We start from the raw sequence: 67,632 nt of genomic DNA on the forward strand, positions 1-67,632 counted from the left end.
TCTCTCTCTCTCTCTCTCTCTCTCTCTCTCTCTCTCTCTCTCTCTCTCCTATCTGCTTTCCTGAAATCTGGACTCCAACTGTCAAATCTTTCTTTGTGTCTGCTGCTCAATCAGAAGTCACTTTCAAACATGGCTGCTTTCATTTACAAACTGACTTGACTTTCACTGTTTGGGATTAAAGGTGTGTACTACGGGTACTACGGGTGCGTCCATAGTCCATCCAGAGGAATTAAAAATATGTGGTGCATCTGCATTCCAGACAGATCACACAGACTTAAGTCTTTGGGTGTGATCCCTTGACTGAGCAACTGTGCTGCTGGATTAGAAATCCTCCACACGTTTATATAATCTTAATGAAAATAGTTCATGATTCATAATTGATTATTAGCAATTAGATTACTTAGGCAGCTTGCTAGTCAGTCTTTGGCTTAAGAAGTAATTATTATGTGCCTTCTATATCCCAGAACATGGAGATTATGTCACTGGACAATAAGAAAAAAAATCCTCTTCCTGAATTCAAATTCAAGAAAGGAATTAGAAAGCAAAACAACAGGCAGACACACACACACACACACAACCATGGAAGAAGAAGATATACCATTTAAATATGCCAGAGGGGTGTTCTGCAGTGGGAGGGATTCGAACCCTCTCCATGAAGAGTACGCTTGGCAAGTCTAAGAAGTAGCAAAAAGCATTTAGAGGGCAGGGGGAGGAAAGGAAGATGCCCAGACAGCTGGGAGTCCATCTTGCATGGCTGCGGATTTTATTTTAATAGCGGTGGGAATCTATTAGGGTTCAGAGCTGAGGATGACGTAATTTCTTACAGTGCACATTTGCTTTAAGAACTATTTCTTGCTCATGGAGTTCCTGAGAGGATGGGCTGAGGGAACCGCCCCAGGAACCTCATCTCGTCACTCCTGCCGGTTCCTCCTCACATGTGAGGCCTTGTGATGGTAGCTGAAGGTTCCTGAATGTGTTCCCATTATTTGTACCTTTTTTGGGGAGGGCTCTAGCTTGGCCAGTCTGTCTGACTTAAGGGCACCGCTTTATACTAAAGCGTGAAGGGAGAGGGGAGACTTCAGAGTGATAACAGAAATTCCCTGGCTGCCTGAAGCATCAGGAAGAGCAAGGTAGAAATAAAGACTATGCATAGTTCAGGTCCGTTCCACAATTTAAACAAACAAAAAAGAAAACAAGACAAAGCAAAAGGAACAAACAACAACAAAAAGCAAGACCAAACCCAGGAAGACCTCCTCTGAAATACTTTCTTAAGGTTTAATGATTAACGTAGGCAAAAGTAGAAGCCAACTGACCGTGTAAGGCAAAACAATCCTGGGGTTTGCTTGACCCACAGGCATTTGGATGACCCCTAAGACTAATGTTTCTTAAAACACGTTTCAACCCTCTCACATGGTGAGAACATGGAAAGACATTTCCGAATCAACCATGATGTTAATAAGTAAGAGAGTTACTGAGAAGGTTAGGAAAGGCCACAGGAAGATCTGACCATAGATGAGAAGGAGAACCAAAGAATGCCCTGAGAGACTCCATAAACTCACTTCCTGGTTTCTAGAAAGATTGTGTTTGAATATATTATATTTTCTTCAGGCTTTTTGTTTTTGAGGATTTCATATCCTTCCTTCTTTCTGCTTAAACTCCTCTCATAGGTTCAATCACACCCTCTTAAGTTCATGACCACACACACACAAATATAAATGCACACATAAACACACACACAAATACAAACACACACACAAACACATACACAAACACATACATACATACATACACACACAAACAAACACACACATAAACACACACAAAATGCAAACACACACACAAATACAAACACACACACAAACACATAAACACACACACAAGCTACACACAAATACAACATACACACAGACAAAATACACACATACATGCACACAAATATAAGCACACTCACGCATACACACACACATACTACTCCTCCTCAATCCACTGAGCCCTCTTGGCATTTCCCCAATTGTTTAGGGCTGACGGCTTGAGGATCTCATCCCTGTAAATTAAAAAGAAGAAAAGAATCAAGTCCGCCCTCTCACAGTAGCTATTGACTGCCTGTAGATATTCATTTAGGGATGGGGGCTCGTAAACTTTTCCTCTATCTATGTGAGCATGTTGATTGGTGCAGTCTTCATGGATCTGTTCAGGCCCCCATAGTGTTAGTTCGTGGGAACAGCATTCTATCCTTTCCTATAGGAACCACCATACAGAAGACGTTCTGGCCTTCAGGCTCTTCCAGTCTTTCTGTCCTTTCTTCTCCAATGTTCCCTAGACCTTAGGTGTAGAGATCCTGTTACAGGCTTCCTGGTTGGGCCGGGGCACCCCATGGTCACTGATTTCTTACATTTTGACCAGTGGATCTCTACACTAGTCTCCATCTCCTACCAAAAGAGCTTTTGAGGAGACGTGAGGATAGTGCTTACCAGTGAATTTAAGGGGGAGCCTTTGGGAGGCGTTTGGAGACTGTTATTTTAGTATATGTGGAAGTAGGTTCTTCTGAAGGGCCTATGACCTCTCCAGCCAAGAGTTCTTGGAAAGGTTTACAGGACCAGGTGTGATTTCTTTCCAGTTGAGCAAACTTTTGGTTTAATTAAACAGATGCTGTTTGTCCCCCTCCAAATACAGGTACCACTATTGCATCTCTAGGGATATCTTGTCGGTTTCTATCTTGTGGTGATTCTCAAGCTTTATAGCCGGGTAGGACTGTTGTTAACTTTCATTCCTGTGGCTGCTTGCATAATACCCATGAGAGAGTTCTTGCTTAGAGAGGAGGATTTCAGATCTGTATCAGTTCCATTTTTACAGCATCCTATGACCAAAGTGTGTGGTGTCTTCAGGAATAGATCTTACCTCTCTATATTCTGGTAGGAAACAAAGAGTGATGGCAAGAGTCTACATTGTTTTAGGGCTCTTTTGAAACTCTTTGACCAATAACTCGGAGGGAGGTTCCCTGTGCTAGTGCTGAGTTAGTATTAAAGAGTCAATGGTTCCTGGGAAGAACGTTGTCCCCTTATGAGGTAACTGCTGTAAAACTATAAATGTATGAACATAGTACATGCGTCAAGCAATCCACTTTAGTTGGTTCTAACTGGGATGGCCCGTTTATATGGGATGGGTGAGGATAATACAGATAAATTATTGTCTTCTCATGTTTGGAATGATGATCTAGGTATTTACATTCCACAGGCTTCTTAGGATGCCTTTCCCCCTATTTCAAGTCTCCTTTTTTATAATAAGAAAACAACAATCAAGTCTCATGAAAAGCTTAAAAGAGAACTCTTGGTGGTTTAAGAACTACTTAAACCAGAACAAGTGGGTGTTTCGGTTTTGTTTGTTTGTCTATTTTTGTTGCTGTTGTTTGTTTTCTTTCACCTGCCTTTATTTGGGATAGGTTTTGTTGTTTCTTATAAAGCTGGAAAATGAAAGTTGTAGGATTTCTTCCCAAATGAGAGTTCCTCATGAATTCCTGATGTTTTATTCTTCTCTGGGAACCAAGCTAGCCATGTATCATATTCTTGCTCTCTTGAACAAATCTTTCTGACTTGGAATTAGTCACTTGTTAAGATCCTAATTTGTATTATGAATAAAATGTCTGTTTACTCATGGTCAGTCATGGGGCAAGCCTGTGTTGGATTCAGTGAGTACTCTGATGGTTTTTTCCATTTCTTAGAGGTTGGTGTCTGACATAAGCCTTAAATATTCCTGCCCAAGTCTTCTGTTACTATTACTTTACTTATAAATTTTCATTGGTGACCTTAACTGACTTCCTAGTGTTTAATCACCATTAACTCAGAACCTAACCATGCTCAACAGCTAATGTAACCCTGAGAGTGTATCAAACAAAGGACTTATTCAGAGAGCTCACAGAAAATCAAGCTGTCATTTAAAGTTAAGAGGCAAGCAGCGGGGTAAGTACATGCTACGAGAATGGATTGCCCAGTGAAGCTGAAATGTCTATTTCAAAGTCCTGTTCTGTATTCCTCGTTCTCTTGGTGAGCACTGTAGTCTGAACATGGTCATGAATGCTAATTTGAAGAAAAGAAAAGAAAAAACCATCAAGATTAACTTCCAAGAGATCAAGTAGTTAAGTCTTTAAGTTTAAATACATAGATCAACCATATGTAAGTGAAGGATTTTTTTTTTTTAAATATACGACTATAGAAGGGACATTGAGTTGTAATGACAATCCAGCAAATAGTATGGTATTCACTTACTGATTATTGGATTTTAGTCCAGAACCTTGAAATACCCAAGATTCAACTCACAAACCACGTAAAGCTCATGAAGTATGAAGACCAAGTAGGGGTGCTTTGGTCCTTCTTAAAAGAGTAACAAAATACTCAGGGGAGCAAATATGGAGACAAAGTGTAGGACAGAAACTGAAGGAGGAACTGTCTGGAGACCATTCCACCTGGATATCCTTTCCATGTGCAGTCACCAAAGGTAGACCCTGATGTGGATGTCAGGAAGTACATGCTGACAGGAGCCTGACATAACCATCACCTTAGAGGTCTGCCAGAGTCTGACATATTCAGAGGCAGATGCTCACAGCTAACCATTGAACTGATCATGGGGTTCCCAATGGAGGAGTTAGAGTGAAGACTGAAGGAGTTGAAAGGGTTTGCAACCCCATGAGGAGAGCAACAATACCAACCAAGCAGAGCCCCCAGGGTCTAAACCACCAGCCTGGGAGCACTTAGGGAGGGACCCATGGCTCTAGCTGTATATGTAAGGGAGGATGATCCTGTCAGGTATAGGTGGGAGAAGAGATCCTTGGTCCCATGAAGGCTGGATGTCGTCATAGGTGGGTATATTTCTCATCACAAACTAAAAAAGATGGCACCCCAGCTTCTGGGAGAACATTTAAGGTGAGAGCTCATCTTTAAGGACTGTCAAAGGCCTGACCTTGAATCCCAGGCAGCATCTGGCTTTTTTCTCAACTTGAACAAATGAAGTATGTTGAGCTGTAGAGATGCCGGGGAAGAATCTACAGGCATCTCAATTCCACCATGGTCTGCTTGTACCTGTAATCACTGCACCATAGGGACTCAATTTTTATATATAATCATTTGCTACCATGATTTTAGTGATCCGAATTGTATTTTCCTCATACATACTTTTATATTTCCCCTTACACCGTGTACATGGTTATCTCCCGTCCAGGAACAAACCACGAGTATTTTCAAATAAAAATGTTTATAGGGGATGAAGAATATTAAATATCGGCATTTGTAATTGTCAACCACATTTACTTCAGAGTTATAATTAATGTGAGTATGGCTTGTGTATAACATCTTACAAAGGAGTGAGAGGGACTTCCTCATGTCACATGCTTTCCTTCCAATGGGAATACAAGGAAAGTTTTCATGGGTGGACTGTGCACAGGAAAGGAAGCCTGAGTTTACACTGGGTTTAGGCAGGCAGGGATTAGATCAGCGCATAGTGAAGTGGATGGAAGTCCCACCCTTTAGCTTTCTGGGAAGGACAGGGGTGGAGCTTCCCAATGAGACCAGAGAACTTCCTTTTCACTTTAATAGTTTGAGATGGGCGCTGTCTCCATTACCCGTGCACTTCTGAGTCTGGTCCTCACAGCACCGTAACATCGCGTTCTTGGCACTGTTAGTAACCTTCGAGAAAGTGAATTCAGTATTCACAGTGTGATACATGTATATCTGAGAACGTAGAAGATAATAGAAAAAGAACCTTTCTTCTAAAATATGTCATTAGGTTTTCTTTTTTTAATACCTACTCCATTGACAAGAATTACTGGATTTTGTAAACATAAAAGAGGAAGTGATCATCTTAGTAGAAATTCTATGAAAACAGATCTTTTTTTTTTTTTTTTTTTTTTTTTTTGGTTTTGTCGAGACAAGGTTTCTCTGTGTAGCCCTGGCTGTCCTGGAACTCACTCTGTAGACCAGGCTGGCCTCGAACTCAGAAATCTCAGAAATCCGCCTGCCTCTGCCTCCCAAGTGCTGGGATTAAAGGCTTGCACCACCACTGCTGAAAACAGATCTTTTCTTTCCTTCTTTCTTTCTTTGTTGAAGAGTGAATACAAAGTAGCTGCTCAATTAGGCAGCTTGGCTTTTTGCTTGTTTGTTTTTGTAACAAACGGCATGACAGCAACTACATTTGCTGAACATTTTTGAATATCATTTCTCACTATATGTAAAATATTGCATAAAATCCAAGGAGGAATTCTTAGATAACAGGGTAAGATACATAACGATACAGCAAACAGAGATGTGGGATGCCACAAAACCAGATATTTAGATGCCAAAGAAATTTCAAAGGAAACCTTGGTTTCTAGATGGCTGTACTCACAACAGTTGGAAGACACCCAGAATGTAGTTTCAGAGATAGAGTTTAGGGTATGTCCTGTAGAGGCGAAATCACTACTGTGGTAATGTTAAGCGTTAAGACTATTTTTTCAATAAGTTCTAATTTAAAGGTGTGTCTAGTGCTTTTAAAGCAGAGTGCATCAGAGTGAATAAGTCTTGAAGAAGAGAGGTTTTCTTTCTTACAGCTTAGAAAAATCTAGTCCATTTACTGTATCGGATGAGGGACTTCGTTCTGCAATACTCTACAGCAGACGGTGGAAGCTCAGAGTAGTATATGCTAGGGCATATATTTGAGGTGTGTGTGTGTGTGTGTGTGTGTGTGTGTGTGTGTGTGTGTGTGTGCAGGAGGAGGAGGCGACAGGGAGAGAAAAGGGGTTAGAGGAGAGCATGCTATGGCAGAAAGGTTGCGAGAAAGGCTGGGCGTGCTTTTACCAAACAATCCACCCTCAAGCTAAGAGCCACTCCCACCAGAACGCTGTGACTCCCTCATAACCTGAGCACCTCTTACAGACTCCAGCTCTCGACGCTGTGAGATTGGGAGATTAAGCTTGTAACACGTGACCCTTCGGGGACGCGTTCAAATCACGGTAGTTTCCAAGTGGAAATCAGATAACCTGGAAGAAATACTGTATTAACTACAAAGGCCCCGATGATCCTACCCCTGCTCTTCCCACCACCCCAGCCGAAGAATCTTCTCTCTCCCCTGCCAGTATTTCTGTCCTATCAGCAAACCTGACTCAGTGGTGACTGCGTCACGGAGGGTTTCTATGGTCAGGAAATGAGACTTGGAGTCTCCCTTCCTATGAGTTCACTATGAGTAACAGGACTTGGCAGGGTGTCAATACGAGGGTACCTTTATTGAAATTTACTGGGAGTTTCTGCCCTTTACCCGGGTGCCATCTCTCCCTGCAATAGCCCACCTGCCATTGACTCCCTTTCCTGGTTTGATCTTTTCTAAGATTTACGACGGACACTTCCAACCACACCTCGTTCTCCGCCCTACTCCGCCCTACTCAGTCCCACTCCGGCTACATTAACTGAACAACTAGACCACTATCTGTAGTCATCAAGGTGATAAATGACGCGAACTTCAAATGTCAAGGCTGGGGGACAGAATTCAGATCTGATAACCCTGACAACCGTTGCCTAGCTTTGTTCCTAGAAGGGATTCTGTCGCAAAGCAGTTGTGTGAATAGAGTGTCACTTTCTTGAAGTAGTAAATTTGAGCTGTTCTATTGATCCGAGTTTCTGAAACTAGGCCCCTATCTGTGATATTGGTTCAGGATCTCTTTCTGGAAAGATAGTCTATGGCTGTTGTTGCGTGCATTTGTGCATTGCTGTATATGCCCATGATATATTAGAAAGTTAGGGTTCCAGAGAGGCTTTAAAATATAGACTTGGGATTGATGTTTGGATACCACACTCTAGAGTTCCCTAGGGAGCTCAATGGAGGAGCCACTGATTGGACGTTCTGGGGATCTGTATTGCAGGTCTACGCCTTTTTATCTCTAATGTTAGATGCTATGGCTAATGAGGGCAATGGGCCAGGATCGTTGCTTTTCAGACGTAAATGGTCAAATAGGAGAAAGACACTAATAACCGAATGTAACAGAGCATGGAGGTTTACCCAGATCGTGATGGTTATGGGCTGAGTTGATGATGGCCCAGCCAGTGAAGTATCTGGGGTAGAGAGACATGGAGACCTAGTTCTCCAGCATTTAAGTAAAAGACTGGTAAGGCTGTCTATATCCATCTGTAGGCCCAGGGCTGTGGTGGGCAGCAACAAATTCCTGAAGCTCACTGTCCTACTGATCAATGAGCTTCCCGTTCAGTATTACTTGGGGAACTAATCCTAAATTTCACCGATGACCCTTAATGCTACTGTTAATAATGCATCAGAAATATACTTTTTATAGATACAGAGCAAAGTCAGATATTAGTGAAAATTAGAAAGATTTCTTTTTTGTGGGATAAGACCCCAATTACTTGTTATAATTATATTTAATGAAGATTCTTTAGGGAATTGTTTTCCTAACAAATACTTGACATATATGATTGTTTTATTTAGGGGGCAAGGGAGATCCTCTGAAAGGAAAGACCCAAGACCCAGGTTGTTTCCTCAAAGCAACCTGGCCTAATGGAAGGCAGAAGCACGCATTTACCAGGTGAAGGCTACATCCCATTAGCACCAGAAGCAGCTGAATGAGCTGCCTTCACGAGTCTACAAGCAGATCCCCAAAGGAATTTTCTTTGTCAACTGCCCAGAACCCAGAAGCCAAGTTAGAGCAGAACTGCCCCTGTAGGTCATTTCTCAGAAGAAAGAAACCTGAGTCTACCTTAAAAACAAACCAGGCTATCAGTCCTGGTTACTGAGTCATAAGTAAACACAAAGAGGCAGTCAGGAGCCGCTCCTCAGGCTCCTCAGAGTTTCCTTCCTTTCTTCCCCCCCTTTCACACAGAGGTAAAAAATAAACCCTAAATGTTCTTACTATAACACGCAAAGGCAGGCCACTTCCCCTTTAATTCTTGAAAGTGGCAGGTGTCTATAGGTGCAACAATAAACAACAACAACAACCAAACAAGGCACTTAGCTGATTAATGGTTGTTTTACTGTTCATTTGAAGTTGAGGGGAAGACGTTGCTGTAACTAAGGCCCGGATGCTTTGCAGGTTTCCAAATGCCTAGTGCTGCATTTGAAAGAAACTCTGTGCTTCTATCAAAAAGAAAAAAAAAAAAAAAAGTAATGCTGAAACACAAGGCCCATTTACTTGAGAGCCCGGCAGCCGATTTCCGCAGGGTTAGAAGAGAGGGCAGCAACGCCAGCCAGCCTATCCACGTACTATCACGCTGTACCATTCTCCACCTCTGCCCCAGCCACTCCCTTAACTTGATATCTGTTTACTCTAGAGGGAGCGGGTTTTGAGAAGCCATCATAAATATCCTGGCCCAATGCCTTAACAGCCATAAGAAGGAAAAAGAACGTACTCGCCTGAAGATAACGTTTGGGATATTTAAAGGTGTGGGTTAATTTTTTATCCACTTTAATAACTGTTTTATTTTTTTTCCTTCCGTCTACTTCTTTGCTCTCTATTTCTGCCCCCGAAGCTGCAGGCACACGGATCTCTGCAGGCAAAATCCCTCAGCACCTACGCAGGACAGCCTTGAAAAGAACTAGTTCGACCCACTGTAACCGGGTGGCTGTCCCTTCTCCGAAATGGCAGGTGTGAGCAGCTGTTTAAAGTATTCTATGTTTTTCTTCAACTTCTTGTTCTGGGTAAGTAGTTTTTCTTTTCATTATCAGTTTTGTACAAGAAAGAGGACTTGAGATAAATACCATATCTAAGAACAGACGTACAGAGAGTTGGAGGATGAGGAGGAAAAGACGGTTTCCATTGAAATGTTTTAGATTTGTTTGTTGCCGGTTGTTTTGGGGAACTGAAAAGAAGCCAATGACTCCAAAAACAAAAACAAAAAAAAGGTGTACTCAAGTTCTTTGAGGATAAACATTTCCAGAATGTTTTCATATTGTTGCAAGACTAAACACAGGGGGAAATATCCTTTAATTAAAGGACAATGCTTCTCAGTTCTGTGTCAATCAGCACTCTGGTTTAAAGACTCCAGGCCAAACAGTTCGACTCAGCATGGCTTTGAGTTCCCTCCCTTTGACATCTGGGTTTAAAACAGGTGACTAACTAGTGGGTGGCTGGGCAGTAAATACATGAGAGGATCATTTTCAGAGTCCTCAGGAAAAATAAAGGGTCTTGAAATACTCCCTGGAGAAGCAGTAAGAGTATTTAATCATAAGATTCAGCTAAACCAGTGACTATGTATTAGTATTTTGAGGTCAGTATTTCGGTGCGTTGTCAACCCACCCTCTCAAACAACAGGGTTTGTTTCTTGCAAATTATGCCTTGCTTAAGACTGATGATGGCCTCAAGTGCATTAAAAGCATCATTTAACATTGAAAAAATAAATATCATGATTTGAGGGGGTGGGATGGGATATTAGGGAGAGAACCTTATCACAGGTATGTGTGTGTGTGTGTGTGTGTGTGTGTGTGTATATATATATATATATATATATATATATATATATATATATATATAGTGTTCACATGTAAAGCAATGAAAATGTCCCAGGGTGCTCAAACAGAAAACAGTCACATTGTCATTGTTTCTGGATTGAAAAGTAGTTTACTCATTACGAAGAATAAGGAGCCCTGGTGCTGTGGTTTTGTGTCTGAGCCTTTTGGTCTTTAATAGAGAGATGGCTGGTATCGGTCCAATAAATTCCTTTTCTTTTCTTTCTTAACTTTGGGTAAAGGGTTTAATAGAGATCTGGACAGGGCCGGGGTGAAGAGAAAGCTCTGATCTCATATTTCCATTGCATTAAAATAATAATGATTTAAATAGACTAATATAACTTTATAGTATGAGATGACTTTCCACTCGATGGCTAGTAGCACTAATGAATAAAGGTGACTTAAATTCATCGAATAAGTATTTATTTATATAAAATAAGTAAAAGAATGAAAACATTTTGTTCTTTATACTTTGTCCTTTTCCTAAAAGAGGGGGACGGCTTTTGAAATGACTAGAAACCAGAAAAATATTTTGAGACTCAAGAATATATGACAAATTTTAAAAGTAAGCAAGCATATTGCTTCTCTTGAATTATTAAGGTCATTGAGAGTTGAATATAAAGGAAGAAATGAATGTGTGCTTTGGCTTTTCTCAAACTTTCCAACATTCACAAATGAAGACAAATTTGGAAAATTAACTCCATTACTTGGCCACTAAAACCATGAAACCAGTCTGTACACGCATAGTCTCAGTCACGTGCCCAGGCAATTATGAAGAAAATATTAGAGTTATCATTCATCTATCAATCCGCTAGCATGAATTTTGAAAGGAAATTACTTTTACTAATGTGTCTACAATATCACTCTTATACTCTAAAAATTTAATAAGAATTTCTTAATCCGGGTTTAAGTTTCTAATTGCTTCAAACATGTTATTTGAACTGTTGTCCAGAATGGGCCCACAGACCGTGGTCGGTCAGTACAGCTTGTGTGGCAATTTTAATCTTCTTCCTCAGACTTTATTATTTGCCCTCTTTTTGAAATTTTGTGCAGTTATTTCGGTTGGCCTTATCGTCGGTTCTGTGGTTTGAATTTTCCCGTTCCCACACCCAAGGTGCACCTTGTCATATTTCTGTATTTCTGTAAATTAGCAATGGCATCAGGCCAGTTGACAATACATGATGGTATCATGTTTGTGATGATGGTCAAGTTCATTTTGGGTTTCTTATATGACTGAAGTGGCTGATAACCAATGCTATCAATGTTTATTCATATATTGAGGAGAAATATATTGTTTGGTTTTAGGGTATGGTGTGTGTGTATGCAAACCTACACACACACACACACACACACACACACACACATATATATATATATATATGGTGTATGTGAGAGAATATATATATATATACCGTATATTTATAACTAAATATTAATATACAAATAAACACATAGGGTTTAAGATGTTAAAAATGTGTCTGAAGATACACTAACCAGAAACAATCTCCAGATTAGGAAAAAGTTGAAATATATCTCTATTTTACGACCAAAGCATGCAAAGTTCTGATGGAAGTTGGAATCAATTGTCTAATTCACACACAGGAGTTTGGAATAGATCCAAATTTTGACTCAAGAATGTTACATAAGGATAATCCAGGAAGGGGCTGTGTAATGGGTTTAAGATAGAGGTTCAAGGTCAGCTGCAACTGTCCCTGCTGTGTACCTTTATGTTCCCAGACACTGTCACGGGTTTCCTGGGGAACTCTGATTACTTTATGGTTACAATCTGTTCTTTCTCCGAGGTCACACATAAAATCTTTCCGACCGACCCCATAGATTTCAGTTAGATAGCTCTAACTTCCGTCACGGATTTGTGTCATCTCCCTGTGTGGTGGGACCTGCAATCACGTAAGGGACAGAGACTTAGTGAGAAGGAAAGTCGGGAAGGCCAATGTCACATGTGTCTTAGCCACATGTCACATCAGCATTTTAAATAAAAATATAGGCATCTGGCGCTCTTCCTGAGGTGAGGGGACATTCCTATTTTCACTCTCCTCTCCCCCCTCAGCCCCGAGAGCTCTCAGTTGGAAACTTATGATCCTTCATAGGAAATTAGCAATTTGTCACATTCTTAATGTTTACTTAAGCAAAAATTTTAGCGTTCCCATTGATGTGGTTTTTCCCGTAGATGTCCGAGGCCTTGCGTTTTTAAAAATGCATTCTTTCGGGTTTTAACTTGTGAGACTTGGCTTTGGGAAAGTGGGACCAGATGTTGAAATATCTCTGAGATAGGCATATGGTCATTTGATCTGAACATACTGGTTTCTCTTCCGGGAGAACTTGATGTGCCACACAAATACATGGTGGTTTTCAGTTTATAGAATTGATAATGAAAGAAAAAACACATGAGTTGAAAAATCATTCCTAATCATGCTGGAGATCGCTGCAAATGGGAGAATTGAAGGTATTATTAATGACAGAAAAGTTACAGATACCAAACCTACTTCCTTGAGTCATAAGTCAAACAGGAAATGGCCCAATTTTCTCACACCCTTCTTAGCTAGGACAGGTCAGGGAGTATCCGAGAGGCTTAGCATTTCCTGGGCATCTGGGTAAGCAGAAGTATGGAACTTTCTATGGGAAGATGTAGGATAATAAAATCTAGACACGGAGCATCATGTGACCATCAGGTCTCAGTAAGAAAAGCACAGAGGCACACTACCAATCTTCACATGTGCACAGTGAAGAGAAGGGCTTAAGCCAGCCAGCCAGCCAAAGGCATTTGCACCGGAAATGATCAGTGCATAAGGGAGATGGGACTGTTCTGAAGGTTAGTGTGAACAGGAAGCAAATCCAGGGACCAGTGATCCAGTGTTCATTGTCTTTTCCATACTGGCTGTGTCCAGCTTCATCAAGAGCTGTAGAAGTTAGGTCCCCAGTTCTTCCTCCCAGCCCCATACTCCCAGAAATAAGACTCAGACTCAAAATATATTTATAAATACCTTGGCTGTATAGTCACACTCTTCTCTGACTAGATCATAACTTAAGATAACTCATTTATTTTTATCTACATTCTACCATGTGGCTAGTTACCTGTGCTTAGATACCACGCATGGATGTCTGCACATCTTCCCCGGTGGATCTTTCCCAGCCTAGGCCTACCCCAGAGTTCTTTCTGGATCCCAGATGTTGCACCTTCTATTTCTTGCCTAAGCCATAGGCTTTTGAATTGACAGGCGATGCCTTCATACAATACACAAGATATTCTCTCTACAAGAGCTTGCATGCAAAGCAGGCATATCTCTGAGATAAAGGTGTATCACAAATAATAGGACACAATTATATTTTATTCTGTCAGCTGTTGAAAAGCTCCACAATAAACAGTTAACTGTGGTTGAAATCTATGACCATTGTTAATACAGCAGCTGCTTGTCATTGTACAGTTAATGCTATCCAGTTGAACTATGGGATAAGGGAAGGTGTAAGGGCCCAACTGTAGCAAGCTTAATTCAAACAGGTGCCCCTTCACCAGCTGTCCTTCCTTGGAGGGGCTAGCTTCTCTGTGTGTTACAGTTTGTCATCTACACAAATGATGACCGAAGCTCAGTCTACCTCCTTAGATCACTGTGAGTTAATATGCACAAAGGACTTAAGACAACAGTAGGTGCTTATGAAAAATGATGTTTCAACCAACATTTCAGAAGCATTTTAAACGAATGAGATATGAAACTATTTCACATTGTGACGAATAATGTTCCATGTTGAATTTTGGAACAGAGGAGAAACTAACTCAGAAAGAATTTATGATAAGGCAATAATTCTTCTATTGCAGTTGAAGACATTGAATAAAAATGTTTATCCATGCCAACTATGATTCAGATCTCAAACCTCCCCACACTATTGCTTTGTGTGCTAACATACGCTCATTGGCTCTTCTCTGCTCCACTTCCTCCCTGTATAGACAGGCTGGCACTTTTACCTAGAAGGACTAACTATAAAGATTAACTAAGAAACTTTATGACAACTTATAAGCATGGATTGGTATGTAGTAGTTTAATTGATACTATTTTTATCCCAACGATGGCTCATATTGCTTTTTCATATAAAATCTCGCCCCTCAGATGATTGTATTTTGTGCAGAGTAGGCTTTTAAAACATAAGCATAATTTTAATCCAACTCTACGATCTTCTTTTCTCATAAGGCAAGAAGTCTGTGGAAATCAGGGGACTATACCCTCAACAATGCTGGCCTCCACTCTAGATAGATGAGGTCCCAAATATTCCCACCCAAGTGGTTTTAAACCTGTTGCTGTTGATTACACAGACTCTTCTCCACTAATAACCATTGGGGGGCTACTGTAAGCTGAGCTTAGGTTCCTAGGTACTCATGAATTTCTGTCAAGTTCTGCAGAGCTCAAATCAGAAGAAGTTAGTTCTGGGTGATGTCTTGCCATTCTCTTCCTGACATTTTGTTGATTCCAGGATATTTTCTGTCTTAGTTGGCTTGGGTCTTGTTTTAGCCAGCATTTGTATTCCTGCACAAAACATCATGACCAAGAGCAAGTTGCGGAGGAAAGGGTTAATTCAGTTTACACTTCCACATTGCTGTTCATCACCTAAGGAGGTCAGGACAGGAACTCACACAGGGCAGGGATTTGGAAGCAGGAGTTGATGCAGAGGCCATGGAGGGATGTGGCTTACTGGCTTGCTTCCCCCTGGGTTGCCCAGTTTGCTTTCTCATAGAACCCAGGACTACCAGCCCAGGGATGGCACCACCCACAATGGGCTGGGTCCTCTACCCTTGATCCCTAATTGAGAAAATGCCTAACAGCTGGATCTCATGGAGGCATTTCCTCAAGGGAGGCTCCTTTCTCTGTGATACCTCCAGTTTGTGTCAAGTTGACACACAAAACCAGCCAGTACAGTCCTCCATAAGAAATTATCATGGATTGGTAGTTGAAACAACCGAAATTCATTTCTCACATTCTGAAAGCTGAGAGGTCTAAAATTGAGTTGGGTGTCCATCAAGGGTCCTTCTGCCTTCTCATTTTTTGTCACATGGTTCTTCCCAGAGGTTAAGATGATGGGCAGAGACAGATCTCTCTTGGAAGGTCCTCAATCTCACTGCATTAAGAGCCTAGTTTTGATGGCCTCATTTAACCTAAATTATCTCCTAAAAATTCTGTTTCTAAATATAGTCATTAAAACAGCATCTTATGTGAGAGTCTAAGAAATTCGAATCAGATTATTGCTTGTTCATCTGTAAATACCAAAATTGCCTACATTCTCAGAATACTAATTCAGACCAACCACGTCCTAATTGTAAAAACCAAAGATGTCACATTAGAACCGGGTGAGAATCACAGCAGTTCTCCTGAAAGTGAAACCAGAGTGAAGATGGGCCAGTTAGTTCTCTGTGGCCACTGATGCCAGGCATAGAGCCAACTTATTAACACCTTCCACTGCCCAGTCTTACAAGCAAAAATATCTAGATCAAGACATGTCTTAACAACTTAACACATCCTTAGAGATAAAGGAGAAGTGTGCAGGAGGCCTCACGGGATCATGATGATGGCCCATCTCAAGACAACAGGAACGGAACTGCTCTATATTTATTTCATCAACTTGATAGAAGACACATCTACTTCTAAGCTTAGCTGTAGCATTTACGGATGTCCCTAATGATGTTAGGCTTGTCGTCTTTACATATGAAATTCTCCAATGAGATGAGAAAGATGTTTTAAGCAGTTATATTTTCATCTTAAAACTAATATATAGAAAAAAAGAGGTAGTGACAAGAATGGACATGAGAGTTTAGCCAATTTCAATGTCTGAGAATGCATCCTGTGTAATTATGGAGACGGGAATTAGAGAAAACATTCTTCATTTCCGAAACAATTGAGTACTCTTTATTTTCAAGGTTATTGTTACAGGTAATGTTTGGTGGCTGAGAAAACCTAATATGGTTTGAGGGTCAAATAAATGAGATATATATGTGCAGTCTAATTAATACAGTATTATATATTAATAATGTGTACTTGTGTTAATTGTAATTACTTGTAATTAACTACACTTAATATTAATCAAGCATAATTACAAGTGTAATTAAGTATAATTACAAAAATGCAATTAATTAGTAAAATGTAAATATATTAATAATGTAGTAATAAAGTGTAAGAGGTTGTCATCATTGCTATTTTTTGAGATCATGATATAGTTACATCACATCCCCCTTCCATTTCCCCCTCCAGACCCTGCCATATAGATTTCTGTGTTCTTTTTTAAGTTCCGGATACACAACAATTACTAGCACAGTGAATATTAGTTTTAGTTAAAGTTAAAGGCCAGAGTAACTATCAAGACGATCAGTGTGAGGGCGTGAGGGCAGAGGAGGAAATACAGAGATGGATAAGTAGCACTAAACACCATGACAACCTACTCCTGTAGAAGCTTCCTACAGTCTATACACACAGACAAGGGATATACATGGAGTTACCATGTAATAGAGGACACAGTATCCCCACAAGACATCATATAGTGCCAAATAAAAGTCCCAGTGCCCGGAATGGGTTACTTTCTTTTAGTTGTTGGCCAAAACGGTCCCATAGACTTCCCCAAACATTGCAGGCAATTGCTAACATGATTAGCTATCTTCTACAACTTGATGTTAAGACCTTACTGCTTAAGATACCACATATCTATGTTATCAAACATGGAGAAATCTGGGTGGAAATGAAAGCCTCAACCCGACTGGCTAAATGCTATTCATTCTACAGGAGAAGCAAAGTATCATCAGTTTCTCCCATTAGAGCTGTAATAACAACCTGCTTGCAAAATATGCCCACTGGGGCAAGAGCGGTATGAACGTTACAGGAGTAACCAACCACTTTTTCATTGGATCTCATGAGGAGGAATCTATTCCCGATACCATTAGAGAGGTCAAGAACCTGAGTCTAGATAGATCATGGGCCCTAAAGGAAAACCTGTGACTACTATTCTGTTAAATGAACATAGCAATAAAATGACTCCTAATGACATATCACCACACCCATAGATCAGGATATCCCTCAACCCTCTTCTTGCAGCAGATGGTAATTAACAGAGGGACAAACAACTGGACAATATGCTGAGTGAGACTTTGGAGTGCTCAGTCCTGAATGGGATTTTTTTTTTTTAAATTGTATTTCTCCCGTATAGACTCAGGGATCTACGCAGATGAGAGGGGGTAGAAATATCGTGAGAGCCAGAGGTGCTTTTAAAGAAACAAACATGACAGGATAGATACATATAGAAACTCACAGACACAGTGAAAGCGTGTTTGAGATCTGTACAAGCTCGAGGGAGACAAAATCCCAGCACAAAGGAGGAAAAGTGGGCAGAGACTCCCAGCCCTAGCCAAGAAGCTGTTCACAAATGCTAGCAGCTGAGAGTAGAAAAATCGGTTTTCTTCAATGGAGTGACACCAGGCATAGCAGGCATACTCCAGGCTGCTCATCGGTGTTGGCCAGCACAAAACCAGACGAAAAATCTGGTGGATTTTTCGTTTGTCTTTATTTTTAAGAAGAGAGAAAGAATATGAAATTGAGTGGGAAGAGAGGCAAGGTGGCGTGTGAGTTGGGGGATGAAAACGAATATGATAAAAAAAAAATCAACTATCAAATTCTTAAAAAATAAAGACTTAAAAAGATGATCAGTGTAAACATACTTGTAAAGGGGGGAAGAAAAACCAGAAAATATAAACAAGGAAATCCATTAATTAGCAAGAAAAATGTGATCATTATAAAATCACTATCAGAAAGCCTTGTTAACATTTCACACGAATTCTCGCCCTCTGATTGGCTGACTAGCACCTGCGAACCTGGGCCCTTATCTGGGCTAATATTTGTCAATATTAGCTGTAGGGGGAGGAAGGGGAAATGAGGCTCACAACTCTCAACTTCTATTAATTTATTTGTATAGCATCTATGTATGCCTGCATGTGAAAGAGTTAATTGCATAGGTTATTGGCTAACAGATGAAGGTTTTTTTTTTTAATTGCATTAGAATAATTGGGGCAATTTTTGTAGGAGTTAAAGCACGTAGGAAGGGTCGATTGGTTAGGAGTTGGTCTGGAGTTTCAACCTTGTGACTATAATCTATCAGGTGCAGTTACTTTATCTTAACACACAGTTTGGACTTAGAAGACTTCCGAGGTTTTCGAGGCAAGCGAGATTCCATGTCTCCTCAGCTGCTCAATGAACTCCCTATTCTTTTCACAAGCCCTTTGACCTGATTTCTATCACAAACTTAACGAGAAAGCACTTGAGGTTCTGCTTGAGGGTCGCAGGCATACGGTTCAACTATGCATACATGAAAGCAGTGACAGTCCAAGGTCATTGGAGAACTCAGACATTTCTTTGTTAGAGTATGGAGAGTCAGAAACATCTAGAAAGCCCTCCAAGGCCTCCTATGTCTGGTATGTTACTGGGGCTGCTCTTAATATATCTACCTAATAATATATCCTTGATTTTTTTGAGGCATATATATATATATATATATATATATATATATATATATACCTTGAGAGACAATGGTTTTCCTTATACTAAAGTAAAATGTGTTTCACATTTTATGTGTTGGCCATGTTCCAAATTAAATAATCTGGAAAAGCCATTAAAGGAATTTAAGACTGTAAAATACTGTTCCCTGTTGTTTCTTTTCTCTGGGTAAGCCTTACTACCTAAAATAATTTTTTTAAGTTTATTTGAATTTAAAAATATTAATTAATATATACCATCACTTCTTGATTTCACATTTTGTCAAATGTTCTACTATTATCTCTTTACAAATGCCTGTCTTCCTCAGAAACCCTGAATGCATACTGGATGGTGAGAGTTATGCCTTTCTTTCTTGGTCCAACATAGAGTCCAAGCATCAGATCCAGAAGTATATTAAGGGTATCTTATCTTTAAACCATAGGAAAGATTCCACATGATGGGAATTAAATCCTGGGTAATGTCTTTTACCTCCTAGCAGAGGTCTCTTCTTGTCGTAACACTATGAAAGGACTGTGATTCTTATCAGTCCTGTATACGTCTATAGAGCACTTCAGGATGTAATGGTCTGGGTATTGATGAACTATTCCAGCAGTCATAAGAGTGGGGTTTATGGAATTAGCATTTTACTGTATCTTTGTATTCTAACGTTCTTCCCCCCACCCCCTTTTCTCCAGCTATGTGGTACACTGATCCTGGGACTGGCCATATATGTGAGAGTAAGCAAGGATGGAAAAGAGGTAAGTGTAGATACACAAAACAACTCTATCTCGATAATGAGAAGCAACGACAATAATAATGACAGATAGTATATGTCCTATAACATTTTTCTTAAATATCTCTCTTATCATCCGTGAGGTTACATGAGTTTATACTTTAGAAGGTCAAAATTACTTATATGCCTTGCACGGAGCAGTCCTTCTGGAGAGCCGAGAGGGGTGTGCAATGGGTACAGAAGCATCCATGTACATTAAGGAAAAACCATTTCTCTGGCCTGGGTAGAGATCTAACGTTACAAGCTACCCAAAAACGAGTTAGTCAACCCAAGTGATTGGGCTAGTCAATCACTTGGCCAAGGGGCCAGTCCTCAGGAAGGCTGATTTACCTTAAGCCGTTTTTAAGAATATGGGAGGAATTATATCCTCAGTGAGATAATGTATTTTGCCTTTGCAGAATCCCAGCCCCCTGTGGAGTCAATAATGGAGCATGGGCATGCAGCTGGGTTAAGCCTGCCTGTTCTTCTGAGTCCTTTATCCGTATCACCCAGTGCAGTCCTGACATGATGTCTATTCTAATGCCACCCCCAGCCTGTTTCTTTTATATGGCTGTTTGTCTGACCTGCATGGCTGAACATAACAGCTCAAATCAAATAGCCTGGCTTTCTCTCTTCTGATTAGCCATCTTCCTCCTCCAGGAAGCTGCCAAGATTTATAGCTCGGTTTTGCTTGTAAGCTCAAGTAAACTTATCCTTGAGGTTTCTTCTGAGCCCATTCTTAAACTGTTTTATCACTGAGACTAAGAACCCTGAGCGATGACCCCAGTTTCCCTGGTAACATGTGTCATCCATCCCAGATAAGGCTCTCTCCCAAATTCCAGTATCATTATTCTCAAACTAGAAAGACTTCAGCACAGGGAGATGTGGGAAGGGGTTTACGTAGAATCTTGCCTCCTTCACTACTAAAGGCCAGCCTGACGAACAGCTTGGGGACACAGAACACCTTTCCTCTCCATCAAGCGCAACTTCTATGCCACATTCTGATAATCATGTAGCTAATTCCAGGGTGGCTGGTGCAAAATGGAAGGAGATGAGATGTTTTCTTGGAGACGAGTGTGACTCCAGATTTCAAGGGCAGCACAGTTCAGGGACAGGTGGCATTAACGTCTTGCAACTGGAGCTTGAGACAACCATTTCCACCTGAGACTGTCACTCACACTAGTGTGACTCACACTAGTGTGACTCACTCACACTCACACTAGTGTGACTCATTCACACTAGTGTGACTCACTCACACTGGTGTGACTCACTCACTAGTGTGACTCACTCACACTGGTGTGACTCACTCACACTGGTGTGACCCGGATACTGTTCAGCTTCTCCATCCAAACAGTTAACAAGATCCATCTTCGCCCACTCCATACCTTTTCACCCCCCGGGGACGATGCTCTGATTGACGTATCACCAGGTTTGGAAGTTTGGTTTGTAGGCACAATTCCAGCCCCAATCTTTGGACTCAACACCTATTATTTTTATTCCATGCCCCAAATGCGGGAGGAGGAAGAAAGCATGAGGGGGTGTGGGCGGGTTATTGTTTCAGATTTATCCAAAATAGCACCACGCTGGCTTCACTTCTTGATGCTCTTATCTTCATCTCCCTTCTCCCCACTCAGTTCAAAGAGCCCCCTGCTGCCTGCCTTACCATTCTCGGTTCCTGCAGAGCAGCTTGCTCAAGGTTGTGAAGGCAGGCTCTTGTGGGGGTGGGGGGGGTCAGATCTTCTATTGTTAGAGCCTTTTCAAAGGTTTTGTTCCAATAGTTTTCCTCCCTTAAGAAGAATTCTGATTCTTATAGAATGTTACAATGATACTATTAAGCCAGAAGTGAGGACAATGCTTTAAACCGATTTAAACACATTGTATCATTGTATCATGGTGTGACTAGCTGCCTTTAGACACAGCTTAGTGGGGAGAAGGACTAAAAGCGAACTAAGCTGGTTTGTTTCCTTTTTAAAATATGGGTAGATTTTCCATAAATATATCCCCCCTTTCTTTCATCTCCTCTTTCTTCCTCTTCCTCTTCCTCTTCCTCTTCCTCCTCCTTCTCCTCTTCCTCCTCTCCCTCCTCCTCCTCCTCCTCCTCCTCCTCCTCCTCCTCCTCCTCCTCCTCCTTCTCTCCCTTCTTTCCTTCTCTTTCTCTAGCTCTCTCTTTTATTTATCTTCTTCTATCCCAAGAGAGTCCAGATCATCCAAAGCAATTAGGCATTTCCTTCTTCTGTACTTTACCTGGTGAATAAACTAGGAGGGGCTGGGTGGAGCAGGTAGGCGTGCCTTCCAGTTCGTCAGAATTCCATTTATTATTTATACTGATAAATATGCTCTAAGTTCCTGATGGCCTGAGAGGAGAAAGAGAGTTTTACAATCTGCCTGACTTTGACGCTCATAATTAAAAACAAAGAGTGACAAGCAACCACTATTTTGAAAGTACTTTAGACTTTTGAAGGTCTGTCCACAGCCTAAATTTTATATCATTATTTGATTTGTGGTCAACATTTTCTTTCTCCCCAGTGTTTCTGTTAAGCAAACGTGGTGTTTAGTCTGTTAAGAGACAACACACATTGAATGGATTAAAAGAGAGCTGTTGTCCTTGAGAGAATGTGAGCCCACATCTGGGAGTGAAACGGATGGAGGGGGCTAGGCAGCATCGCCAATTACATTTAGATCTTTGTGCTGTCAGCTTCTTACCCAGAACAAAAGTCAGTCCCGGGACAACCCCAACCCGCCTGGCTCACAGGAAGTCAGCTTGATTCGTGTTTATCTGCAGTGAGTGGCAAAGAGTCAACATTAAGAAAAGAGCTGAATTTTATTACTGGGAAAATAGAATAAGTCGTTTTACAAGGGCTAACATGAACACAAACACATATAAGGATGACAGGGAGGTCACATCTCTTTCTGCTAACGTGCCTTGGGAGGATGGTTTTTTTATCGGATAAACTCACTACTAGCTCCCAAGGCCAAAACCATGCGCACCACCCTTGTCTTAGGACATCTCTTTGAATCAAAAGAAGATCCTAGCATCCTCATCTTTCAGCCTCACCATTCCTCCTTTAGGATTTCTCCACTCTTCTTAAGAGACACACAGACTCTGTTTCTACCGGGCAGCTTTGGTAACGTTGCTGGGTTCCAGCTGTAACAAACATTGAGCTCGGATTTCTAACTCATTCTTCAACAAGAATAGGCGTTTTTTGTTCGGCACTTGCAACGGTGACTGCTAGTGGGTCAGCATGTAGAGTTCTTTCTACCTGGTCTCTGGCAGTGCATGACCCAGTTGGGTCAGCCTCACCAACTGTCCTTATTACTGCCTACACGGGTGTCAGCTGCACTACTTAAGGTCCTTAAGAAGACAGTCCATTTATTATCCCTGTGTCTGGGCTTTCTCTCCTGAATTCTAATAACCTGACTAGAGTCTTCCACCTGTTTAGATGTCATAGCATGGTCTGGTGATCGTACAGACCTGCCTTCCCAAAGAGGTTTTCCTGGTACATCTATTTTGTCTCTGACCTTGTGCCTGCTTGTTAACAACAATGATTTCTCTGGCTTTAGCAATTTCTTTATATATATATATTTTTTCAATCCTTTGTGAATCTCATACATTCATACAAGGTACTTTTGATTATATTCATCCCTTACTCCTCCTGGTCTACTTCTTACCCCTACCAAAACTTGTCTTTCCTTTTGCTGTTGTTGTAATAACCCATCAAGCCCAACGCATGCTGCCCATGTAGAGTGGTCTATCTACCCTAATTCTCCCTCCCAAGACGTCTGGCTCCAGTCTTAACAATGAACCAAACAAAAATCTCTCCCACAAATGAAAAACAAAATAGAACATAAGCAAGCTTTAAATTTGTCAATCTAAAGCATCATGTGTACGCAAATATTTTTAAAGGCAAAGGAGTCTTTAGAAGTCACAGAACTGGCCTAATTTTGCTTACTTTTGTTGGGGTTACAAACTTGTTGCATATTTGGACCTCAAGTAGAGTATGGGTTTTTCTGTTTAGGTTCTCATAATTTAAGTACATTCCTTCTTAATGACCATTAAGTAAATGTCTGCTATGGGTTATGAATGGATTTTTTTCGAGACAGGGTTTCTCTGTGTAGCCCTGACTGTCCTGGAACTCACTCTGTAGACTAGACTGGCCTCGAACTCAGAAATCCGCCTGCCTCTGCCTCCCAAGTGCTGGGATTAAGGGCGTGCGCCACCACTGCCCGGCAATGAATTTTAACAGCCTTCAAAAACAGAAGGATCACTAGTGACACCACTTGCTTTTGAATTGATTGTTAAAGGAGGTGACCCATGAGTGCTCTGGTAGATTTGAGAAGACAGAGTCTTGAGGTTCCTTAGCCCAGTACCTGGATGTTGCAGGAAGCATAAGTACTAAATACAGCATACATGTGTAGCACTGGCACACAATCTCCATCTTTAACTGTGATTGACGACTGTCAATCACATGAAGGAATACACATGTCAATGGATAAAGGAAAATAAGTGGCCTATGGGTTTGGGCTGCTCTGAGGTTGATGTATAAGAGTATACTTGGGTTGCATGCAGAAGACCTGAATTACACCAAATGGGAACTCACTAACTATAAATAGACCTAAGATATTCTCTTCCACATTCCATAATTTCACATCAGGTAAAATTAAAGTTTCTGGGTTAGATCCTTCTGAAAACAAGAAAACAAATTTTGATACAGACTTGTAGGAAGGGGGCTTATTGTATTCTTACCAAGATGCAAGAGCATATCGATTAACCCGAGCCCTTTCCCAGCGTTCCTTTCGGCCACTTCCTGCTTTCTGTCCTATTCTGCTCAAAGGCAAACCGCCTTGGTTTTGATCACCACAGCTTTGACTGTTCTTCAGCTCCTTGTGAATGGAGCTTATAGCATCTGCCCTTTTAAAGAAATACAGCTTCTTCAGCTCCACGGGATTCTGAACTTCATTCATGCTGTAATCAGCATGGACTTGAGGAACTTGAGATGTTTTTTTTTTCAAGTCAAAACAATTAGGTGATCAGAAAACAAAGGCTTTGCAATGCTACTCTAGGTATAAAATGTACAATGTGTGAACCAAAGAGCCCATCAAAAAAAAAAGGACTAAGAACATCTTTCCTTTTAAACTGTTAGAAACAACTTTAAAGAGTCATTATTGTCCCTCCATCCAACATCTACCATTTCATTCTTGGACAACTCAAGGCTGGAAACAGGACTCAGGAAGGTGCCATTTCAATACAACGTGAACTCTGCCAAGGCAGAATTTTTTTTTTTTTTCTTACTGGTTTAGGTCGCAAAAGCTTCTCAGGGTCTCAGAACAGGGCCTGACACCCAGTGGGGACTCAAGAGGTATTTGAAAAGTGAGTAAAATAAACATCAAGGGAAGGAATCCAGACATCAATTCTTTTCTTTTCTTTTTTTCTAGATCATCGCATCCGGAGACGCCGGCGTGAACCCCTTGGTTGCTGTGAATATCTTGATTGCAGTCGGGGCCATCATCATGGTGCTGGGTTTCCTGGGATGCTGCGGAGCTATAAAAGAAAGCCGCTGCATGCTTCTCTTGGTGAGCAAACATCACCTTTCTGACCTCAAGGGTTATCTGTGACCTGTCCAAGACTTGGACTTGCCAACCTTGACGAAACCTTAACTTCTTTTAGAGAATTTGGTTATGGAAGACACGATGGCACAGGTTTTGGATTACATTGGTGTACATTAAAATATCATTATGTTCTGTTTATATTAATTAATGTTGGAAATTAATATGGCTGCAATTATTCCTTAACCAGCTTTTCCCCCAAATAACCACACAGAAACCTTTTAATATTTCAAAGCCTTAGCTGGGCAGACTCTCAACTAACTCATCTAAATTAACCCAACCTACTAGCCTCATCCAGCCACAGGATAGCTATACTTTGCAAGCCTGTTATCAGAACGTCTCTTCCCATGTCTCCTGACAAAAGGCCTTTCCTCTTTCTCCTTCCCAGAGGTCCTTTTTCCCTTCCAGGAAGTCCCACCTTCTATTTCCTGCCCAGTTAATTGGTCATCAGATTTTCATTAAAGCCAATCAGAGAATGCCTTAGGTAGGTGAGGAAGGACAGAGATACAATTTCACAAAGTGTACACCAACCCATTGGCTTAGATCTGAGTTTACTGTAAACTTTATAGAGTCTAAAGGAAGGTCCATTTTAGTGCGTCATACCTTCACTCCTTCAGTCAGCCATTCACACAACATGACCAAGTTTCTGTATGTTAGACACTGTGTTCAGTGATGTAGAAAACCCTAAGAGAGACCCCATTGTGGGAAGAATCAGTGAAAGCATACTATAGTGAGGGTGGTTGAAGAGGAGGAGGGTGAGGCTGGGGGAGGGAGCTTTCAAGCCAGAGGTAGAAGTGAATAATCTATCTGTGTAGGAGAAGGTGTGCTGTTGTCTCCAGGAAGAGAGCCTGGGGTCCAGGGCTGCTGTGTTTGAGAAATAGGAGTGTCTCGGGTGTGGCTGGAGAGGGCAGAGGCTGTTCTCAGTAATGGTAGGAGATGTATTTGTGTCAGCAGCAGCCAAGTCGTAAAGAACATGCTGTACTACAACACTGCAAGGGAGATAATCAGATTTGTTGGTGAGAATTTTCCAGAAGGGTGGATTAAGCTGGAATAGCTTGTAGGTATTTACTTTTAAACTTATACGCTAAAAAGCAATGGTCGGATCTTGTAAAAACTATTAGAGGATAGTATTCATGGGGTATGAATTCAAACGACCTAAACCTGCTTCTATCATAAAATAAGGACTGTACCTGTCTGAGAGGGATGGCGTTTAGCGGTTTGCTATGAGGGAAGGCAGAGGCAGATTTAACAGGACGCCAGTAATATCTCCTGCTCTAGCTGTTTGAGCAAAGAGGCCACTTTTGCCATTTGGGAAATTTAATTACTCGAGGAACTTGTCTTCCAAACAGACTGGTCTGTGGGCTGCACCCTCCAGGCAGAGTTCAGGATGTTTGTGGGGAACAAAGTCCCAGTGATTTTTCACAGTGAAGATACTGTTTGGAGACCCGACCCGTTTTGTGCAAGTTATCACCTTGATTTAAACAGGAATGGAGAACCAACATTTAGATCCTCTAGACTTTCAAACCCGCTTCCCTTATATAGGCTAGAATAGACACAGGTCTTTCTGATGAGATTTAATGGCAACCATTTTCCTTGGTCTACTTTGGAAGCAGGTGGTTCTGGGTGGTAATAGATTGCAAATCTGTAGCTTCAACACTACACTGTAATAAAGGGAGACAGAATCTAGTACTCTACCTCTGAGGCTATTCTGGCTGCCAGGGGTCACATGACACTGGATAGACTGTTGGAAGTTACCAGCTGCTCTGAGAATAACGCCTCCCTGTCTCGTCTTTCAGTTTTTTATCGGCTTGCTTCTGATTCTGCTTCTGCAAGTGGCAGCAGGTATCTTAGGAGCCACTTTCAAATCTCAGGTACGTTCACAGATGATGTTTTGATAACTCTTACCAAAGCCCAAAACATTGAAATCCTACACTATGACATGAATAATTTAACAATATAATTTTTTTTCTCCCAATTTTCAGACTAGCCGCGTTCTGAATGAAACGCTGTATGAGAATGCTAGGCTTTTGTCAGGGACAAGCAATGAGGCAAGAGAATTCCAGAAGGCCATGATTGCATTACAGACAGAGGTAAATAGAAAGTTTTGGTCACCTGAGAGTTTGAATATAACTATTTAATGTTTAATTGTAAATTTTAAAATGTTACTATTATTATTATTATTACTATTTTATATGTGTGGTGTTTTGCTGCATGTATGTCTGTGCACCACATGTATTTCTGATGCCTGCAGACTCCAAAGAGGGTATTGGATGCCTGGGAACTGGAGTTACAGGTGATAGTAAGCTGTCCTGTTGGGTGCTGAGGATCAAACCCAACTGTCATCAGTGCTCTGAACCACTGAGCCATCACTTCAGCCCAATATTTATTTATTTATTTATTTATTTATTTATTTATTTATTTATTTTAAATTGCTGTATTCTATGAAAAGAAATTGTCCATCTTGCAGATTTTGACTAACTGCCATTTCAAAATGTGCTCACAGAAACTAATGCAGCAAGCACAGGGCCTCCACGGGTCTATACCAGGTCCTCTGCATATCTGTTATAGTTGTTAGCTTCCTGTTTTTATGGGACTCCTGACTGTGGGGATGGGGGAGTCTCTGACTCTTTTGCCTGCTCTTGGGACTCTTCCCCTCTTGTCCGGTGGCTGTGTCCAACTTTGATATGAAAGTTTTTGCTTCATCTTATTATATATTATTTGGTTATGTTTGGTTGTTATCTCTCAGAAACCTGTTCGTCTCGCTTTCTTTTATTTTAATTGAAAATAGATTCTTCTTTCATACATCCCAACCACAGTTTCCCTCCCCTACTCCCTCCCTTTACTCCTTCCAGCTCCCCACCCACCTCTTTTCTCTCTCAGACCCACTCCCACTCCATTTCTCTTCAGAGAACAGCTCTCCAAGAGACAACAGCTAGACATGACAAAACAAGATACAATAAAACAAGCAAAGGGCCTATTATCAAGGCTGGACAAGGCAGGCCAATAGTAGGAAAAGAGTCCCAAGAACATGCAAAAGAGTCAGATATACACCCACTCCCACTGTTAGGTGTCCCACAAAAATACCAAGCAACACAACCATAACTTCTATGCAGAAGACCTGGTGCAGACCCATGCAGGCACCATGCTTGCCACTTCAGTCTCTGTGAGCCCAAAAGAGCCCTGTTTAGTTCATTCACTGGGCCATGTTCTCCTAGTCGTTGATGCCCCCCTACTCACTCTTTGTTTCTTTCTTTGTTTCTTTCTTTGTTTCTTTGTTTCTCTCTTTGTTTCTTTCTTCCTTCCTTCCTTCCTTCTCTCCTTCCTTCTCTCCTTCCTTCCTTTCTCTCTCTCTTTCTCTCTTTCCACTCTTTGGGGTTCTCCAATCTCTAAAGGGAGCTCTCTGCTCTTTGAGATGTCTCTGGTGCAGAGATCATAAAAAACAATTATTATTTTTTTAAACCTTTCAAAAATTTTGAGCAGCATGTGTATTTCTCTAAGTTGAGAATTGTGTGTGTGTCTGTATGAACCGAGGATACATAGATCAGACTCTCTTGTCAACAAAACTAAATGTTGAGAATTTTGATTTAACTTTATTTCCAAATTTCTTCAAACTTTTACTGTCTTGGTCAATTTTTTCTTTATTGATGTCCAGACTGAAATTAAGCATTCCTTTCTTTCTAAAAGTGGATTTTATTTATTTATTTATTATCTTTATTTTATCTATGTGTATGTGTGTTCTCTATGAGTAAGGTGACATATAGTATGTTAGCATAAAGAGTATTGCAGAGGTGGCTCAGTGGCTAAGAGTACTTGTTGCTTTCAGAGGACTGGAGGTCAGGTCTCAGCATCCATGTCAGCTGGCTCACAACTGGCTGTATCTCCCTTACACGCAGTTCCAATGGATTCCATACCTTCTCAGGCTTCTATGTGCACATGACACACCTGCCATGCCCTAGTATACGCTCATGCTTGCACACGCATGTGTACGCACACACACACACTCCTACACACTCATTCATGTGTGGGCAAAAGCGTGCAAGTACATATACATAACATGTAAATAACATAAAATTTATATTTTAGCATATGTTTTATAATTATGAAGACACATCTTTGTAATGGCGTTTAGAAGAATGACTCAATTTATGATCATGTTTCAGATTATGTTAATGACTGAGTTTGCTTTTCTGCCTTTCTCTTCACAGCTTAAGTGCTGTGGCTTGGATGCCGGAGCTGCTGACTGGGGAGCTAATTTTCAAGATGCAAAAGAGTCATGTGCATGTACAGGATCTGACTGTGTCACTTACGATAAAACTAGTGTTTATTCAACGGTGAGAATAATATTCAATTTGCCATAATCAGTAGTTCTGATATATTCTTTTCCCAATGACAGTCTCTGTAAAAACTTAAAATACAGCAAGGACCAAGGGAACTGTAACATGAAAATATTCAGTTACTCAAATATACAGCTAATCTTTATTAACTATAAAAGAAGATATTTTAAAATGAAAGTGTTTTTTGTCTGTAAGCTTAAATCTAACTTCCTTGGTCAAACTTAGGTCAAGTATAAGCTAAAATAAAAGTTTATTTTATTCTTTCTTTGGTCACTACAATTACTGTCCTCTATTTTTTATGTTAATTAAGGTTCTGGAAATTAATATTTTTACTTTAGTTTTCTAAAGTCAGTATTTTTTGTTTTTCATAGTTATAATACCTTTTCCCCAAGAATCCATTTAAGTAGAAATAAAGGATTTGATATTTAGGACTTCGGCCTCCAAATGTTAAATGTACTTCCTAATCTATCTACTTATTGTTGCAACTGAGAAGTTGCTTTGAGTATTTGAAATCAATTTAAACGGTGGGTTTCTATCATTAATATGCTATATGCATCCAAAGTGTCTGAGCTGTGGGTACCAGCTTCTGTTTTTTAATATGCTTTTTAATGAAAAATGTGTGACTACTTATCATGTTTATTGACTACCTCTTGTAAGCCATGTATCCCTCATCACAAGGCTTTTCACACTGGGGCTGGAGAAATGACTCAGCAGTTAAGACTGCTCTTCCAGAGGACCCAATTTCAACTACCAGCACCCACATGACAGCTCACAACTGCCTGTAAATCCAGTCCCAGGGGACCCAGTACCCTCATGGAGACATACATATAGGCAAAACACCAAATTCACATGATAAATAGATAGAAAGATATATATATATATATATATATATATATAACAAATCATTTTTTATTATATTTTTAATATTTAAAACAGTTTTTAATTTAAATCATATTCTTGCCCTCCCCCAAGTCCTTCCAGATTCTCTCCCTTACCCTACCGTCTTAATGTTAAGTTCTTTTTCAACAAACAAGCAAATAAAAAACCAGTGCAGCAGCAAAACCCCCAAGAAAAGAATGTAACCCCAACCCTCCCCTCTACCACACTGTAACTTAATTAAAGCACACACACACACACACACACACACACACACACACACACACACACCCTGTGGAGTCCATTATGCACTGGTCAGCTACTCCTGAACATGAGGTCTGTGCTGGAGTGCTTGAAGTTCACAGTGTTACTCTATTGAGTGTCAGTCCAGAAACTACATAGCTAAAGAAAAAAAGTTGGCTCAGATGCTTTTTAGCACACAGAGTAAGAGAGATAACTAGGGGTAGAAGAAATCATTCAATTCCTCTTTGTTGACCTTGGTACTAATATGAAATGTCAACCAGAAGAATAAAAAAGTTAATATGAGATCAAAATTTCACTAAAAGCAATCTTTTCTTTTTTCTTTTCTTTCTTTCCTTCCTTTCTTTCTTTTTCATTTTCTTTTTCTTTTCTTTTTTTAACAGACCTGTCTTTCTCCGATAAAAGATCTTATTGAAAAGAACTTTATCATCGTCATTGGAGTTGCTTTTGGACTGGCAGTTATCGAGGTACAGTATAACAGTGTGATCACCTCTGCATGGGTTTGTAATAATTGTAACATTGTTACACCCAGCATGGCCTGGGTGGGGACAAAATGATGTGGTTTCTGCCTCTGGAACAGTGCCAGTGGGCGTGGGCATCCAGGAGAGTCAATGGGTGCTGTGGGCAATAAGGCTTGTTTGTATAATACTGTCCGTATTTTCTCATTCCTCCCTTGAGGAATGTCCTTCCTGTTAATGACTCCAAGATAATCTGAGACAGCAGGAGTCTGAGAGGCAAAGATGTGGCTAATGTCTCAGCAAAACGGTAAACGCTGGGACCTTCAGGACAGCCCTTAAGGCTGTGGAAAAGAACTCTAAAAACATGGGTCCAAAAATATATAATTTTTCAACTAGGCAAGATATAAGGATGAAGTATGAATTATGAAGGACTTCACTCATCTAAAGAGACAAGAGCAGTTGCTCTGTGAGCCAACTTGTCAGAAAGATGCAAAGACAAGCAGATACAAATGCAGGTAGTTTCCTGAGTTCAAGGTCAGCTCTGGAGTAGAGCAATTTTAGGTCTAGGTGTGATAGAAATGGTAATTTCAGGACAGGGTCCCACCCAGCTAGTTTATTGTCTCTGCTTAACTGATGGACTGGTAGATGCCTGAATTCCTTTGCAGTGTTAAAAAAGAAAATGTGTGTGCCCTTGCCTTCTCCTGAGAATTAAGAGGCTGGGGTCACAGGATGCTGAGTCATAGGATAATCAAAAGAGAACCTGGAGTAAATAACTGAATTGATATGAAAATAAAAAAACTGAGCTTTTGGTTTGCATGGGAAGAGCTAGCAGAAAATGATAGCAGTTCTTTAGAATTTTTCTCTAGTGAGAGCCGAGCCCTCTGGAGATATCTGGAGAGCGAAAGCAGCGCTTCAAGAATTTTTTTTTCTAACAGGATTTTTGATTTTGGCCGGAAAATCCACATAGAACGAACACATCTCTCTTAGAAGTTTTTCTAACAGGAAAACTTTTCTTAGTCAGAAATCCCAAGAATTACTTGGAGAGCTGACCCAGCTCTTTTAGAAGGTTCTCTAGAAGCCGTCCAGAGAAGGCTGTCTGAAGAGTGAACACAGCTCTTTTAGATTTTTGTTCTGGTTTTCTGGTTTTGATCAAAGAATCCAAGAATTTTTTATTTTAATTTTTCTAACAGGATTTCTGACTTGGTCAGAAGATCCAAGAAATTTTTTATAGCAGCTTTTCTGACTTTGGTCAGAAAATCTATGAGCTATCTAGAAAGCTTTTAGAAGTTCACACACACACACACACACACACACACACACACACAGACACACACGGCAGTCTGGAAAGCCATCTCAGCAGCTTGAACCCACGATTTGACTTCAAGTCATTTGTTTTTGCTGCTCCCAAAGAACCATCTCTCAAGAACCTGGACCTAGCCGAGGCTGGCCCTTGGCAGTAAAATATTCTCATGTTAAATCGAATGAAAGTGTTTAAGAAGAGGAAGGTATATACTGCCCAGGGCACAACATCTCTTTGAATCATTCTTGAGTCTGGAATAGGTAGGATTATATTCCTATAAACCAAGAACGGCTGAGGCTGCTATTTCTTTTGAGAAAAAAAAAAATCTATACAATTCTTAGTTGTAGGTATCCCCTTTGCATCAAAACCAGTACAAGTGTTAAACATTCCTGAGGTGATCTCAACAGAAATCCAAGACAAGGGAACAACACCCCCAGACCCAAGACTGTTCATTTCTAGCCATGATCTTAAAACAGGAAATACAGGATAAATTCAAAAGTGTGAAGAAATGCTTTTCCTATAATTCATTCTAGAGAAATCTGAGAATTTCTAAACATCTTAAGTCATTTTCTCACATTTTCCTGGCGTAGGTACTGTAAGTAGACTTGGAGAGGTCTCCAGGAAAGCTTTGGGTGAGGCTGGTGTATCACTCCATCAATTCAACTATTGATCCTGACAAATATATTCTCCATTGAGTTTTTATCTTGATGGACTTCTTGGCATTTCTTTTGATGACCTGAAGGAGGGCTTTTATATGGCCTCGAGATATTTGCCAAGAGGAGGAAATAAAACATTTTCCTAGGAGCATTTATGGAGGCGTCTCAGATCTTGAGAAACGGAGATATCAAATGAGTCAGAATCACAAATGAGCTTATGTCAATACGGTAGCAAGAATTCGAGCACTGTGTGGAATCTCCCTGCTAATCTCGGCTGAGTGGTGCTTGCTTCCTTATGGAATGCAGCGCATTGGTCGCTTTGGGTACTTTAGCAGGTTGCAAACCCCTGTTACATCATCACTTGGTAGGAATTTCTCTTGAGAGTAAAGTGAGATAATGTCGTAAGTGGTTCCTAGTTCTCAGCCGAGAATCAGAAAAAAGCTAGGGACTACTAGCATCAAAAAAAAAAAATTACTTTCTCATAGCCCACATTACAAAGCCTATGTTGGCAGAGCATGGGTTTCTTTGAATCGGACAGAGAGTCAAGATCAAAGCTATTCTGCATTAGGTCTGTTTCTCTAGATTCTGTTCCATGTCCTTTGTCCCTTTACTTTGTATTCAGGCTTCATGAAATAAGACACAATGACTACAAAGGTGAGGATTATTCGCATCGTCATAAACATATGGCACATGCGCACATACACACACACACACACACACACACACACACACACACACGTGATTTGACACAGTTGAACTTAAAGCATGCCTGAGAATACAGCTTGGTGGTGAACATGAGGTTAATAAGCTCATAGACCTGGGCTTAATCACCAAGAGCTAAGATCGGGAGGGCAGGCCTTAAATGGGGTTAAGTATTAAATTTCATGTTAGAGTCAGATTTAGAGAGATGACTATGACAGCATGCAGCTCACGCACGCTTTTAAGAGGTTTGTTGGAGCTGAGCCAAAAGTAACAAGGACGTGATTGACTGGAAAGATTGGTGGGTTGGGTATTCTAGCCAAAGTTATTGCCGGGGATCTTAACAGAGCGAGTGGGAAACTCAGCTGCAAATGGAGCAGCACGTATCAATATTTTATGGATTTGATACACTCTTTGTGTTTGCTACGCACTTTGGGGCGTTTTTAATTCTCGTATATGTCTTCCCAGTGAACTAGCTGAATGAAAATGCTATACGCCGTAGTTTACCACTATGGAGTTTCTGTGCTGCTGTTGTCATGTTTAGCCTTGAGTGAGAGGGTTAAATTCTGATGCCTGGGCTATCTGTGGATGAGGAGAAGAGCTGACTGAAATAATTGTTGGATAATTTCCTTGTTCAGTTTCCCAATCTAAAGTCTGTCTTCCCTCTAGAGTTTGATGTAAAAGAAAAAAAATATTTAGTGCCTGATTCAAAAGAGACCTTTGCAAATGGTCCTCTGGTATCCAATCAGTAGAAACCTGGCCCCCATTAGACTTCAGTCTTAGAATCATTAGGCCAGCCTCTTAGCACTTATGTTCTCTGCTTCCAATTTCAGGGAAACACAAAAATGCATAGAGAGAAAAATATCAGCTCATAAACATTTTTTTTCAGGAAATAGAATCAATTTCCCACAAATCTAATGTGGAAAATCTATGCAAACATCTTCTCAGAAAAAAAAATCATGTTTTATATTTAGACCTTAGATGGAAGCTTTGTTAAGACTATACCTAAGGGGTTCCTCTCAGACTGCATACTAGAAACTCAGATAAGATGCTCACACTTGATTCTGAACAAATAAAAAAAAAATCATCTATGGATGTTTGGAATCCTTATCTAGAGTTAAATAGACAGATTATTATTCTTATTTAAAGAGTGGTAAGTATTTTTCGATTTTACATTCACTAAATAAAAATTATCAAATGACGACGATCCATCACTTAATAGGATGAAGGGCTACCTCACAAGAACAAAGCCGTTCAGAGAAATGGCCATTTTACCACTTTTAGTAAAACAGCTTCAGTATGTGGGAGTCTGTGCATAAACACTTAGCAGCTAGTCTGCTGTCTTAGTATAGACATCATAAAGTGATTAATGTCTCTTCTGTTTTTCTGAACGTAAATGTTCTTACCTGATATAAAGAAATGGAAGAAGTGTGCTATTAGTGATAAAAGGCTGATATAAACAACCACATGAGAGTGTTTCATTCAGCCCTTCAATCTAAGGCCTGCCCTAGGAGTGCCCAAGGAGTGGTAGGCATCCATCTCAAGGCAATAAAGACTGTACATGCTGGAGCTCCGTATTTTGGTCGTTTTCTTTATTTCTTGTTTCCCAGCAATAAGGTTTGGGATAAAGGCACACCTATTAAATGACTTTTCAGCCCTGCATCTCAGAACATCCTGAATGAAAGGGAATGCTCTGGAGAAATGCTATCTGTTGTCCTATTTTCTTTTAAGGCAGAAAAAAGTTGACAACAATCCTCATTTGAATTATGCTTCTAGGCTGATATTAGTGAGAAAGTCGGCACAGTAGGAGCGTTTAAGATGACTCAGAAAATGCCACCTTTCTCTCACCCAGCCTCCTTCTAAAGGAGACAGGGAAGGGCTACAATTTTCAGCTATACTGCACACAAGCCTGTCATTTCTACATCTAAACCAAAGCATTTATGTCACCAACTGCAGAGCCAATTAGAGCGGGCTCTGAGGTCCTTACCCTTGGAAGAACTAACGAGATGGGATTCATGCCCTAGATATACAGTTGTTTTTTGTGACTTCAAAAGAAAGGTTAAGCTGTTCCCCATAGTTTACAAGTGCATTATTTTTTCCTTCTTCAAAAATTTACTTTTTTTTTCACTCCTAAGCATTGCCTAAAACTTTAGTAGAAGACATTTTAGACTCCTTGATTTCTGTGCAGATGATCCAAACCAGATGACCATGGTCTTTTAATGGAATCAATAAGTATATTTAGTTCCTGCACGCTGTCGGTACCCAGAGCTCAGAGGGAAATGTTTATAGAAAGATATGTGCATACCACAAGAAGAGACCATCCTGGAGTAGTAGCTGATACTGCACAATTAAGTAGGACCATTGAAGATTGGCTGGAAAAACCTGACACACTTACACACACACACACACATACACACACACACACAGAGAGAGAGAGAGACTGAAAGAAAGAGACAGAGACAGATATAGATAGATAGATAGATAGATAGATAGATAGATAGATAGATAGATAGATAGACAGGGAGAGAGAAGAGAGACAGACATCTCAGTCTTTGATATTAATTTCCCATTCAGTAGACAGCTTTCATTTTCCAAGTTATTCTGTAGCATCCACATTAATCCTGTGCTTTATTTCTAGATTCTTGGCTTGGTGTTCTCTATGGTGCTATACTGCCAGATCGGAGGCAAATGAATCCGCGGTCTTACCTGGTCATCATAACCGCCATTTAAGTTTTTGCTTTGGCTTTTGTAACTTCAAATACTCGAGTACTGTAAATATCAGAAGCAAATGTCTTACTAAAATGTCTTAGGCAGACTACAGGCATCTTCACATGTATTCCGCATATTTAACTGTGAAAGACATAATAAAAATGGTTCTGTATTTTTTTTTCTCACAATAAAAAAAAATGTCTGTGTCAATGCTTTCTGGTGTCTGGCCATTGTGTCCAAGTAGCTCTGTGCTTCTAGTGAGGCTCACCTGGAGCTCTCCAGGGGAATAATCATGTTTCTAGGTTCCAAGATCACAGATGCTAGGGCAGTGAGTCTGGGACTTTTTTCAAAAACACAGCTCTGTTTCATCAGGTGTATCAATGGCTGACGATGAGATTGTCTAAAGTTGAAATACTTAAGGATGGCCAAGCTGTGTAAATCACCATATTTTTAAAAGAATAATCTTTTTTACCTTTATGATGTCTGTGTTTTGCTTCAGATGTACCTCTAGACACCAAAAAAGTGCCTATATCCTAGCCTTAGACCCCCGGTACCTCTCTGGATCTTCCAATGGGACACAACAGTTAAAACTACACTTTCTTTCCAGCAAAAATTAGTAACACATGAGGGTGGAATTCTGGGGTTGCGCCTGTACCTGTGTAAGTACTGTCCAAGGAAGATAGTCTTAGCTCACCACAGTGTTCTCTAATGCCATCTCCTAATTCTGTTAGTCTTAGCAGGGTATTCACATTTGTATCTCTTTGCTAATCTACTCATTGAGGTCTGTCAGAGCCTGTAGTCCATGATGCTGGGGGTATTTGCACCTTGGACATTGCAAACCAAGTGTTTCTATTTTGCATGGTTAGAGAAACATGTATCAGTTCATTGATCCACTTAGTATTTTTAAAATAGTAACAATTGGTCTGACCCCCATGACCATAGACCAGTGTTCCTGTTCTTAAACTTTCTCTAAGTAGAATAAAATGCTGTACATTCTGGCTTTCTTTCTCAGCTCTTTACCTATGGGATCCATATTGTGGCATGTGTGTGTAGCTTATTCTTATTGCGATGTGATATTCCATTATGTACGGATGTACTGCAATGCATCAATCCATTCTTTTGCCAGTGGGCATTTGGTTGTACTATTACAATAACGCTGATATAAATGTTCGTGTGTGTGTGTGTGTGTGTGTGTGTGTGTGTGTGTGCGTGGGCACATACATACAGGTGTGGAACTGATTTGTATGCATCTATTAAGGGGTAATAGAATTTTGTCAAGACATTTTCTAAAGTAGCTGTGACTAATCTCATACTAGAAAAGTATGATAGACTCATTCTCTTTTTCTGAACATGGGGGAAACCATGGAAGACAGTCATTGTTAAGTTGCTTAAGTGTCAGGCAATGAGTAGCAAATTTGAGGCATCCTTGCTAAGTTGGACACCCCTAATCTATGCTCCCCCATTAATGATAAAAGTAATAGTTCTATGGAAATTCGTCATCTGCCAAGAGTCCTGTAATAGACTTTGCATTTATTGTCTCACTTCTTCTAGCACATACCTATGAAATAGACACCACGATTGTGCCCAGTTTTCAGGTGAGACCATGAAGGCTTAGAGAAGTTAGGCAACTTGCCCATGACTCCAATGGTTAGTGGTTGCCAGCAGTGAGACTCAGACTTTGACCGAAGCCTCCTAAAGCCCCAAATTCAGCAAGGTGGCTCCCTGATAACATACCAGCCTATTAATTTGCGATCTTTTTATAATTACTGTTTTGGTCACGCCCATTGTATAGTGAAACTCTGTGAGGACATTAATTCTTATTTGTTTCAATATCCTTACTACATAGTGGTTAGCACAGAACTAGCCCATGGTACATTACAGCTAAGAGTTCTAGATTTACTGAGTGCTTTCTCAATCTCTAAACATATTCTAAACCCTTTATATGGAACAACGTTCTTACACTGTTACTATCACTAGACCAGTTTTCAATCATGGAAAGCATGGCCTAGAGAGACCTAAGGCCACACAGGGAGTAAGTAAAGGAATTATGACTGATTCCAAATGGCTCAGAGCCTTTACTTTTCATTTCATAGTATCTAAAAATAGTTGTGATCATTTACTCTCATACAAGATAAATATAGTTGACTCATTCCCTTCTTCTGATCGTGAGAGAAAACAAGTAAGACAATCGCTTAAAAGACAAACAACACCCCACAACAACAACAACAACAAACAACTTACAATGTTTTTGAAGAAAACAGTTAAGAAAACAAGTATTAAAGTTTTTTTTTGCATAATTGGGGGCACATGTTAGGAACTCAATAAATAGTATATTGTCTTGATGATGTAAAGACCTTTGTTAGGCAGGCTTCGTGGAAAAACAGAAGCCCTCCAGCCCCTTCAGATAATGAAGGCATAGTACAAGAAAAAGATGAATACACCAGGCACCGTGTGCTGTCATAACAAAATACAGTTGACAGAGTGGCTTAAAAGGCAGAATTTCTCAGAGTTCTGGAAGCTGAAAAATTTAAGAACAAGATGCTGAAGGTCCAGTTTTTGGTGAGGACTCTGGACTCCTTTTTTTTTCTTTTCTTTTTTTTTCTTTTTTCTTTTTTCTTTTTCTTTCTTTTCTTTTTTTCTTTTTTTCTTTTTTTTGCATTTCAGACAACTTGCTGTGTCCTCATGTTGGAAATGGGGGGATTTAAAAAAAAAAAGGTGGATAGCCTATGGTCTGATATGTTCTTCCCAGGGGACAATGATGCTATCAGATCCACGTTCTACACGAATTATTTCCTATTCAAATACTTACATAATGGGAATTAGGGTGTTAGAATATTGAATATGTCAAGTCTCTGACAGATTAGGTGTATCTGGAGACTCTGATGTGTCAGGTTAGGAGGATATCTAGTGGGGCCCCACCCTCTCAAAGAAGAATGGGAGTGGGGATGAGGGGACGGTCTCAGTAAAGGGGACCGGGAAGGAAGATAGTGCTTGGGGTGTTAATAAATAAATTAATTAATTAAAATGTACAGAATGTAGGGGGACATAACTCATTCTGTGTCAATCAGTTACATAGGTGGGTGGTAAAGTTATCCAGTCCCGTGGAAGCGAGAGGTAAACCCGAGGTTAGTAACAGGAAGACACGGCTAACAGACGTAGGAGAAAAGGATGGAGAGCACTGAGATCCAGGGATGCGGGGTAGAAGATGGAGTCAAGAGAGGGATGGCAGGCTGAGGAAGGATTTGAGTCGCGGGATTAAGAGCCATGGACGTCATACAGCAGCTTCTTCCGTTCCATCAACTCCATTCTTTCGCTGTCCCTCCACCGGCTGGATCCACTCATGAGCAAGACCAGAAGAGAGCCTGGGAGTACAGCGCCCACTCATGCAAAGCACAGCCGGGAACGGGGAAATCCAACTGAAGGCGGAAACGGAGAAGATCCTCATGGCAGACAATGCTCAACTCTTTTGAGAAAAGGGCATAAACATGGTGAAAATAATAACGAAGAGATGTTAGAGTCTGTATGAGAAACCGTGCAACTTCTCACCCCCTCCCCGTTTCTTGGCTAAAGTGTATGGTATTTCAAGGACAGAGAGGACTCCAGAGCAATTGTTCTTAATTGGGGCCATTTTCCCCCGAGAGGATATTTGTCAATGTTTGAAGATGGTTTTTGGTTATCAGCAGCACCATGAGTGGAGGAGGGTGTTACTGGCATCTGGTGGGCAGAGGCTACACACAAGCACGCAAGCTTGTCTGACAGCTAAAGCTATTAAGTCTAAAATGTCGGTCACAGCTGTGGAGGGTGGAGAGAGTCTGACCCGAGAGCCATCTGTGAACAGTAACAGCAACAACAATCATAGAGCCTTACCTGGAGAAAATCCGTAAGTTTCCATAAGTTTCCATAAGGAAACTAGAGTCTGACAACTTTGTGACCTTCACAAACCCCTTGAATTTCCTCTTCTTCAAGAGATAAATTTTATCAGGAAGATATTAACATTTCCAGACATTCCTCTGTGTGTATCAGCTGCTGAAATGTGTCCAGACTTCTGCTTTGAATGTTTTAAAAATGTTTATTTTCTTAGGATAATTTGCTTGCTTTTAAAATTTGTTTTGGTTTTTGAATGTGATTATAAAAGAAGCTTTTCCTTCCCTGGATGATGTTGATTCTTCTTTTAAAAATAATCCATCTTTTACTTCATGGCTCCAAGATCAAACCAGAATATTTTAAAATATATGAAATTTCATTAATCACTGAAGAGTCACAGCAAGAACAAAATGAAAGAAAAACTCCCCATTTAAACTGTTCATTCAACTAAAACGGAACTGTTTCTCCAATTCAGAGGTGTGTAGGCATTCTTTTTTTTAAAATTATATTCAAGGTTATACACAGTGCTGATTTGGATACACAAAATTCAAATTAATGCTTAGATATGTTTCTCAAGTCTGCTAACTTCTCTGCGCCCCTCTTCATTACTGATCTATCTTATTTTCATGATCTTTCCTGAGGTAAAAATCATTGTACCAATCTCCTCTTAAAATGCTTTATTATTCATTTATGTGTGTGTATGTCTATACGCACGTTTATTATTCACTTGTGTATATGTGTGTGTATCTACGCCTGTGTCCATTTGGATGTGGGTCAGCACCTTTGGAGGATGAACACTGGCCCTGGGTTCCCTGGAGATGGACTTATGGGCAGTTGCGAGCTGCCTGATGAGTGTTGGGAACTGAACTCTGGTCCTCTGCAAGAACAGCGAGCACTCGTAACTACTGAGCCATCTCTCCAGCTTGTGTAATAACCTTTCAATGGGGCTTCCAATACTTATTTTACTTCCTTCTGACCCATTGCCTTTAGCGGCACTGGAGCGACCTGTCTAGAATACAGATGTCACCATGTCATTATGCACTCAAGTTCTAAGATACATCGATGGTCCTCCACAGCTTACAACACTCTTCCTTCCCGCTATCTTCCCCACTCCCTTCTAGGCTCTTTTCCATGTATACCTCTCAAGTTCTCTTCTCTGCCTGTCTGCCACACTGCTAATGACCTTCAAATCATTTAGTTGGGTTCCTTTAAGGCCTAGCTGGAGTTTCATCTTCTATACTGCGCATTTCCAGATCCAAAAAAGACTAAGGTTTCCATTTAAATACCCAAGTCCTGAGATATCTTAGCTACGTTTTGTCTGTGTTTCATAATTTGATTTTGATGAGTCCTGGGATGCTGAATTAAATGTATATAACAGATCCTAGCATGATAACTAGAATACATTAACAGTTAAATCAGTAAATACAGCCATTATTGTCACCTGGTCCATCTGAAAGAAGGTAGCCATGATTACCTTAAAGACAGATCAGAGTGTTTACTTACAATTTATATATATACATATATACAGCATAATTACAAGGCAATTAATACATATGATATAAATAAGTAATAATCTTGTTTATATAACTAACTTACAACTAATATATTATATACAACTTGTTATATACAACAAACATATAACTAATATATATATAATTAATACACATATATACATATAAAATATATATTTTATACAGACATATATTATATCTATATAAAATATTTTTTCAAAGAATTCTAGCTCATTCCAACTTCACAATTCTCTTACTAAAGTTATTCTTAGTGTTCAGAGGAGAAAACTGAAAAGCAAGGAAGTTAAGCAAATCATTCAAATTTCCTGGAGTCAAGATGCAAACTCAGGTACCCTGGTTCCATGTTACATTATTAACTCCAAAAAAAAAAAAGCTGAGTTGATTAAAATTTGAGTTTAAGAATCTTTCTGGAGAAGTCAAGTTACCAGGGATATTACTCGAACATCTGGTTATGTTGACTGAGTGCCATCATCCAGTGGACTGTCTCCCCCTCTCTTCAACCTTCTACTACGTGTGTCCCTTTGTGACATTTGCTATACACACTTGTTTCTGAGGCCATATCTTATACCTGAGGAGATCAATTTGAAAAAAAGAAATGTATTCTTTCTTACCTGTGGGGAAAAGCCGCAGCGGAATCCCCGGGTGGGGCTTTCCACTTGGCAGGTCCCAATAACTGGAGAAAGTCCGGAGTTCCAAGAGTTTTATTGCCATTGTGTGTGATAGATGGTCCAGGTGCACACCCCCTCACCCCCCCCCCCCAGTTAAGCCAGAGTGGGCCTGGCTTAAATAGGGAGGGGAAAAAGGGAGGGTCTGGGAGGGAATACCTTAATTAGCTATGCCCCCTGGCCTTTAGGTAACTCATTAATATGAAAATCTCTCGAGGCTGATGCCTGTAGCCACACCCTCCACTTGTAACTCATTAATATGAAAATCTCTCGAGGCTGAGGCCTGTAGCCACGCCCTCCACTTGTGTCCTACGTGACTGAACGGTGCAGGTTAACTGGAGATTAGACCATGTGTCAGGACTCTGGGTTCTGGGGACATAGCCAAACACCTGCTATTTCTCTCTTTGAATCTTAGGGTTCCAGGCCCATGCCTACCCAAGAACCAGGATACCGTTCCATGGCCCGACACTTACCCATATGTTCTACCCAATTATAGCTTGGCATGCAGTAGATGTTTGCCCAAACAATATCTTTTGAATAAATAAGAAGAAATACATTTTACGTTTTAAAAGACATTAAAGTGACCACACCCCTGTCACAACCGATTCCTTTGCCTCCGGGAAGAAGATGGGAATGCAGTGTTCCCTTCCACGAGAGGAGCTTGTCTAGTTACCTCTTCCATCTCCTTCTTCTGTTACAAGGGATGGCGACTACAAACCACAGAATCTGCAAGCAGATTCCTCAAGGTTCCCATCATCCAGCTTCTCCATCCGGCAGCTGAGTGATGCTGGATATGTCCATGCTCCTGTGACTCATCCAAGAACTGAGAACGAAGAGAGGTCTCTACAGAGCCGTAATAGTAACGAAGATAACACACACAAATTGTTCAGCACGTCCGGTACGATTAGCCCTTAAAAAGTCTCTATAATCTCATGATTATCCATGTTATTACAATTAAATTATTCTAACAACATGTTCATCAAATTTTGTTTTTGTCTACCAATCTCCTTTAGACTTCAAAGCAAGCGTAGGCCCATCAACAGCTTCGGTCTTCAAAGCCGTGTAATTTGAAATGGATTTTGACAGTAACTCCACTTGAAAAGGACAAATCCTTTGCTCAGGATCTCATTCCAAGGCTGTCCTCCAGATAGTGTGTTAAGTAGTGGAACCTAACAGAGCAGAGACGGGGCAGGGGGTGGGGGGAATTGAACCTCAGCGAGGGAAAGACGGTAAATTAAAGGGATAGGATCTGGCCATCTTCCTGATGTTTAACAGTGTGTGTCAGGATGAGCAGAGAGAGGGCATGGTCCGCTCTGCTGGCAAGCTAAAACCTAAATAAGTCACGACTGCTTAAGTCAGTCTGAGCATCATTTGCAACAAAGCCAAGAGCAATAACTAGCTGAGTGGAACATAGCACCACACCTGGCTCGCAGGATCTCCAAGAGTAATTTGTGACACTATTTCAAGTGATTCCAATAGAACATGCTGTTCTCCGAAGAAATTGTGATTTTTGGAACACAGGTTAGTGTTCTTGGCAAAGGTGAAGAAGAGAACTATCGCGAATGTTGTAAACAACGGGGAAAGTATTAATTAGTTTATAAACAAAAGGCATAATAATCGACAACCGAACTTTTCAGTTAAGAAAAACACTTTAGTACAGAACTGGGGAAAAAATAACACACAGTAAGCCAAACAAATATTCTGAAATCAAATAAAATATCAAATGTGTATAATGAAAGATAATAAGCTTTTAGCATGTGACCAGTGCTTGCTGAATTAAGCATGAGATTCTCATGGGCCTAAAAGCTGGCATTGTGGTCCATAAATCGGGCCTGGACTAGCTCTGTGTGATGCTAGCTAAGTCTCCAACACTCCCCTGTTTCTTTTATTACATCTTAGGTAATTATCCCTCAGTGGCTCAAAAATCTCCACATTGGAAAGTACTTTCAAAAGATCCAAAGTTCTTACAAATCCTTCGATAGAAGAAACAAGTTTCTGAGAGAAAAAGCCAACTTTCTTTTCTGGGACACATCCAGCCATAAAAATAAATCTGAAAATATTTCGGAAATACTTTATGTTGGGGAAATGTAAGGCAGAACTTTTATTTTCATTACCACCTAGCTTACTCTCACAAGTAAGAATCTTTCTGGTCAAATGGTCCTGATGTAGCTGGTTACAGAATGATGAATGTTATATCCAGTTGGGGGGAAGACAAGCAAACAAAAGAAAGATACGCATGATTATGAGACCCCAAGATCAGCAAAGGAGAAGGGCTATTCAAATTTCTCTTCCCTCAGGTTCATAGATTCCATTTAAAGTTTGGATTTCTTGCTCTTATGGGGTAAAATATTGGTAAGATAATTAAAATTCGTATGCAGCATCTTTATTCATCCTATGAGAATGAAAGGGGTAGGGACAAGAGGGGACATATCTTTAGTAGATGTCAGCTCATTGTCAGCCTCAAGTCTAGGCACTCTACAGGAAATGCCTTAATGTCTGGGTCAGTCCCTCCAGATTCTGAGGTAACGAACAGTGATAGTTAAGTTTCAAACCCAGGACAAGCAGCTGCAGTGTCTATTTAATGCTTCAAAGCAGACATGGATATTAGGTTCTCCCAGAACTTCTGAGTTTCTTCCTATTACGGGGTATGGTCTGCATACCCCGCCCTTTACCCTGAACTCTACAGCCTAGGGGCTGGGCTGCCTTTCCTCCAGAGGCTCACTACTATATAATCCAAACATTTTGATTGATTGTGTCTTTTTGCTGCTTTTTTGACCTTTGACCTCCTGGGTGCTGTACTTGGTTCCCTTCTCTGCTTCTCTCCCTCTCCCCACAAGGTTCAGGGACATGTCCACTCTGGACTCACCCAGATATGTCTGGCTCTGGCTATGCCCTCCCACATATCTATAAAAAACGTTCTCCTTCACCCTACCTAAGAGTGGTCCTGTCCTTTCCTCTCCTCTCCTCTCCTCTCCTCTCCTCTCCTCTCCTCTCCTCTCCTCTCCTCTCCTCTCCTCTCCTCTCCATTCCTCCCCTCCCCTCTCCTCCCTCCTCCCCTCCCCTTTTCTTTTTCTTTCTTTCTTTCTTTTTTTTTTTTGATCCAACAGTGTGCACCAGAGTCTGAGAACTGCTCACTTCAGGGGCCGCATAGAAACTGGTAAAGGTTTTCTGCTCTTCAGACATTTGCTTCCTTCTGCTGCTGCATTCTATACATTCCTTCATGGTCCTATATGTGAATGACCTGTATTTCACCTACAAGAACACAATTAACTTAAAACACACCTACCAATTCTTGCAAATTTTCTTGCCCTTGAACCTGTTTAAAAACCTCACAGATTCCAGGGCTTCCTCCTCCTCGTCCTAACTTCAGCGTGGAATTCAGGGCAGCTGACTGAGTGATATTTTTGCGACACAGATGCTAACAATATAAAGCTATGATTTTCTAGCATCATACAGTCGTCTTGCCCTGATCTACCTTGCATTGTTCTGGCTGATGCAGAGTGATCATCTTCTTCTGTCTTCATCTTGAATCTTTGCCTCAGATATGCCTCTGAAAGAACACGTGGCAGCCTACAGTGTAAAGTCTTCAATGTTTCTCTTAGGATGGTAAAGTGGTACTCCTCGTTCCCAAGGTTTGAATTCCATTCCTTCACCATCCAGTCCCTGTACCCAGGTCCTTCCTCTTTCATACCGTTCGAAGCCTGCACAATACAAAGACAATTTGTATGAAGCCACTTGCTGTGGCTTGGGGAACTGTTCGCCCAATGACCTATACATTACAGACCTAGTCTCCAGGCTGTGGGAGGAAGTGGGACCTTTAAGAAGTGGGGCCTCATGGGAAATCTTCTGATCAGTAGGGGTGCATAGTCAAAGGGGACTGTAAGATGCCAATGTCTTTCTTTCTCTCTCATTATCTACCATGAAGTAATCAGGCTCAATTTTCTCAATATTTTGTCAAATTATTTTTCAATATTCAAAACAGTAATCAAGAAATCCTAACTTAGCCGGGTGGTGGTGGGGCACGCCTTTAATCCCAGCACTTGGGAGGCAGAGGCAGGTGAATTTCTGAGTTTGAGGTTAGCCTGGTCTACAGAGTGAATTCCAGGACAGCCAGGGCTACACAAAGAAACCCTGTCTCGAAAAACCAAACCAAACCAAAAAAAAAAAAAAAAGAAATCCTAACTTGTTCTACCTTGCCACAGGCCCTAAAGCCAGACCATGGACTCTACCTCCAAAACCGTGAGCAAGATTCCATCTTCCACTTTTTGAGTAGATTATTTTAAGTATTTTGTTACAGTACCAGGAGGCTAACTTACTGCTATCACTATAGGTGATCGCAAAGCAGTCTCTTCTGTGGATTAAAAACAGCTATAAACAGCATGCAGTTTGTCAAAGGCAAATGTAGGATTTTGAGTAATGGGTAGAAATCTTCTTGACATAAAATTTTAGCGACCAACAAAGGAGCCTATACACTGAAGGTCACATGACATGAATATAACCTGAAACCTGCGCCTTTGGCTGACAATTTCTGTTTATTTCTCAGTACTCAGAACATCTCTGCCAGATCTTGCATAGAGGCAAATACTTCAAGAGATATGATGGCCTCCCTGTGGGAAAAGGAGGAACTAAACCCAGCAAGCACGGGTAGATCATCAGCTCTGACTATCAGGAGGATGTTATCATCTGTGGGGGTGGGGTGGTAGTGGGCAGGGCAGTGTTAAGAGGGCTCATTGCTGAGAGCCTTAGGGAGCTAAACTAGAAGTCCTTGGGCTAAGGAATTCCTGGTTAGGGGAGGAAACACTGTTTTAATAGTGTTCATCAGAAGAAATATTTATAAATTACTAGAGTTTCAATTTCTTTTTTTTTTTTTTTTGGTTTTTAGAGGCAGGGTTTCTCTGTGTAGTCCTGGCTGTCCTGGAACTCACTCTGTAAACCAGGCTGGCCTCGAACTCTCAAACTCAGAAATCCGCCTGCCTCTGCCTCCCAAGTGCTGGGATTAAAGGCGTGCGCCACCACCGCCCGGCTTAGAGTTTCAATTTCTAATGGAAGTAAAATATATATTAATAAAACAATGTCTTTGAAACATAGCTTTTGAAACGGAATCTCTTATTGTCTTCTCACTTGCCAAGAAAGCTATATTGGCTAAAACCACTTTAACCTGCGTAGAAAGAAATACACGGCGTATGGAAATTAGGTGCAGTTAAATCAATGCACTATTCTTTTAAAAAGGTTTGATTTTTCAGTGGAAGGAACTGCTGAAAGAAATGCTTCCATTTTTGTTTTGTTGTTTTCAAAACAAAGGTTCCCCCTGTGTAGCCCCTGGCTGTCCTCACTCCCTAGACCAGGCTAGCCTCAAACTCAGAGACCCACCTACTTCTTTCCACCTGGCTCATGCTGGGATTAAAGACCTGTGCCACCACCACGCAGCAGAAACCATTTCAAAAAGAATGGAAAGGAAAAATACCAAGAAAAGACAATACAATTTTAAAAGAAAAGAGTTTACTAAGGAGAAAAGCTCAAGAAAATAAATTAACATTTTAAATGTATACTATTTGATCTTTTATTTTGTGTCCATGTGTGTCTGTGTGGGTTTGCGCACGTGAACGTGAGTACTTGTGGTGGGCAGAGGCATCGGATCCCATTAGAGCTGGCGTTAGAGACAGCTGTGTCACCTGCCATGGAGCTGCAGTTCAGAATCAGGTCTTTGGAAAGAGTAGTGCCTGCTCTTAACTGTCGATCCACAGCTGCAGCCCTACATTGATTTTGTTTTTGTAATATATATATATATATATATATATATATATATATATATATATGTATATGTATATGTATATGTATATGTATATGTATATGTATATATATATATACACACACACACACGCACACATATATATATATATATATATATATATATATATATATATATATAGGCTTGCAATCAGGACAAAAGAGAGAAAAACCGTCTGTAATGTTCTAATATAAGGACTGAGAAGGAAGACAACATGACTGATCCCCCAGCTACTAAAAGAACAAATAAGATATCATTGAACTTTGCGGGGAATATTGGTCAACCCAGTGTAAAAGAATAAATTCCTCTCAAATCATAGCTTCTCATATTTACAAAAAAAAGGAAATTGAACTGTAACTATTGAAATTAGTAAAAATTAATTAGTTTAATGGGCATAATATCAATAAAAATGACTTTATGTGCCAACAGTATGTAAGTGGAAAATGGGTAAAACATTTCATAGTGAGGTCAAAAATAATCACACATCTGCAGTTAAATTAACGAAATATGTGAAAGACTTCAATGAAGTTATGATATGTTATTGAGATGAATTATGAAAGGTAGAGGGGTAGAGAGGCATGCTATATCTATGGATATACCCCTTGGTTTTATAAAAAAAAAATTGGGATGTCTGTTCATTTTAAATTGTTTTGTAGATTCATAGGAAACTCTGAAAGCCTCAGCATATTTTGTAATTAAAACCAGTGAATTACTTCTAAAATTCTGGTGAAATTTCCAGGTCGAGAAGAGCCAAAGCAATCCTTTACGGTTAAAAAAAAAAAAAAAAAAAAAGGCTGTAACGTAGTGCAGAAACAGCATAATTAAGACAGAGTGTACCGGAATGGGAATAGACAAGCAGCCCCATGACATAGACTAGAGGCCAGAAGCATACCCATTTATATGAGGTCACCTTGTTCACAGGGCTATTCCAACCGCAGCTCAGCGAACAGATGGTGTCAGGAGACGGAAACCGCGCTGTAAAGTGAACAGGGAATTTAATATAAATCGCTGTGCACAAACTAAAATGTTACTAGGTACTAAAAGAGGAAACAGAGAACCGTAGGGTGAAGCAAGTGCAGAAAGCATCTGGCTGCTGGATCAAAGAGAATAGCACAGAAAGTGAGAGAAAAGGCTTGGGGGACCAAGGTTGAGTTGGGGCTGCAGTTATGGTCTTGGCGGAGGAGGAGGTCTGTGGTGCAGGGTTGTAGGTCTCCAGGGAGAAAACTGCTCAAGTGCCACTCACAGAAATCCATAGCAGAAGACTCTGGCCTGGGCAGGGGCAGGGACAAGGGGTAGGGGCAGGGGCAGGAGCAGGGGTGAGTCGAGGTCAGGGTCGAGGTTGGGGTGGGGCTGGTGCTGGGGTGGGGTCGGGGGAGGGGGGGGGGGGGGGGGGGGGGGGGGGTCAGGGGAGGGGTCAGGGATGGAGTTGGATTAGGGTCAGGGGCTGGGGCAGGGGCTAGAGCTGGAGCAGGGGCGGGGGCTGGGGCGGGGGCGGGGGGCGGGGGCAAGGGCAGGAATCAAATAAGTAACCAGGGGAGAAGCAAGGCCTTTGTCTTCATCACTTAAATCTCTTTCTAGCCACTCTTATTTGTGGAATCTAAGAGTAAGGCAGTCAACACAGTAGAAAAAAAAATAGAAGGTCCCCACCACAGCAGCAGAAAGCTGGAGGGTTAGGGGTCTGGCTGAAAAATCAATAACTTAATAATGGGCATATGTAATATGCCAATATTTCCAATAAATGGCAGAACATTTTTCAAGCTCTTAAAAAAATAAACTTTAACCGCTACTTCAGGTCACGGATAAAAATTAATTCAAGATGGACCATAGATGTAAGAAATCAAACTTCTAAAAGACAATAGGATATCTTTATCACTTTGGAATAAAGATTTTCTTATACAGATAGATTATTCATTTGGCAAGAAGTATTTGGCTAACTACTAGAAATGCGAAAAGACAATTGATAGACCAGGAAAAATATTTTTAAAACATATAAGGGATGGAAGGAAAGTAATTGAATTATAGACATGACAAAATGAGAGATTTTTAAAATGCTGCTGTTCTATAGGCGATTTATGACATGGATACTGTCAGCTATTGATTCAGTTAGAACTCAAGTCATAGGACTTATAGATAAAGTGTCGTATAGATAAAGACCTTCAAATCATTAAGGGGAGTGGAGCATAAATTAAAAATGGGAAATTCTTAAAAATACAATTGACAAGGAAACTATCAAAAAAGCATAAAGACACCATGCCCATTGTTCATCAGCATAGAGCTACTAGTCACAGTGAGATAGGCTGCCTCACCGCTGGGTTGAGTTCAGTGACCGATAAGGTAAGGGCTGGTGAGCCTGTGGAATGGCAAAAGTTCTTACACTTATGGAAAGTGTCAACTAAAACAGTCACCGTGGACAACTGATACACTAAGATGTTAGAATACCCTACAGCACAGCTTACGATCTCGACTAAATAACTAATAGAAATTAGTGCTTTTTATAAGGAATGCTTATAGTAACTTTATTTGTAAGTGGATAAAATGGATTAGTCCAGTATGATCCTAGATTTTGCAAGGTTAAGATTAGACCTCGTAGAAAAACCAACCAACCAACCAACCAAACAAACAAACAAATAAGGAAGCAAGTATTTATTATAAGAGCGAGATCTTGAGGTCACCGCATACATCAGAAAGCCCTGCCCATCACAGCCTCAAAGATCTGTTAAGAACAGAGTCTCGAGATGCACTGTCTAAACAATGGTACTCGGGAAACTTTCTCCAAATCCATTTTCCCATGTTGGATCACCGAGGGACACAGACTCTGCATCTGTGGCACCAGAGGGTCCACCAGTTAATGGCTCACGCTGCTGGAACCCTCCCTTGCCGTTTTCCAAATGATTATGATTTTGCAGGCATCTAACATATAAGAGTTGTAAAGCCGCAGAAGTTTCCCCAAAAGATTTGAGAGTAAATTCGGGGAGGTCATACAGTGTGAGGCAGGGCTCGAGTCTCTGCTGGCAGCCTCTGAGAAGGCTATGCATGAATGATATGAAAACAATGGTATTTGACCATCAGTAAAGCTGAGTTTCACATTTAGAAGGAACCAAACGTTAAAGTCTGCGTTAAGAAGCTAATACCGAACAGAGACTACTGTAGTTTGACGGTGAATAATTTTGCTCATTGTAGGTCATCTTGGATTGATTTTTTAACCTTGGATCATTTCAATCATCCCAAATCTTCTAAAATGGGCACTGAACTGAAATCTTTGTATCTATATTTTATTGTTATTCTTTTTTTGAAGAATTTAATAAAATTATTTAACCAGTAGAGTACAGGAGAGTTTTTGGTTTTAAAGCCACTAGCAAATCCTGTTGTCAACAAATAGTGCAAACTAAATAATACAGAAGTTTGTATCTATTTAATCAAAGCCGCAAAGACGTTAAGGGGTGACAGTGCACAGACATAGAATGTATAATTTTGAAGTTCTACAGCACATTTTAGAAACTTTCAACTTGGAGCGAAGATGCTTTTTATAGGATTCCAATTTTTACTTGGGAAAAATTTCTTTGGTACCAGAACATAATCAAATTTTTAGTGATTTTTGTAGTGTTAAGATTTGGTGAATTTGCAGAAAAAACTTGCAGACTTTATATGAATGTTTTTTTATAGAAATAATGTTATTATATTAATATATATATATAAAACATAATATTACATCTAAGATATAATATATAATATATAATTTGTAATATATAATATGTATATATAATATAGTATAATTAGTATATAGTATATGAAACAATATACTATATATTAATTATATACAATATGTATTAGCAGTATAAATTATATATAATATATTAAATCATATAATGTATAATTATAATATATAATACAGAAAATTATATATAATATATCACATATAATATATTATATAATATGTTTATTATTATATATACTATATTATATATTAGTATTTGCATGTTTATATTATGCTATATATAACATATCATATTATATAATCTTGTTATATTTTTATATAATATAATATATAAAATATAATATGTAATTATATATCATATATAATTATATATAATATATTATCTATACTGTATATACTATATATAGTATATATGTAATATATACTATATTTGAATATATTTTTTTAACTAAATATAATTTATTTCAAGAAATCAGCTGAACATGCCACTGATTTCAAAACTGTTGACACTGAAACTCAACTTTATACAAAGTTCAGAAAAATGTACTTCAGACATAAAAGCTGTCAGGCAGTGGTGGCACACACCTTTAATCCCAGCACTTGGGAGGCAGAGGCAGGTGAATTTCTGAGTTTGAGGTTAGCCTGGTCTACAGAGTGAATTCCAGGACAGCCAGGGCTATGCAGAGAAACCCTGTCTCAAAAAAAATAAAGCAAAACAAAAGTAAAAGCTAAGGTCGGGGGTGGGGGGTGGGTGGATGGCTCAGTTGAGAAATTGCTGTGCAAGAATGAGAACCCTATTTCAATCCCAGGGCAGGCTAAAACCCAGGCATGACAGCATATGCTGCTTATCCAGCACTGTGGAGGCAGAGCTAGGGTGAGCCTTTGGGGTTTCTCCTCAGCCAGTCTAACCAATTCTGTGAGCTTCAAGGAAGGCATTTGACATTGACCTCTGCATACATAGATGCAGGTGCAGACATGTACAGGTGATGTATAGGTGCATATACACACATTCAGTGAATAAGTAAAAGTAGTATAATACTGACAATTCAATTCCTAAGGGAAACAGTATCGATAACACTGTTAGCTATAGCTATCACTAGATGGTATATCAAAATACACAAATACACACACAAAGAACTATTATGTCTGTTTCCTTAGTGATTATGCCTTGAAGGTTTTTTTTCAACAGTTTTTAAAGAATGCTTCATTAAACTATTCACATCCCCTTTAAGTGCCTTCAACGTATTCATACTTACCATTTTGGAGGTTTCATCTTGTGCTTTAGCTAAGTTGCTTTTCTTGGGGCCTATTGCAAGAGGGCTTCTGACTTCCAGTGATGGCATATTGTTCTGGCTGCCCATGTTTGTGGTTTTGTTCTAGGATCTAGGCATCCAGAGTTAGGATGTCTGAGATGTTTCTTGGTGTCAGTATCTGTTCTCTTTTTGTGGAGGGCAGTGTTCCGTTCTCTTACTTGCTGTTGCCTACTCTGGATCCTAGACTAGTGTGGCAGCTTTTTTGAGATACACAGTGTGTAAAAAGACATCCACCTGAATATATAGAAGAGAAACTTGGAGTTTCCATTTAGGATTTGGGAAGAGAAACATCCTTTGAGGGTCAGTGAGATGGCTCATCAGGTAGAGGCATTTGCTGTTAAACTTGGTGACTGGAGTTTAATTCCCAGGACTCACCTAATAGAAAAAAAACCAAACAAACCTGACACCGGCAAGTTTTCTTCTGGTTTTTAACATGACTGCAGTAGTGTACTGGTACATGTGTGCACACACATGCACACACACAAAAGCAGAAACACACACAAATAACTGTATAAGGGTAAGTGCATAAAACTCTCCCTTAAGATTCTGGAATCACACTTAGAAAGGAATGCTCTCAAGTGACTCTTACATCATCAGAATCACCCGAAGGCATACAAGTCTCAAAGTTAATATGAGAGTTTGATCCTGGCTAATATTACTCATGGAGAACATCCAGGACTGAAATACATAGATATGTTCATGGGACATATCTGTGCCCTTGCTAACGGTGAACTCAGAAGAAGAAGTCAATGGTTGAACAACAATCTCCAGACACAGTAGCCCCAGAACATGAGAACAATAATGGGGAAAAAATGAAAATTAGAACACTTAAGAAGTTCAAAGACATAAGACATTCACTATTGATAAATGCATCCCTCACTAAATACTGATGACGTCACTAGAGCGACTAGAAAACGACACCATTAGGAAGCAGGTTAGCACATATGAGTAGAAACAGAAGTGATGATTATGTAAGAACCTAACATGAGTGAAACAAACCGGATGTAGACAACTCATGTATAAGGAAGTTGACCTAATATAAGTTGAGAAGACAACTTTTGTTAACATAGTCGGAGAAAGAGAGAGACGGGGAAATACTGATCAGTAGCTACTAACATATAGTTAAAATTAGGACAGTCTGGTATGCTATTGTGGGTGACCCATAACACGTTCTCAAAACAAATCCACTAATACCCTGGCTCTACACTCTTTCTACCCCAACTTTCTCAAGGCCCCCTGGCCTTGGGTGTCAGAGTTGTTAATAATGGGTTTTAAAGAACATGAATGGAACGTAGACACCAGAAAGGCCATCTTGCTGATATCCAAGGGCAGAGGTGGGCAGAAAACCTTGATTTGCAGTAGTGTCCTCTGGTTCTTACTCCTTCCTTTGGTTAACACACATCAAAGTATTCCTCAGCCTCCCTGGGAATGTGGCACTCACCTTTTCCTGCCTTGCGCTATGTCTTCTTGATTTGCATCCATCAAGTTATTTCTGACCTTGTTTCTTCCCTGTGCCTTCTCTCCATTGCCCCAACAACAATAACAACAACAACAACGACAACATCTGCAAGTCCTATAATAAATACTAAGGAATCCTTCCTTTTCTTTTAAGTGCATACATTAAGTGCTTTCTGAACATTATATAATTTACATAATTATCCCAATATATGAAAAATTCCCATATAAAATTACCCACCTAATTTATCTATAGATGTACAGATAAATAGATTTGAGGCATGAAAACAGAAAGGTGACTGTGAATGGGGACGGAGAAACCTAAGGGGAGAGAGGGGGTGGGAGCAAGAGAGGGTAAGAGACACACATATCCGGAAAGTAGAAGGAGATGCTGTTTGGCAGAGGGGGAAGGAGGAGGGGGAAGGAGAGAAGGAGGAAGGGAGGGGGCCAGCAGGAAGGAACTGAAGGATAGGGGTGAGTGAGAATACAATGCAATGGCCTGTATGAATGAAGATATAACCTTTTCTTTGTAAATGAACCAGTAAATGAATAAATGAATCCGTACACTTGTGCATTTAAGTTGTAGCCAGAAGGTACAACCTTAGAAGACGGGCTTTCCTTGTAGGTTTCATACTTTTGCTCTGTTTCCTAAACAGAGTTTACTTGCTACCTCAATGAGCAATTATCTTTCAAGCATAGTGACTTTCTTACTGCCTAGAATTATGTATAAAGCTAGGTTACAGGTCAAGTAAAACCTTCCGCAAACTCACCCCACCGCGGTTCACTTATTCCCATTGTGCAGAACGCTGACTCTTTGAAAGGGGATAAAAGGCTCAGGAAATAAGAATAACTCCATTTATTCCCTTCGAAATCTTATCGATGGGTGGCGTCAGATGAAAGGACGGCTAATATTTTTAAGAATTGAAACATTATGCTCTGACTCACACAAGGAAATCATCTTGGACATAATTGGGAACTAAGAAATATCTTCTCTCTCAACCTTCCCTTGTAAGAGTTTTTCCGATGGCCTCTACCTCACTGTAGACCACCCTCTCTCCCACCCCCTTCCTACCCTGTAGACACACAGCTGGGCCTGAAAAATGTTTCCATCTTGTGACTCTTTTTGCTTTCACTTGATTACTATTTTTTTTTATCAAGAATTAAGAAATGAAACAGAAGGCTTTACAAAGAGATGAATACTTGATTAATTACAATCAGTCATGGTTGGAATGAGAGTGAGTCCCGTAGGCTCATATATTTGAATACTCGGTCCCTAATTGGTAGACCTATTTAGGAAGGATGAGGAGGTGTAGCCCTGCTGGAAAAGGTGTGTCACTGGGGGTGGGCATTGAGGTTTCAAAAGCCCATGCCATTCCCAGTTTGTGCTCTCTCTCTCTCTCTCTCTCTCTCTCTCTCTCCCTCTCTCTCCCTCTCTCCCCCTTCCTCCCTCCACCTTCCTCCCTTCTTCCCTCCCTCCTTCCCACCCTCTCTCTCTCTCTCTCCCTCCCTTCCTCCCTCCCTCCTCACTCTCTCCCTCCCTTCCTCCCTCCCCCTCCCCTCTTTTTCTGCCTCATAGTTGTTCTTTCAACCTGTAAGCTCTCAGATATTGCTCTAGTACCATGCCAGACTGCTGCCATGCTCCCTGCCATGATGGTTCACGGACTCTCCTACACTTTGGGACTGAACCAATCTCTAAATTAAACATTTTCTTTGACAAGTTGCCTTGGTCATGGCATGTTGACATGCCAATAGACAAGACTCAAACAAATAGATTTCTATTTATTTTGTACCATGGTAGAGTAGGGGAATGTCTTTGGTGGCAGGAAGTTTTTTCCACATTGCTAAGTCACATTATCTTCCTACCTACCTACTCAGAAGAGAATCCATATCTTGTTGACTAATATATACAACAAATAAGTATAAATGCATGCATAGTCACTGCAAGGCAACTATAATTATATTTTAGGGACAACTTGTTCATTACAATAAAACGATGAATTTGATTATGATTAAAAGAGTGAAGATTAAAAGAGTGGCTGACATCTTGGTTTTATAATCCCCACACGATAAATAATTTATTTTAAAATAAATTAGATTTAAATGACTTTAAAGGTTATAACAGAGTGAATATTTGCTTCCAAATGTAAAAGCATGATGGTATTGTGATTTAAAAAAGCATATAATCTTAATAAAATTTGGCAAAGGAAAGACGCTAGGTTATGAGTACATAATTGGCACACAACTTATTTGTTTTTGGTATGGATGTAGCACAATTGATTTCTCAGTAATTGTCGAGAGGGAACAGTGGTCTGGTGATTGGATTGGGGTCATTGTCATCCTGTCTTTATGTGTCCTGTGAGCTAAAAACTCTTCGTATGTTTTAAATGGCTGGCAGAAGAACAAAGAAAAACAATTATTCGTGACACATGACATTGTACGGAATTCACATTTCAGTGCCCAAACGGAAAGTCTTATTGGAACACCCATACCCCAGTGCTTATGAATTCTCTACAGCTGCTTTTGTGCTACAATGGCAGAGCCAAGTGGTTACAACACAGACCATTAGTCCTACATGAAGGGAACAATCATTTCTTGGTCCTTGACAGAACAGCTCAATATAAGTCATGGGTTTGATACAATAAACTAGAATAAAGCCTACCAAACTTAAAGGATTCTTTCTGAAGATGTGCCTCAATCTGGCAAAGCTTGTTTTTATTAGGTTCCAGAACAATCGATTTCAGCTCTCAACAGCTCATACTTGATCGAGAGCAATCGATTTCAGCTTTCAGCATCTCAAACTGGACCCAGAGCAATCGATTTCAACTCTCAAGCTTCTCACCCTGAATCAACATGAATGGTTTCACGACAATTTTCAGAAACAGAACTCACAGTGCTATCTTCTCCCTTCAGACCTAACTTAATAAAATCTTCTATTCATTTCATAAACGGCTCGCATGTTCTTTTCATTGCTTCATTAATGACCTAAGAGCCCAAGTGACAAGCAACTCAAAGAAGTTAACTGCTGCTACCCTTGAGTTGTGGATAATCAGACGGGAAAAGCAAACATACGAGCAATTGCTAATAATTTGATAGTAATTTTTTTCTACTATATTTCAAGATACATCTATATAAGTTTTCCTGCTCGCAAATCTGTCTTTCTCTTGGACTTAGAATGATCTAACTCATGGTGACATGAGTCACGCCACCTCCTTCTTTAAGTCTAAAGTTCGTTGCCCTCATCATTTCAAAAGTCCTGTATGAGTTTCTGGGTCCTTCTACACGCAGTCCCTGTCAAATAATTTGCTTTCCTAATGTTTGCCCTTGGAAGAATGATTTGCAATTTCCCATACGCTCTTCGTATTCTAAGTCCCTGACTGTTCTTTCTACTGCTTTTCCTGTCTTGGGCTGACTTCTCAGCTGAGTGCAAAGAGGATCCCTCTGAACCTTTAAATCTCGGTGTGCTTCAGGTATTAATTGTACAGAGCCGCTAGGTTGGGGGGTGGGGTGTGGGAACTCTGTGTCTGCTTCTGTGATTGGCTGAGAGCAGGGCTTCTTTCCGAAGCCAGAGCTGAAAGGGAAAGCCAGATTTCCTGATGGAACCGTGAGGGCAAAGACAAGCCATTTTGTATCTGCGCAGATCAGTTCGTGCCTTCTAAGTCAAAAACTCTGACTTCCTAGTGAAATGAGCCACTTTTCTCCCATAAACGAGTTTGAGTTGGGTTCTTTCACGTAATCCTTTCGCAGAAAGGATTCAGATAATGTAGACCTCACCAAAAAAAAAAAAAAAAAGCTGACAGTTAAACTGTACGGGGAGGAACAAGTGTTTGCTTTAATAGCAACGTTGATGAAAAAGTGTCTTTTTTGTAGATCAGACAACAGTTGATGGGCTTCCTTTCCTAGTCAACAAAATTTCAGGAGGTTTTCAAAATCCCCTCTTAGAAAAATTTACAGTATGTTTGACTTTAAAACTGTCTCCCAAATGTTTATTACAGAAAAAAAAACAGATAAAATTTGATCAATTAGACTGACAGTTTTGGAGGGAGCCATTATGAATGAGAATATATCTACTGCTTTGTCTTTTAAAAATCAGAAACCTACTGAATAGTTTTTAGAAATAAACATGAAAGGCTACTACAGAACTACCACGTTGGATGTCAGTTATAACAATTTTATTTAAAAAGAAACAAAGAGAAACATCTGGTGAAACAACACTAAGGCCTAACTGAACTTTCAAATGTCTACACTGTTGTCTTCTGTCACCTCGGATGCGTTTATTCTTTCCTTTACGTAGCAGAGGGCACCGATTTGGTGTTGAAGAAGAGCATTTCATGAGTCAGTTTCTCTACGAATCTAGTAGAGAAAAGTCAACTATGCACACATTAATGCGTAATTGTGGGCACTGACAACTGTCATTGGATGGGGAAATGACAATACTTAAGGGAGGCTGTCGCAGCAGAACAAGGTGAAGATGAACAAAAACAGTCACTCATTGTAAATCCCAGGGAATCTTTGTTGGATAATTTAGTGCAGAAGTTTTCAACCTATGGGTTACAAACCCCTTGGGGGTCAATTGATCCCTTCACAGGGGTCACAGATCAGATATCCTGCATAGCAAATACCTACGTTACAATGTATAACAGCAGCAATATTACAGTTATGAAGTATCAAGGAATAATTTTATGGTTGGAGTCACCCGAACATCACAGCACTAGGAAGGTTAGGAACCACTGACTTAGTCACTGGGGTTACTGCTACAAACACAAGTAGACTAGTTAACCATGATCTCAGTAAATTGGAGTATATAATTTTTTTCTGAGAGAAATATGATAGAACTTAATAAAGCTTTTTGACAGAGTTCACCTTATCTCAAATGATTTTTCATTTACCTTTATAGTTTTCTTATCATAACAATCATATTATTTTTCTGCATGTGCTTCAGTGACATCACCTTACAAAAGATTTTTTGTTTAAGCCATCTGCTGGCTAAAATTAACGAGTCAGTTGATCCAAGAGTAGGATGCTCAACGTAAATGCTGCGCTGCACGTATTTCCGCCTGTAGATTCTCTCGCACCTCTGGCTCCGACTTCACCATGTTTTCTTGTCCCGCATTTCTGAATAGCATTTATGGCAGGAAAAACCATTGAAACCGTGCAATAGAGAACAGAGGGTCCTATCAAAGCAGAGTGTGTGCTGTTGTATTTTGTAGTTCTTGCTTCTCCCCCTGCCCCAACTACGCATCTGCTACCTGCTGACTCTCAGTTGAGGTCCGGCTACCGACATAACACCAGCTGAGGTCTTGAGTTCATGTGTCATAGATTATCCTGTGGCTTTCTGGCTCATATATACGTCTAAACTTTAGGAGAAATGCTTAGTTTGTTACTTATGATGAAAGCAGGGATGCTCTTTCAGTTATCACCTGAAAAGGATGTATACTAGAGACCAAAGATTTTTCACCAATTGTGGTGGTTACTAACCTTTTGACAGCCCATAGCAGAGTGAGCATTACTTCACAGTGCACATGGATTTTAGCTGGGAAGACACATTACTTAGGTTCTTTTTATTCTATTTTTAAAGGAATGCCAGAGGTAGAAAGCAGTCAGTTCATGCTTGATTAAATGGGGTGATTCATACACATCTCCTCCGAACATTAGGGGTCAGTCAATTGCCTTAAGAAATCCTGACTTGGTAAATCATCAAGTACACTGTTCCTCTAATCCCAGACAAAGGTAACACTAAAGCAAGTTCTCAATAGTTTCCGCTGTCTCATCCCAAACTTGGTTTGTGATATCCATTGCATCGATTTAATACCCCAAAGAGCAGGAAAAAAATCTTTGTAAAATGAGATTATGTCATGCTTTAATTGAACCCTTACTCCAGGACTTTCTATTTCATTCATAAAATAAAATCTAAGGTGGGGCTGGAGAGACTCTTCAATAGTGTAGTACTTGCTTTCTTGATATATGTGAGGCCTTGTGTTTGATCTTCATAGACTGAAAAGTAAGTAAATAATCTGAACTCTTTATGTGCAATGTGACACCTTCACTCCGTACAACATTGTCAGTATGGCCTTAATAATTATTTTCCAGCTGCTCTGGTTATTTTTTTTTTTCTGAATCTCTAATACAAATATCCCAGGAAGTAGTTTGCATTCAGTGTGTTAGACGACTGAGCGAATGGCTCAGAATAGCTGCTACCAAACCTGCTTGTGCATTTGAATCTTATGTGGGCATCAGAGTGGAAGCAGAGGTACATCTGTGGAGTTGCTGATTTAGTTTCTACTATCATGACATTGCTTCCTCCCCTCTCGGGTGCATCTATTGTGCAGGTTGACTTGGAAAAAAAGACAATTGTTACCAAGCTATGGAAGAAGCACCACCTCCCAGGCCCTCAGCACCATGCTTTGTCACTAGCAATACCACTGATGGCTTCTCAAGAAGTCACTCTTCCATTAGTGATATAAGACCTTGATGGGTACTGGCAGTTAGGACAACATGAAAGCCTGGTTGAATTTTGTTCCTTTTGTGTTGATAAATGCCACAGCAATTCCTGGACGTTTCAAGCATGGTGCAGAAGGGCCGTTTGAGTCTGTTTTGTAGATCGTGCTTTGCTGATTAAAAATACCCGGGTAACAGCCAAAGGTATCATCATCATGTTGGCTACGTGATTACAGGAAACAAAGCCAGAGACCCAGGCAGATCTAGAGTTCAAAGCTTATTGAGTCTGGGAATACTTATTAAAGAGAATGTCATTTGTGTTCAGAATAATAACTTGTAAATCTTCCAGAGCTATTTTTCACCTAATCGGATTCGTCCTTACAGAGGAAATTCCAGAGACAATCTGGAAATTTTGGCCTGCGATGTGTATGCAGAGACCAGATGGCCACCAGGTACAGAGCTGGTTTTTATAGTGGGGTACACTAAATGAAAATGACAAGTCTTTTAAAGATGACAATAAATTTTCTAGCAGGCCTATGTGAGATGTTTAAGGCTGGAAGATGAAGGTTTTGGGTCGCATTGGCCTTAATATAGAAGTAGGTTAAATGCAGCCAGGTGGGCTTTTATTTCCACTGTGAGTAGGATTGTCATCTAAATCTGTGAACATTAAAAGGAAGACGGTTAAATTACCACACAGCCTACAGTGGAAGCACACCCATGTGCTGGTGTACGTATGGGAGTCCTTTTGAAGGTGGGATGTTGTTGTCTCAGTCAGAGAGGATCAAGGCTCAGGAGAGTCTTTCAACTATTAGAAATGGGGAAACAGCTTCTCTTCAATGGAGGAGCATTCAACAAAGGAGACTTCTCTCCTGGCCTTATAGATTCAAGAGCTAGTTCTCTTCAGGGCTACCATGCCTCAACAACTCCAAAGACCCAGAAGCTTTTAGAGGTGATATTACTATTTTTTTTTTTTTTTTGCCTATAGTTTATTTGAAGGGAAAACTCATCCTGGATTGATGGAAGCTATTAATAAGCTTTATGTGTATCCCTCTATGTGTGAATATTCATATTACTCTAGAACTATCATCTGACATCAACTCTGAGAATCTCCCTGCATATCTGCATATGTATGCATGCATAAGTGAACACACATATGTGTTTGTGTGTGTACTATATACAGACATGTAAAAATAATAAACAAATTTAAATCCTCCCAACAAATGGTAGCCTGGAGGTACAATATCAACTCAATTATATCCAAGGTACAGTAGTAGCTCTGACTGTCTTCAGGAAACTAACTCTAACAAAGGAAAGTAGGAAGACTTTTCCATTTGATTTGCTTCTTAACTCACAAACAGAAAATATCGTCACGTTGCTGTGGTCAGAGGTGTCTTTTAAAGAAAACTACTAGTAAAAGTGAGTTTAACATAATGTAGTTCTTTTAAAATTGTTATTCTTTTCGCACCCCCAAGCCAAATTCTGAGGGATGATTAGGGTAAGATTTATGTAAACATCACAGAGATAAAAAGGATTGGCCAATCGGGGTCAGTTGGATGGGGTTTGAGCTGAACTCGGGTAATTATTCTGGGCTGATACGTACCAGATTTATCTGAACTAGGTTCATAAGGTCTTTCCCTCTGAAGTGGTCAAGCTGAAGGAAAGAGAAGTTGATTACTTTGATTTTGCCTACTTGAAGATAGTTACGAAATTTGATATGCCTGAAAACAGGGAGGTTTATTTTCAACATGATGCAAGTCTATGAGAAAAACAGCAAAAACTGAAGCCACACATACACATAATTACACCAACGGAGGGTATTCGTTTTTCAAATTATTTTTAAAATGTAGCATACCAAGTCATGGACGTCGTGATGACATTTTGATATAGCTTTTGCTCTTTTTCATCCTCCTGCCTCACTGCCCTTCTCTGTCTCCTCTCCTCTCCTTTCTTCCCCATGAGAGTTTACATCTGCTTTTCTGTGCAAGCATTCCATCCCCCTCTTTCCTCCAGCCTTCCTTAAGACCACTTTTTCCCCTCTCAAGGTCTCCTATGCACAACCCACCCGCCCTCAGCACGAGAAGAAGACAGTTTTCAAAAGAAGAAACTTAAATGTCCAGGAAGTATTTGAAGTGTGTTTGACAGTTTTAACTTTCAGGGACATGTAAATGAGAACTTGTTTTGAGATCCAACCTCAAAGCATTCAAGAGTGTCTGCAGAGAAGGAGGCAAACACAGATGTAGCTGAGTATGTAGGGAAGGAAGAGAAGAGCCCTATCCAGTGCTTATGGGAGTACAGGCTGGTGCAACCACTGTGGAAAACACCTTGACGCTCTCCAACAGCTAAAAATAAAACTAACAGCTGATCCAGTTGTGGCACTCCTGGATATACACATGAAGGAGAGACACTTGCTTATCTGTGTCTATTGTTGCGTTGGTCACAGTAGTTAATAACTGAGTGGAGGATTTGATTGTGTTGATTTCAGCTATAATCTCTGAGACAATAACCATTTTGGACATCTTCTAACTGTGGCTTATTGCTTCTTTGCATTATTGGCATTGATCACTGCGGTTGCAATTTCCCAAGGATCTTCACTGGAAATGGAATTTTTTTTCTGAGATAGCAAGGACACACTATAAATGCCGTATGAGATTTTATTTTTATGTGGGCTGTGTTAGAATTACAGTAATCTTACAAGCAACACGGACGTGGTTTCTTTGGGTATACCCCAACTGTAACCTTACAAAGCATTGTGTTGAATTACCAGTTCTTACATGAGTTTAGTTTATCCTAAAGATTTCTGAATTAGAAAGACTTTCCAGCGATTTCTATCAACGCCTTCATTCTACAGGTGAGAAAGCAAAGAATACTTCTTACCATCTATTATGTACAGGGGGGGTAATATCTGGAAAAAATAAATGTGCTATTAACTCTGAATTCCTCCAGTCTACTTGAATGAAATATAGAAAACTTCATTTTCTAAGGAGTAATGGAGGAGAAAGCCTTTGCCATTCAGGAAATATTCCTGTTACCTGAAAACTTCCTATAACCACACCAGGCTCTAGAACACTTCAGTTTTTCAAAGATTGCAGTTTATAATTTTATTGTTTTTCTATAGACTACAAAAAGACGTCCTTGTAGGACAGTGTTCAGTGTATCTTGTCAAAGGATTTGATTTGAAGGGCCTTTTAAAAACTTCTTCCAATCTTTACAGACCGGTAAGTGAGGGGCTGCTAAGCCTGTTTGCTAAATAAGAGACAGGGGTTCTGTAAGGCTAACTGACTAAGCAGCAGCTGACAGCTAGGGCTTAAATCAGTTGTCCTGTTTCTCAGCCATAAGATCTCTACGCTTCTCCGTCATTTTATTTCAAGGTAGATATTCATCATACATGCTTATGCATTTCATAAAGATAGTATGATTCAAGTACATCTGTGCACTTGGGCAATGTCTGCCCTTTGCGATCTCCTATTTCAATTTTGAATTCTTTGGGATAGCAAATATCGAATTTTTTTCCTATATGAAGGATTTTTATCCTGGCATTTACTTTTAATTTATTTAAGTATATATGTATATGTAATATCAAAATTTTATAAAAATATTATAAACTTTTATAAATTTTTGTATTTGTATACATTTTATTTATTTATTTTTAAAAATGTATCTTAAACATACAGTGATCCCTCAGTATCCAAGGGGATTCATTGAAGATCTCCTTCTCTCTGTCTGGATACCAAAATCTTCACATATTCCTGTCTTGAACTAAGTAAGTTACGTGAGTTTGGAATTTCATCAGGTTTTCCATTACAGCCATATAATCTGTGTTGTTCAGGATCCAGTCAGGATTCCCCATTATATTTAGTGTTTCTGTACAAGTCTCTTCTGTGATGACTCCTTAGTCCTTTCCTGCTTTTGATAGCATTGACACTATGGAAGATCATTCTGTAAAATGTATGTCCATTTAGGCGTACTTATTACTTTGTCACGATAGGATATGTTAGCCTAGCGAGGCTTAGATGTGCCTGGCCATTGAGCTAAAAAGCATATTTAAAATGCTTTTTTTAAAGTTAGTGTGTGTTAAAAAGTTAGTGTGTATGTGTGTGTGTGTTTCATCCATGGATCCCGGGTGGCTCCTGGATGGTGGCTAGTAGCGTGGTCTGCCCAGAACTTAAAGTGGGGCAGTAGAAATTACACGCTACAGTGCCATGTTGTGGAGATCAGAGGCTAATTTGCATGGATTTGTTCTCTCCTACCACCATTTGGGTTCTGGGGACAGAACTCAGGTTGTCAAGCTTACCGGGAAGTGTCTTCATCCACTTAGTCATTTTACAGGTCTCCAGACACTTTTGGTACACACAGTGATATTTAAACCTGTGATTTGAACATCCCCTGGATCACACAAGTTAATGAATTTTAAATAAAGTTTTCTTTTTAAGTAATTTGTCTTTAAGTCTGCCAAAACAATAGCCTTTATTTGTCTGTTTACAAGATCTCAGTTCTTTCCCTTAAGAGAAGGTTGTAGTCCCTGTCATTCAGCCTACCTCTACTATTCCTTTAGCTCTTCTTGTGGTCTGTCATGTCTTCATGGTCTACTTGTTTATCTTCCTCCTTCTGCAGACCTGCTGATTGGCTAACCCTATAAAATCACCAATATTTAGCTGATTGGCTAATCCTATAAAATCACCAATATTTACAGAGCTCTTGCCATTTGCTACCCATTCTTATATGGCCTTGCATCCACCACGAGTGAACACATTGAAAGCCCCACGATGCTAAAAATGTTCTAAGTTTTAAAATACTGTGATTTGCCACAAAAATACTTGATCCAAAGAAAAGACAGATCCTAGCCAAAGAGAGAAAATCAAGACAGAAACGGGAATCCCACAGCTCTGCAAGGAACTCACAGCCTCCGTCATGGAAAGGATGCTCAAAGGGACTTAGAAGTCTGGAGTGGAATGCGCTATGTCTTGAGTATGGCTTGCAAAGTGCCTGTTTCCAGCTTAAGCTAAAAGGGAAGGTGGTGAGGGGTGGACATTCAGGAGGCGTTTAGATCAGGAGGTCTCTGCCCTTATGAGAGCTAATGTTGTCCTAAGCCTGGGTTCATTATTGCAAGGCTGACTTACAAAAATTCAAGCTATGTAGGGTTCTTTCTCTCTCCATGATGAAAGATGGAGCAAAAATATTTTATGTGTGTTTTTATAACAGCAAAAATCTACAATTAAGACATATATGAACCATTAATAGCCATTATTGCCTTTAACCAACAATAATACTCATTATTAACAATAAATGTCTCCTGTTAGTCATCTGTAACTAACAAGGCATTTCTCTTTTCCAAGTTTATTGCAGGTCAGTAAACTGAAGGTAGTTGTTAGAGTTTTAGGTAAATCCATAGGGGAAGATCTAAAAGAATCTCATTTGAGAAAAATTCATGAAGTCACACCTTCACTTTAGATGTTTTAGAGATTGTCTTCTCTCTCTCTCTCTCTCTCTCTCTCTCTCTCTCTCTCTCTCTCTCTCTCTCTCTCTCTCTCTCTCTCTCTCATTATCTCAGATTCTGGTCCTAAAGGAAGGATATTCAATAGCAAGGTGTGACTGAATAAAGATGTTTTTCTGATGCATTTCAACACACTGGCACTGGAAATTGTCTAGGACATAAAATACATTTTCCAGGAGTCTCTCGAACATTCGTTAAGTCTTTTGTGGACCCTGATATAGGTGTAAATCCTCGATTCTCTCTGTCTTTACTTTTCTTTTTATAGTTAGACTTTGCATAACAACTTTATTTAGAGCTGCCAGGCACCACTCTGTCTATTTTCTCATTTTTAGCTCCAGGGAAAATATAGTTAACATCTTCCAGATTTGCTGGAGAGAACTCTTTACATAGAGTGAGTGGCAGATTGGGAATTTTAGTTGATACCCCATTTTCTGTCCTTTGTTTAAAAGGCAAATCAGGTATTCCTTAAAATGCTTTACATTACTATGTTGAGAATTCCACACATTGTATTTTCAACCTCCTTCCCCCAACCTCTTTCCATCCCCCATTCATTCCATTCAACTTTGGGTCCTCGTATTTTAAAACAATTCTACTATACCCCATTAATGTTGCCTACAGACTCTGAAGTGTGTATCTATGTACTACCATGTATTAGACCTTCCAAGGGCTATTTCTCTCTCTCTCTCTCTCTCTCTCTCTCTCTCTCTCTCTCTCTCTCT

The 67,632-nt window shown here is 40.0% G+C and overlaps 1 protein-coding gene across 2 annotated transcripts; it reads left to right on the top strand.

Annotated features, from left to right (window-relative positions):
• Window positions 1–9,291: 9,291 nt before the first annotated feature.
• Window positions 9,292–36,869, top strand: Tspan8 (tetraspanin 8). 2 transcript variants are annotated; one of them, XM_028759086.1, is made up of 9 exons: window positions 9,292–9,406; window positions 9,495–9,663; window positions 19,682–19,744; window positions 25,192–25,329; window positions 27,159–27,233; window positions 27,345–27,452; window positions 29,568–29,693; window positions 31,217–31,300; window positions 36,585–36,869. In XM_028759086.1, exons 2-9 carry the CDS (start codon window positions 9,604–9,606, stop codon window positions 36,636–36,638), a joined length of 708 nt encoding a protein of 235 aa, XP_028614919.1. In that variant the 5' UTR covers window positions 9,292–9,406; window positions 9,495–9,603; the 3' UTR covers window positions 36,639–36,869. The 2 variants fall into 2 exon arrangements, with proteins under 2 accessions (XP_028614919.1, XP_028614918.1); XM_028759085.1 differs by having other exon boundaries at window positions 9,292–9,663.
• The last annotated feature ends 30,763 nt before the right edge of the window (window positions 36,870–67,632 follow it).

The sequence above is a fragment of the Grammomys surdaster genome, unplaced genomic scaffold (genome assembly GCF_004785775.1).
Source record: "Grammomys surdaster isolate TR1022 unplaced genomic scaffold, NIH_TR_1.0 126271, whole genome shotgun sequence".
Classification (NCBI taxonomy): Eukaryota; Metazoa; Chordata; class Mammalia; order Rodentia; family Muridae; genus Grammomys; species Grammomys surdaster.

Coding starts and splice junctions, on each gene's coding strand:
- Tspan8 (XM_028759085.1), top strand. CDS start 9,604: ATGGCAGGTGTGAGCAGCTGTTTAAAGTATTCTATGTTTTTCTTCAAC. Junction 27,234..27,344: donor GAGCCACTTTCAAATCTCAG/GTACGTTCACAG, acceptor CCCAATTTTCAG/ACTAGCCGCGTTCTGAATGA. Junction 31,301..36,584: donor TTGGACTGGCAGTTATCGAG/GTACAGTATAAC, acceptor CTTTATTTCTAG/ATTCTTGGCTTGGTGTTCTC.